This window comes from Corvus hawaiiensis, chromosome Z (genome assembly GCF_020740725.1).
Source record: "Corvus hawaiiensis isolate bCorHaw1 chromosome Z, bCorHaw1.pri.cur, whole genome shotgun sequence".
Lineage (NCBI taxonomy): Eukaryota > Metazoa > Chordata > Aves > Passeriformes > Corvidae > Corvus > Corvus hawaiiensis.
Genome location: NC_063255.1, coordinates 36,661,006 through 36,733,094, shown reverse-complemented (window position 1 = coordinate 36,733,094; position 72,089 = coordinate 36,661,006). Strand labels below are relative to the sequence as shown.

General features: G+C 37.4%; 1 long non-coding RNA gene and 1 pseudogene across 1 annotated transcript; one reads left to right on the top strand and one right to left on the bottom strand.

Moving 5' to 3' along the window:
* The first annotated feature begins 30,412 nt into the window (after positions 1–30,412).
* On the top strand, positions 30,413–30,761 carry LOC125320259 (annotated as a pseudogene).
* A 3,709-nt stretch (positions 30,762–34,470) lies between these two features.
* On the bottom strand, positions 34,471–50,261 carry LOC125319457. The gene is made up of 3 exons (XR_007200738.1): positions 50,148–50,261; positions 38,121–38,190; positions 34,471–34,573 (listed from the first exon to the last, which is right to left on the bottom strand). It is a non-coding gene; the product is annotated as an uncharacterized LOC125319457 (long non-coding RNA).
* Positions 50,262–72,089: the final 21,828 nt, after the last annotated feature.

Below are 72,089 nucleotides of genomic sequence, written 5' to 3'. Positions count from 1 at the left end.
TGCTTAATCTCCCTTAATGTAATTTCCCCTCTGCTCTTCACTGGTGTCAAATACTGCCTTTTGAGAGGCTGTTATTCTAGAGCATACAAAGCAGGACAACGGGACCTTACAATGCATTGCTTAGAAAACCAGGGAGTGAGAAATGGTAACAATGATTTTGAAGTAAGAGAAAATAATTATTTGATACATGGCATTACTATAAGCTCTTTCAGATCAACTTCTGAGTTTACTTCCTAAGTTTGCGACACACTAAATGGAACATACTGGGTTGTAACTAGTAAAAGTCACTCAGCAGGGATTCCCCTGTATTAATGGGCCTCCAGTCTGCAGTATCAGGGCACAGAAACTTACTTAGACTATAGCAAAGCAATCTGTTGAGAAATCAATTTGGTATTGCTCTGTTCCTTTTTAAGTGCAACAAGCCACTCTTTTCCTTAGTTTTGCCAAGTAGAAGGACAGATAATTCAAGATACGTTTGTCTTTGAAGAAAAGAATCCACAGTTAGATATTCGTAGCTGATTTAGCCCCCCCAAACCAAATTATAAATATATTTTTCAAGTTCTGAAATAGTTTTGTGGAGTGCCTCCTTCCTTCATCATGTGGTGGCTGTTTGAACAACACAGTAATAATAAAAACAGTATTCCTTCCTATCTGCAGGACAGGCTGAGAGTATGCAAGATAAAACAAATATTTGATTTATAAATATAAATTAGCCCTTCCAGTATAATAAAATTCACAGTTAACACTTCTAATGATTCTAGCATACACATTCTGATTTTTTATATTTCTGTTGCTTTCCTTCCCCCTAGCAAAAGAGAAAAGTAAAACGTAAATTGCAAGGAAGACACCAAAGGTGCTTGCACTTAGTTGAGACATAAATATTCAAAACATCACACAGAAAGGAAATCTGTGTGAAAAGCCTAACTGAACATTTTATAAGACAAACCTTTTGTAATTACATCTAAAGATATTCAAAAAGGTTTGACTGTTTCTGGGGTTTAGTAGACCTTGCATTATTTCATTTTTTAATAACAATGCAGCAAATAAACTTTTCTCTATCACCCTTTTCTCTCACTTAAATATTGCTGTATGCAGTATACAGAGAGTCATTGTCAAATAATTTTAAAGTCCAAGATATATTATCCTTTTAAACTTAGGCTGACTAATAACATCCTTCAATCCTACCCTAGGGCAAAACAAACAAACAAACAAGAAAGAAAACATACTGGTGAACTGTATAGCATGCTTCCCTCCCTTTTACACAGTCCCTAAACCCATTTTTACCTGTTCTTAAAATTATTTAAACCTGTGTTATTTTCAGTGAAATTGAATGCTTCTAACAAAAAATAACAACCCCAGCCCCCCTCCCCCCAAAAAACCCCAAGCCAAACAAAAACAAAGGAAAAAAAACAAAGGGAAAAATAAACCCACCAAAAAAATCCCGACCAGAAAAACCAAAATCAAGCAAGCAAAAAACCCCAAAAAAACCAGTTGAAGAATAATTGGTTCCTATTACTTCTATTGTTAAAAAATTACTAAAAAAAAAAATCTGCTAAATATTTTTAAAATGTTGAAATTAGTGCTGAGGTACATATAAGAATATAGTAAAATATTATTTAAAAACCTATTAAAGTCCTGTGACACTTTTTTGTGAGCTGAAAATGCGCTGTTAGGTGATTAATGAGAACCCAGGATTTGACGTTCAGTACAACAAATGGTAGATGAAGGAACGAATATTTTGAAAAGATGGTTAGGAAAAGAGAAAGAGTAAAGGGAGGTGGAAATTTCTCTGTGAGCCTGCTGATCACTCTGAAACAAGTTTTATGTAACATTTATACAGTTTCATTTGAAGTACAAAGTGCATAGCAATAAACAAAAGGTTTAGATCTTTATGGATCTAAGCTACACAGGTTTGCAATGGTGTTTATAACAAGTTGCAGTTATAAAAGGTTCACTGTAATTAGGCTTAAGTGTTTTAGTTTTCTGGCTTCTTCATAAGTAATCATTAAATTTATTCTCTTGGATAACTCTTTGTTAGGAAAAATGCATGTATTATCTATACATGAGTTTAAAATCCTGAAGAAGCTGCACAAGACATGGTACCCATACTTGGTACTGCCTCCTGGTACCCATATTTTTACTGTCACTTCCAGCATTATGTTATTGAAAACAGTTTGCTGGAGCATAGGATACTGAGTAGTGCCAAAACAAAGAATATATAAGAAAATTGTGGTTCTTTATACGGTCATAAACCATAATAACAGACATCACAGACAAGCTATACTTAACATATACCAAAGGCTATTTTAATAATAGGAATCAAAGAAAACAGTGGGTAGTGAGCAGTTTGCTACTTCCACATAATATAAGAGAAGATGATATTCTTTAAATACATAAGGAAAAGATTATTTTCAGGAAACATTTCAGCAGGATGCTAAAGGATATGCTTTAACATACTTGTCAAGGATGGTGTCTTTTTCACAAATTTTGTTAATCTGTTAAGAGAATAGTAGTAGAGAAATCATGATGCTGAGAATGAAATCCCGGTGTCAATCCAAAACCTATTTGCCGATGCTGATTCATCTGTTAAAGACAGAATTAAATTGAATTATAAAGATATTTATAACTCTCACTACCTCTAGATGGTGGCTATGTTCACCATCAGTTCACCTATCATAATGGTTAATGTGCTGATCCATAATTTTTCCAAAAAATTACTCTTTAGATTTTATTATGGTGAGGCATCCCTGGAGGCCACTGCCTGGAGCAAGCTCTTCCACCCTCACATGGATGCTCCATGCCTGGAAGTGTTCAAGGTCAGGTTGGATGCAGCTCTGAGCAATTGGGTCTAGTGATAAGTGTCCTTGTCCACAGCAGAGGGGTTGGAACAAATTGATCTTTAAGGCCCCTTCCAACCCAGGTCATTCTATGATTCTATGATGATCAGCAGAAATTCTACTGGCCTAGGAGGCTGATGGATAAGTAAGATTTGAAAACACATGACAGTACAAAAGAAAGTATCTCTTGCATCTGTTTTTCTTTTCAAGGTGTTTAGGAAATAATGGTTTGCTTTAAAAAGGACACATGATTTGTTTCAGAATGGAGTTTAAGTAATTGATAGATATTTGTAACTGTTTGCCAAATATTTTGTAATGGTCAAACAAGTGAAATACTTAAATTATTTTTTTTCCAAAAGCTTTGAAAAGTAAGATAGAAAGCGACACTATACCTTTGTGTTAATTAATAGGATGATTTTTGGATGTGGGTGCAGTTCTGTTAGCACTTTCTTGTCCTGCCCTGCACAAGAGAACAGAGCCGGTAACAGCAGATCAGCCACTCCAAAACTCATTGATTTAGATGAATAGTTATAATTCTTGGCTTGTAATGTAAAGAAGATATTGTTATTCTGAGGTGATATTAGATAAAATCATGTCCAAATTTTTGGGAAGAAGGAAAGGGTCAAGGGCACTATATTGCAAAGCATGGAAAATCGTAGTGATTTCTAAAAGTTAATTTAAAAAAATAAATAAACAGAATGCAGGATGTGGAACCTATAAAACTTTTCAACACAAATCAGATGCAGCTATATTTATGTTCAGCTTAAAGCAAGGAAAAAGTCATCCTCAGAGACATTGCATTAATCAGATAAATCACCTGTGTCACAAATATCTGTGAACTGCTACAAAAGAGAAGTGCACTGATAGCTTAGTACTCTTTGCTAACTTTTCCTGGTAAGGAGTTAATTTTCCATTTATTTATTTATTTATTAAAACAGGTATTGGTTGCTGATTAATATAAATTATTTTTTTTCTACAACCTCCATAAATAATAATATACTATATATGATATATAAAATATTTTTTATTTATAGCAAACAAAAATATCTATGGTTTTAAAGAGGTATTTAAAAATATTTCTTAGGGAATGGTCCTTTAGTACATCTATTACAAATACATAAGTTGTGCAACCCTTGAAAAATAAACCAGCTTATTTTTTAGTGCTGATTTTGGTGTGCTAAATAGAAAAGTGGGGTTTTTTTCTCTTTTGAATAATCTTACAACTACTTGCGCTGTCAGTTGTTCATCATATTTTAATTTGATTATGTGTTTCACAGTATCTTGGCTATAATCTTCAGGTCAAAAAAGGCAGCCGCTTAATTCTAAATTTGGTCAGGCTAAAGACAAATAGTAACCAGTCCAATGCTCTGCCTGGATGACAATGCTGAAATCTTAGTAAGTTTTCTTGCATCATTCAAAGGCTAAAAATGCTGACAGCATAAAATGAAAAATTTTCCTGAATTTAAATAGCCCCTGAACCTGCAGGATCCTATCAGACTCTTTCAGCTAATGTAATGCCTGGGAAACCACTGTCTGGCAGAAGCTGAGGTAATTTCTGCAACACTTCCTTGTCCCTCTGCAAGAAAAAAGTCTTTACTTCCCAGAAGATTTTTTGCACTTTCTAATTTGGCTGCTAAATGGGAAAAGTCTATTCCAAAATGCTGCAAACTAACAGGAACAGATTGAGTGTGTCCTATGAAAACTAATATGTATACATGTTTCCACTTTTTCTCCTTAGTATTTTCTCCTATTAACCTTCGCACATGTAAGAAAACAATTTTTTAAAAAACGTATATGCTAAGTACCTATTCAGAAAAAATTTATTTGATGTCACTTAAACACACACCTACTGTAGTACTTATGACTCAAAAGATTATTTCAAAATATAAAAGCTAATTACATTTAGACTAGATAGATTTAAAAACAAAAAACTACACTCAGGTAAGTGCATGGATGCTTTAGCACTAAAGCTGTTCATAATTCTGGTAAATGCAAAAGAATATTCACAAAACAGTTAAAACTATAAATATGTAATACTGAAGTATGTTTTTCCTACAGGAATGTAATGACAATAAATATTAGAGATACTTTTTTTTTTCTGGAAGTCACAGTGTAACTGCTTTATCACTTTGATTCAGTAATTCGGTGACTAATAAATCCCTTGAAATTCTTCTGTAGGCTTCTTCTATTCTAGATCCATACCTTCCACATATAGAAAAACTATTTTAAATGCATTGAAATAAATATTACTGGAAAATAAAAAAAAAAAAAATGCAGAACTAGGAAGCACATTCTCTGTCTGTCAGAATAGCACTCCAGTTAGCAAATTAATATCCCATCTGTACTTAGCGTAGAAATAAGATATTTAGCAGAGAGAAATTGAAAGACACTTGTGTACAAAGATCCAGAACTTAAGAGTTTAAGTTTGGTGCATGAAAGTGAGTAATTCTCTGGATTTGGGAATAACATTCATTTTTTCCCGTGAAATATTTAACACTGTGACAGCCATGTCAGAAGGTAAAGGTAGAATGAGTATAAAATGTAGTCCAAGGCTTTAACAGGTTTAGTAAAAATTCCATTTTTTTGTCCATAGAAGAAGATAATTACTCTTGGGTGTTTTTAAAATAACAATTTCTTCTATTTAGGTTTTTCAAAAATATTGAGAAGGCAAATCGACATGAAAAATCATAAAAGGTGTGAGTCAGATCATTGTATTTTTTCCTTTCATGTTTAATTTTTTTCCAATAATTTTCTACATTTAGTCAAAATGAGTGTACTTATTTACTGTGTATGTTTGAGACCTCTCTCATTCAGTTGCCCCTGTTATGAACAAGTTATGGTGAACTAGAAAAACAGGTACACCTTAAAAATAGTAAATAATTGCATGCATTCTGGTTTTATTACCATAAGGTGATAGTTCAGTACATATCCATTTGGTATATAAAATGCATAATTTTTGAGAGCTTTCTGTATCATTGCACTTCATTTGAAAACCTGACAGGAGATACATGCTGATCTGAAACGCCATAGTAGAAGGCTTGCAAACGACAAGATGGCTTTCTACATAAGCTTTTAGTGAATAAATTACACTGAGGAAAATGAACCTCAAAATTTCCTGGGTTTTAAGCAACATAAACCCTGTGTTTTATTAATTGCATATGACAAATAGCCCTCTTCCTCTGTTCTTCACAGTTTCCCACAGAGAGATGTCTTTAGACTACACTGTGCAGCACGCACTCTCTAAAGAAAACAGAGAGAAATATAGAGAAGGGGATTGGCAGCAAATGGAACTCAGGCTGTTGAGATCCTCACACTAAAAAAGCAAATTAATTTTGTTTTTTAGAAGACTTTTAGTTTTCTTTTAGAAAAGAAAAGCTTAAAGGCTGCATTTTGTGGTACTGATGATGTTAAATGGCTGGTTTTTGTCAGCTCAATGTCAATTTCATAAATTAGCACAGCAACCAATCTGCAGAAGCCAGCAACACTGACTGGCCATAAAATACCATGTTCATAATATGCTTCCAAGCTGAGACACAGACACTATTCAGATGAGAGTTTCTGGGCCATTCTGGGTGTAGCTGCAGAAGGTGACATATCTTGTTAAATAACATTATATCTAACTACAGCTGGATATGGACATAGATGAAAGTTAGGATATTTGTAACATATACAGCCAGAACATTTTCTGTGGATTATAGAAAGAACATAATGAGATGGAGGAGAGGAGGGATTGAGGGAGAGAGGGAAAGAAGCCAAAGAGCACACACTTTCTCTTCAGTCATTCTATGTCATTTTCTTTTTTTATTAAGTTGTCCAGTCTTCCTTTGATCCTATACAAACTCTCAGTCCTTGCAGAATAGGTTTTTCTCTTGTTTGGTGTTCATTTATTTTATTCAGCTTCTGGACTGTTATTATACTCCTCATTTCTCTTTATGCAGAACTACATTGTAGCTGCTCTGCCTGTATTCACACATCTTAACATAATACCTGCTTATGAAAGTGTATTTCTTTTCTTCTGACCACTTGTCCAATTTGCCAAAGCCATTTTCAATGATAATGTTGTCCTGCAATGGTCTTGTACCCTCTTCATATTAGTAACTTTTCTAAATCTGTTAGACATGCCTCTATTTCATGTTCTATTTCATTAGTTGAAAACCATGAGTATATATGGGCATTTGAGTCAAAAAGTTTGCACTCACCTTAGCAGTTCTTTCATCTAGACCCAGTTTCTACAGCTCCCTTATAAGAATGCCATCTCAAAAGAACATTAAACATCTGCTGCTTTTCTTCTTTCTTCATGGCTTCTTTGCATACTTATCTCCGAGGATGCTGCCTTGGAAAGAAATTAAACTGATTTGATAGATTTTGTTCATAACATATGCATGCTAGCTAGTTATTTGTCATCTCTTTGATATCTTCTAAGAGCTTATAAACAGTTTGACTATTAGTTCAGCAACATATTTGCCCTTTCCTAGCTTCAGTGATGAAAGAGATAAATTGTGAAATGTGGAGTGTTTTGAAATGAAAAATACACTGATTTGAGATCATGCTGTTTGTAAGACTTTATCTTCAATTATCTTTTCTAAGGCTTGGACTTGCCTCAGCCAACAATACCCTGGGCAACATCTGTGCTTTAATTCCTTAGGTCTCGTTGTGTTCTAAGACCTTGACCATTTATTTTTAAAGGATTCAGTCTGAAATCATAAAAAGTCAGAGACATACAGAAAATGAGAAAATACAAAACTGTCTCCAACCCAGAAAGTGCTAACACTTTCCTCCCTTTTTTATAGTAATAGAATCATAGAATGGTTTGGGTTGGAAGAGACCTTAAAGATCATCTAGTTCCAACGTCACTGCCATGAACAGAGACCCCTTGCAACAGACCAGGCTGTTCAAACCCCCATCCAACATGGCCTTAAACATTTCCAGGGATAGGGCATCCATAACTTCTCTGTGAAACCTGTTCCAGTGCCCCACCACCTGCACAGCAAGGATATTTTTCCTAATGTCTAATCTAAATCTACTCTTATACAGTTTGAATCCAATCTCCTTTGTCCTGTCAATACATGCTCTTGTACATAGTCTCTCTCCATCTTTCTTGTAGAGTCCTTTCAGATATTGGAAGGTCACAGTTCTCATGAGACATTACACAGTTTTCAGGAGACTGCTAATAGAAAAAAAAAAAAGACATTTTATTGCATGAGCAGTAGAGCAGTATCATGCTTGAAAATATTCAGGAATCTCAAGAAACTGCAAATAGAAAAAGATCATAGCAGAGTGACTAAAATCTTACTATTCTTCAGGAGCACTTTTAACTGACATAAAACTGTTTAAAATTAATGAAAGGTAGATACTGCTAGCTGTAATTGCATTGCCACTGAATTAGAACACAATCTTGAAATCTTCTGAAAAATCAAAATAAATTTTTAAAAAACTTAAGTACAAAATACATTTAAGAATGAAAAAGAAAATGGAAAATAATTTTAAATTAATGGAGAAAAGAGTCAAAGCATCAATACATTAAAGTTCAATAAAGACACATATGAATCTCATAGACATAGGAAGTATATCTAAAATAAGGAAATGGTCAGGTAAGAAACTCAGGGTCACCCATTCTACCTCAATTTTGGTTTTAAAACACATAAAATGTTGCATTAAAGTTTTATTCACCACAAGGACCAAAAAAAAATGAGCTCACAGGAGAATAGCTCAGGTTTAATTCCAAGGCACTGTTCTTAATAGCCTATAGGATTGGTAGAGAAGACATGCTATATCTCATTAAAATTTGTTTTGCAATATTTATTGACTGTGGAAAAAATTTACCTCTACACATAATAAAAGCTATGACAGCTCAAGCATGCTCTTCAGAATAGTTAAAGGCTAAGAAAGTATGCAGTACACATTTCCCTATTCTATTCTCCAGATCAGGCTTTACCTCCTGATCATTGATCTAGCTTTACTTGGGATTACCATTATTGTATTGTAAAGCAGTAAAACCTAAACTTAAAAAAATCAAACTGTAAAACTTAGCTGGTTTTTCTCTGAACATTTTATGGCAGAGTGATGCATCATAGTTTTCGTTTTCAAAATATACTCTAGGTCAGATTTTTGCAAAATATCCCTTTTCCCTTACAGGAGTTTATTATGAAATTGCCAAAGACTGAGTTCAGGTATTTTATTTTTTTCAAGTACTTGCTTATTATTACAAAAGTAATTAATTACAAACCATGAAAAATGCAAATGAATCTTTTTTTTAATATAAGAATAGGCTGGCAGAAAGAAAGATTTGGAGGGCAATTTGTTTTCTCCTTGCTCTAAAATCTTCTGTGGCAAAGCAGATAGAAATCAATTTTCTGAAAACGTTACAGCAGCTAATGAAAAGTAATGTAAAATATTGTACTTGTACTTTTTTTCATCTGAGAATTGATATGAACCATTTGGCAGGTGTTGGTAGCTACAACAGACTGTTAAGCTAATCAAAGCATTAGAGTAATATCTCTTCCAGTAGAATCAAGAACTGCAAAAAAGTCCATATTAAAATATTTGGTCAATGAAAAATATTTATACTTAGTCTTTTTTTTTTTCTGAATTTAAAATATAACCAAAAAAATCACAACCCAAATACATTCCTAATTCCTTTTGCACTGAAAATGTCAAAGCAAAATTGACATTTTGACTCTTTTTTCAAAAAACAGACAGTTTAGATGGAGTGTTTTTTCAGACAAGGAGCATGATGAATTCTGTATACATTCACAAATAGCTCTAACTGACAAAAGTCTGATGTTATTTTTCTATGGAAAAAAAAGAATAAGAAAACACTCAATTTCGACTTGTGTTTGAGATTTCTGTTAGTGCCTATTTAAAGACTTTTGCTTTTTCTATCTGTATTTGAATTATCTAGTTATGCATATTAATATTATATATATTAAAGGGTCTAGTATCAAAACATGAGTATCTACTGCAATTCACTGTGTCTATTGCTAATGTCCTCCCATTTCTGAGAAGCTAAAGGATCTGATTAACAAGTAATAAGCAAGCACATCAACAAAACACTTCAAGAATATAAAGGATCAATGACAAAATGACAGGAAAGCTGTAATTCAGAGCATTATCTCCATCCCAATGTTTGAAAAATAATAAAGGAGCCAGAATCATTATTTCCAGTCAGAATCAGGGGTAAATAAAAAGTGCAAAATCTTAAAGGAATACCAACAAGAGTATTACAGTGGATGGATCCTAACTATTTGATATATCTTCAGTTAAAAGAGAAGTTGAGACAACTAGGTTGAACTGGATTTGCCAAAACTTTCAAACCCCATAAAAGTTAGGCAAGAGGAAATGTGCACACAGGCATTTTTTTTCTTTTCTTGCTTGTTTGTTTCATCTGTTATGAACCCTTGGGGTGCATAAATAATACTTTGTTTGAAGAAGTTATGTTTGAAATCGCTTTAATCATTCTCTGTCATAGGCCCCCATAGGAAAAAATGTCTCTCAGGTTTATAGAGTAAACAGGAGATTAGAGTGCTAATATTCTGTCTGAGGGGTAAAATCGTGTAGTTACTCCTTAATGAAAAGTTAACAAAAAGTATCTATAGTAACAGTTAATGAAAGGAGTATAATAAAGCACCTAAACTAGAAGCAGTCACAAATAGGTTTAAGAAAAAACAAACACAATGAGATGAAAATGCCATGCTCCATAGGCAGCTGTATTTACTAATGAAATAAACCTATATTCAACACAGTACACGAGAAAATAAACTAGACACAAAGCAATTTCATTGCAGATTGAGGTAATGCTGAAGAAAAATATTTGGGACAACAGATATTTTGCTGATGACTTAATTACAAAATCAATATCACATCTCATACCACTACAAGATATTTTTTAAAAGCTGTTGAAAGAAACACAACAAATTTGGGATCAGAATACGTAAAACCCCACACAGCTTCCACTATGCTAAATAAACAAGAGAGGTTGTCCAAATATCTGCATCCCAGAATTTGTGTGGGATTGGGAACACAGACAACCATATCCTGGACTACATCAAAAGAATTGTGATCAGCAGGTCAAGGGAGACTCTGGCTTTGGTGAAACCCCGTCAGAGTACTGCATTAAGCTCTGAGGCTCCCAACACAGGAAATATGTGGACCTACTGGAGTGGCTTCAGAGAAGGGCCACAAAGATGATCCAAAGACTGTAGCATCTCTCCTTGGAAGACAGCCTGAGGGAATTGCAGTTGTTCAGCCTGGAAAGGAGAAGGCTCCAGGGAACCTTACAACAGCCTTCCAGTACCTAAATGGGGCCTACAAGGAGGCTAGAGTGGGACTTTCACAAGGGTGTGTAGTGACAGCACAACAGGGAATGGCTTCAAACTGAAAGAGAGTAGGTTTAGATTAGATATTGGGAAAAAATTATTTTCTGTGAGGCTGGTGAGGCACTGAAACAAGAAGCTCTTTTGACTGGCTGGTTAAAAACAACAAATGAGAGCTTGAAGAAGAATCACCATTCTCAAAGAAGATGGGTAAGTCTATATCAAGGTTTTAGTTCACTTAAGTTCAACAGAGTATAAATAAAAATGGGATGTGGTGCAGCAATTTCTGCAGTCTGCTCTAAAAATCTATTCTTTCCTTTAGGACACGAGGAAAAAATAAATTGCTCTAAATAATAGAGCAAAGTATCTCATAAATTTTTTACATTGTGAGCCACTGCATTTGGATTATCTAACTTGTCAGTTGGAGAAAACAGAGGAGCTGTAACTAAATTAAAAACTATGTCAAAAATCATTGATTTCTGATTTTCATAGAACAAATAATGACAAAAGTGTATGCATTTTTCAGAACTATCTCACTAGACACTGAATAAAGTAGGTAGAAATTAAATAGAAGTGAGGAGATTTCAAAGATATAAAGAAAAATGAAGACGAAATGAACATCATAGAATACCATCTTCTCTGTAAGCTCCAGGGAGAGCTCTCCAGTCCCAAAGAATTGTTGAAAGCTGTTGTGGGCTGATCATGGCTGCACACCAGGTGCCCACCAAAGCCACTCTATCATTCCTCAGTTAACAGGGGAAAGAAAATATAACAAAAGGCTTGTGGTTTGAGATAAGGGCTGAGAGATCACTCAGGAATTGCTATCACAATCAGAGTTGGTTTTAAGTTTTATTGTCAGTCAAATAAGAGTTGGATAATGAGAACTAAGAAAAAATATGAAAGCCCTTCTTTCCCTTTCCCCTTTCCCCTTTCCCCTTTCCCCTTTCCCCTTTCCCCTTTCCCCTTTCCCCTTTCCCCTTTCCCCTTTCCTTTCCTTTCCTTTCCTTTCCTTTCCTTTCCTTTCCTTTCCTTTCCTTTCCTTTCCTTTCCTTTCCTTTCCTTTCCTTTCCTTCCCTTCCCTTTCTCTTTTCCTTTCTCTTTTCCTTTCTCTTTTCCTTTCTCTTTTCCCTTCTCTTTTCCCTTCTCTTTTCCCTTCTCTTTTCCCTTCTCTTCCTTTCTTCTTCCTCTTCCTCTTTTTCTTTTTTTTGTTTTTCTGTCTCTAAATGTGACTATGCAATGTTTGCAACTACAGAAAGGGCTGTTTGCTTTAAGGTCTTTTCTGAAAATGGCAAATTGGAATAAGAATCTAAAGATTTACATGAGAACTGTTATTTATCTGAGATTATTAAAATTCTGCAGGAAGAGAAATTAAAAAAGACAGTTTTGTTTCTCTGATATTATGAAGAAATTAAACTGGGTTTTTGCTTGCCTCGTGACAAAAAGAAAGTAAAATATTGTTGCTCCTTTAGGCTGTTTAATTAACCTTTTATTCTATCTTCAAGTCAAACAATACTTTGTAGAGGTGTGCATGTGTCCAATTGTTTGGTTGAATAACAGAAGAGGCTCTGTCGTATAAGAGTTGTTGGAGGTTTTTTTAAATATAAAATAAGGGGGCAGGGAATGTTGCCTTTGTATATGCATTGTTAAAACAGTACAACGGCAGGATTTTACACATCCTGATTGAGACCTCCTTTGCAAAGGTAGGTGATAGGAATTTCATGGTAGTCTTTTCATAGAAAAAGTGTCAAAGAATTGGAAAGGAGATTAAAATGTGTGCTACACAGCATCTTTTTTCTCTCTGCAACTGAGATGGTCTATTTTTAACTCAAATCAGAAACACTTTTTACAAGTGGCATTGAAGCATTTCATTAGAATCAAATAAATTCATCTCAAATGAGTACTGCTAAGCAAGATTGAACTCCAAATATAAATGACTCAAGGAAAAGTTTGAATGTTTTCAGATACTGGTCTTAATTAATTTACAATCACCAGCAAGTGTTACCCGGTGTGCTTCAGGATTTGAAACATTTGTTCCATTTTTCAGGTGGGAAATGTTTCTTGTTTCTGGTTAACTATTGCCAGCCTGGACACTCCTTCTTCCTGAGCTTTGTCTTTCAGTATTTTTCCACAGGTAAATGTAAACATTAATTAAGAGCTTTGGAAAACAACTAAACCATTGATTTGCCCTCCTGAAATTAGACTGTCTATGTTCCTTCTATGACAAAATTACTTGCATATTTAAATGTCTTCTTGTTTTAGGGACAAGATTTAAGTCACTTGAATATCTCAGATTATGAATAGGCAGCATACTACAGGCCCCCTTTCTCCAAATAGTGTTGGGCAGGACTAGAAGCAACCTTCTCACTTTGATCAACAACCTCAGACTCTTAAAACAAAAGTATTTTTTTCTTTTTGTACTGCAAATCCTATATCATCATTAAGACTTTGGATTGGCTATAGTTGTGATTCCCAGGACACAAGCTGAAGCTTTGCTTTGGAAAATTTTGTATAAAAAGCTCTGGTATGTGTTTTTTTAACCTGTCTTCTACTGAACATGACTCCTGGAATTTTTTACATATTTGACTTAGTTTTGGTGGGTTTTGTTTATTTTGTGCCTTTAAATAGTGATTATTTTAGAGTGCCAAGCTGAAGAACAAGTCTAGCCAATAACAAAAACAGCACTCTATTTTCCCTCTTTTCTCTTGTCCCTTTTCTCTTTTCTCCTTTATTTTTCCCCTTTTCCCTTTTCCCCTTTTCCTTTTCTGTTTTCCATTTTTCCTTTTTCCTTTTCTTTCCTCTTGTAACATCTACAAGTCTGTGTTTAGTGTATCTGAGCAATTTTCACCAGTATTTTTTTCTCCTACCAAAGTCAGTGTCACATCACACTATTGTCAGCTCAGTTTCTCTTTCTTTAATTCTTGCATGACTGCTTAAGGATTGAGTGTAATTTTTAATTTTGAAAAAAAAAATAAACAAAATATATGATTTTGAGTTGTTTGCTTGTATTATCACAACTAATCTTAAACATCTAGGACCTTTGCAGTCCTTTTCCTTCATTATTTTTGTTGTTGATACCTTCTCTCAGTCTTCCCTCTGTGCTGATGGGAATTTCCTACTTTGGTGTAAATGCATGTAAATTCATATCATAAAAATTGATGTTGATAAGACCACAAGTTAAAGAAATCAGGAAAATTATTGTTTAAAAAAAGTTTATTTCTAGCTTTACGTAATTAAGTTTCTACTCTCAGGAGAAGCTAAAAAACATCCTGAGATACATGCATAGTGTTTGATTATAAAAATGCGAAAACAAAAACCAAAAAGCTGTGAATGGAATGTGATATGGTAAAAATAATATATTGAGAGCAATTTCTATATAAATATAATATGCTGAACTATCTAGAAGAGTGGTTGCATCTCATAACTAGCTCCACTACTCAATTATTTTTACGTTGCTGTTTAACTTGTTTGCTTTCCCGTAACTGAGTCAATAATGCGACCTAGTCAGTCACACAAGGCTGAGTGGAACTCTCTGACTTTCCCTCAAAATCTCTGTACAACACTGTCTTGGAAAAGGGGCCTGGAAATGTGACACAGTGAGAGAGGCGTGTTCTTCTTACTAGTACAGTTTACAGTCACCAGCTGAAATGATGGAGAGTCACAGCACTGCATCTGGTCTTCCCTAAATGTGACAATGTCACATTCTCTTCTATCATCAGTCTGACCCAACCCAGTCAGGACCTGATGAGGCTCAACATTAGGCTGCAAAGTGGAAGGCAGAAGGTAAAAGCATGTCTGTGACACTGTTCTGGATATTCAAACAAACTCTCACAATCTGTTGTCCTGATAATATATAGTAGTCTCGAATGTGTATTTTGAGATGATGGTAAGACATACCATACTGATGGCAAAGTTTAGAGAAGCCTCCTTGCCCATATTAAGCAAGAGCATGATTCTGAGACTTTTCTACTCTGAAAAAATTGCAATCATCATCGTCATCATTATCTTGCTTTACTGAAGAAGAAAAAATGTTTTTGTTCTCCTGCTGCTGTAAAGCCTGAGAGTTGGTCACAATGCTAATACCACCATCTTGACAAATGCTGGGATACTGTCTTGTAAACATACTTGTTTTGCACCCCCCATGTTTTTGAAGAAAGAGTAAAGAGAGGGTTAGGCCCCTTTTTCATCATCATCATCTTCAGTGCTAATCAGTGCAGTCTCTGGTTGGTTCATTGTCATTTCCACCATATGGTTGAGTTGTTCAACCTTGGATTTTTTTTATACAGTAGATATTTAATTGCTGCTGCTTAGGCTGTGGGACTGGAAAGCTTACTTTGAAGTCCATTTTATCCACTGAATTTACAATAATGAAACATTAAAATTTTGAATACATAAAAACTAATCACTGATGTTGACAAAGGATTGTTGAATGTCTGCTTCAGCCTCATACGTAATTTTAAATTCTATTTCATTTTAATTATGTATGAAATTACAATGAAATGAAACAGATGAAACAAGTATATAGGGGAATTACTTGCATGCTGTTTTGGTATTTATTTTTTATATTTGCAGTGGATTATTAAATCATAATAACTTGAAACGTATTTTATACTGATGTCACATTCTTGGTTGGCACATAGTCTGCTTTTTCATACAGCTGCTCTGAGCCACTGGATAATAAGGCAGAAGAGATTCTCTAGCTTCACCAAATTATTTCTTCTGCTTAGATATACAGTCGAAATCTTTCTATGAAAGCCACTAACTTCAACTGGGAATGAAGAAAAAAAGGTTTTGCAAAGGCAAACACTTGGTGCTTTAAATACTAGGCTTCTGGGAGCAGCCGAACAATTAATTTTCATATGATTAATTTCTTAGTGAAATCAATTCATGTGATGTGTACATGCAGAAAAAAAATTACATTCACATATCTTCGTGCATGTGCATGCATTCCATAATGACCAGATAAATACAGAAGGACGGGGGTCACCTGTGAAAATTTCTCACAGCACTGTTTCCTTGGAACATTTGCTGGCAAGACTGTGAAGGACAGCAGCTGACAAGTGACTTTTTGTTTAATGCACCTAACCTTATAAATCTATGCCTTCAGATAACAGGAGGCAGAATCTGAAATTTTTGCCTTCCTTTCCTCTTGACCTAGAAATGTGACTGGTAAAACCTCTATAAGGAACAAAAATCCAAGTTCCCTCATTCCAATATGAATTTTGTAGTTTTTCTTCCAAATGAAACATTTCGTTATCTGGATTTGTTGTTGTTGCTGGTTTTTGGATACCACATTACTGAGGGGTCTCTCTGAACCCTGAATTCTTGCGCAAAACACAGAGCACACTGCATAGTCTTCACATAGGTTGAAATGTTAAAATGTATTTTTCTGAATTAAAAAGAACATGAAGTTCTCTCAAAACTGATGTGAATACTATATATATAGGCACTAGTAATCAATCTGGATTTAAATAGCATAGCAATTCAATGACTACTTTTATTTTGTAAATGAAAAGTATCTATCTTCTCATCTTTAACAATCTGTTAGATTTGTGTGGGAAATATTTGGTGAGCTACCTGTGTGTGCTGATTTTCTTCCTTACCACAGTTGGCTGTAAAATTGACGAAGGTCCTTCTGAGACAAGAACGGTTCATTCTTCTTGTCATTTGGAACTCAAATTCTAACATGTTTTTGGAATACACATAAAGAAACATGAATACTTTTCATTGTTTTGATGATAAGATTTAATTCAGATAAAGTGGATACAATAGCTATTTCCTGGGCATATACCAAATTACTGTAGAGGGACCAAGGCAAATTTTCAAGCTCTCTATAGTACTCCTAGGGAGTCCATTTACTAGCATGGTATGTGCAGAAATTTTATGGAACAGAAGAAGCTCATCAATGCAAATGTGTGGTTAGCTCACACCTGGTAAATCAGAATAGGAAAATAAAATGGAAAATGGCTTCTTTGGAGCTAAGATGGAACACAGACATTTCACTGTTCCATCTGTGGTACACAAATTCCAAATAATTGAGCTTTTAAACCCCTGCTGTGCTACTGTCTGCTGTTTGAAGTTCCCACATCTCGGCATACACCATTAAAATTTCCATTAGCAAGTTCTCTACTGGAAATGATGAGGTGTTTCTTGGTCATAACATTCTTCTTTGGGGCTTTATGTGGGAATCTTTCATTACTATGTTTCTGAATCACCAGAATTTTGACCAGCCTATATGTGACAGCATCTAAATAACAACTTCATTACTAAGTTAGTAGGAACAGAATAGTTTCTGAAAGACAATGTCTCCTTTAGTAATAACTTTACTATTCCAGTGTTATGTAATATTTTAATAAAAAATGTGGAAAACAGTTGGCTGCTGTGTATTGGTGCAGCAGGATAGTCTTGTGTGTGACAAACAGTGCATTTACCTTAAAAAAGGATTCCTACTTTTCCATCCTTATTCTGACTAAAAAAATACTTCTCTTGCTTTTTTTCCCCTTTTTGTTCATATCTTCCTATTCTGGGGTTGGACAAGAGACTACTTGTACTCATAAATTACAAAAGTTCTGACAGGAAAATATGAACAATCTGTTTTCCCCAATGATTTATGAATTACAGAGTGTCCTGACGGCACTGAAGTCTAAGTCTCTGAGTCCAGAATCTTATGCCATGTTTATGACAATATATCCATATTGAGGATACCGTGTCTTATGTCAAATATGGTCACAGAACATTTAAGCCATGGAGCAGCCCAGTTTGGAAAGGACCACAAAATACATTTTTGTCCAGCCTATTGTGAGAAAGGGTGTCGGGTGGAGTCGCGGGAGACAAGCACTCACGGCATTGTGGTCAGCAAGTCTCGTTTATTGTAATAATCTACACATACTTATAGTACTACTAATTAGCTCATACATATTGCAAAAGCTGAGCTCCTTATTGGTGGGAGCTATTCCATGAGATCTGCAAACATAGGGGTCTTATTTTCCTCTTCCATATGGTTTCTTTCAGCTTACTTATCTGGACTCACATCCTGTTGTTTATACAACTCCTTGCACAAGGATTTAGTATCCTTGCCAAGTCTGCATCTTTACTAAGCCCGCTATGTCATCATGACCTTTGCTTTTTAGCCATTCTTCAGAAAGACTCTCAACAAAAGGGAGCTATATGAAATTTTCTAGCACACTTCAATTACATCTTGAAAATGTGCAGGGATGACAGTTTACCATATACCTGGAGATGATGCTCCAGTTATTGATGGTTCTCACTGTAAAAATTTTCTTTCTTACATCAAGATGAAATTTCTCCCAGTGTAATTTATAAGCTTTTCCCCTTGTCTTTTCCATGTGTCCCCTCTGGAAGAGAAAGCCTCCATCCTCTTTGTAGATGCCTATTAAAAACTGGAACACTTAGATGTGACGCCCCCAGAGCCTTCAGGGACAAAAACCTAATTCCATCAGTCTTTCCTCATAGAGCTGTCTCTCCAGCCTGTAGGTCATCTTTGTACCCTCCTTTGGTCCCTCTCCAGGCCGTCTGCATCTTTTTTCAATTGTGGGGACCAGAACTGGACACTACTCCAGGTGCAGCATGACAAGCACTGAGTATGTTGGGATTATCACTTCTCTCTCTGTGCTACAAATACCCCTGAAGATGTGTTTGCCTTTGTTACTGCAGTGGTACTTTGACTTGTCTGTCAGGGTCATCAGAGCCCTTTCAGCAGGGCTGCTCCCCAACCCCACATCATAGCCTGTACTGGGCTCCTTGTCTGTGTCACCCCAGGTGTGGGACTTCACACTTTTCTACCTTAAACTTCATTTTCTTCTTGCTGTCTCACTCTTGCAGTTTGTCCATGTCCCTCTGTAAAACATCGTCCCTTCTGGTTGTTCTGGTCTTTGCTAGGATAGAGTCTTTCTTCTTCCTAACTGGTATCATGATGCTATTATGGATTTAGTATGAGAATAGTGATGATGACATACTGATGTTTTGGTTGTTGCTAAGTAGGACTTACCCTGTATGAGTCAAGGACTCTTCAGCATCTCATGCCCTGCCAGTGAGAAGGCTGAAGGGCCACAAGAAGCTGGGAGGAGACACAGACAGGACAGCTGACCTGCACGGGCCACAAGGATACTCCATGCCATAGAACATTATGCTTAATATAAAAACTATGGGGAACTGTTGCAGTGGGGATCCTGCAACATACATATATCAAACCAGGAGTCCCGTGGAAAGGAAATATATATGGACAAACAGATTCTTGATAGCTGTTTCAGAGAGATGTTTATTTCTCCAGCCGCATGGCCGGGGCTGTGCCCAGGAACTGTTACAGTCACGGGACCCGAGGGTCCTTCTGCCCGCGCAGGGGAACACAAACCAACCAATGGGAACGAGGCTGAGCAGGGGCAGGGAAACCCCGTGTCTGTGCCCTCAGGGCCCCTCTCCCAGGGCTACACGGCAGGGGGGGAGACCCCAACACCTCACCTGTTTTATTTTAATAAAAGGAGAATGAAAACAACTGGATAAACATAACAAGAACAGTTTCAAAACAAAACAAGCCACCCTCCTGAGTCTTTGAATGTCCAAACAGATTCTGTGGAACATCTTAGGGCTGACAGAAGGGAGACAGAACTCTCTGAGCATGCTTTGTGGGGAAACTGAGGCAGGAGAGGGTTTAACTTCTTCCCTCCCCCTTTTCATCCCCCACTCGGCATTGGAAAGGGATTTTTGGGGAAACAATTGGCAAAAGCATGGTTTTGTGAGGGAAACCATGAATTACAAAAACGGATTGGGGATACACTGGGGGTAATAGGACATAGGGTAAAAGGGAAAGGTGGGATTAGGAGACTGTAGGGGGGGCTTACAATGGAGATACTGTCTAACATGACTACAATTTTTTGCATATATACTGCCTTTTACAGAAACACCATCAGGCCCAGTGACCTGCGATGCTTGTAACCCTTTTCTACCTTGTATAATTTTGAATTGCACCACCTCTCCATCTCCCAAGCTTGGGATGCATTTTTCAGGGTTATTCTTTTTAATAGCAGTTCTATGCACGAATATGTCTTGCTGGTTGTCACACATTGTTATAAAACCATAATTTTGCTTAACATTATACCATTTTACTATCCCTAAGATCTTAGTTACTATGATCTTTTCCTTTTTCCGAGTGGCTGCTGTTTTCTGTCTCGCTGCGTCTTTGCTCTCTCCTTCGGTCGCTCCCACATTGGAATTGTCGGGGCTGCTGGTGCCTGCGCGCTCTTCCCGGGGTCGCATTCGGGGCTGCTCGGGCCGGGCCGGGCTGGGCCGGGCCGCGCCGGTCAGTTCTCCGTGCGTCGCCTCCTCTGGTCGCAGCTTCGTTGCCGCTGCCAGGCGCTGTACCCACGTCTCGGCCGGGCCCCCGAGCGATGACCCCCCCGTGCCCTGCTCCAGCGCGCGTCTCGGCTGGGCGCAGCTCCGCTCCACCGCCGCCAGCCGCTGCCCGCGCACCGCCCCTCTCAGTCGGGCATTCACGGGGCTCGCTCCACCACGCGCTGCGCCGGACTGGGCGGGCACCGCCGGGTCCCGCCGCTCCTCGCTCCGCCACCGACACTGCGGCTCGCTTGGCTCCGCCCGCACGCGGGAACTGCCTCGCTGCTGCTCGCAGAGCGCTCGGCACACGTGGCCTGGGCTGCACGGTCCCTGCGCCAGGCTTCCCTTCACCAGGACACAGCTGACATTGCTCAACCGTCTCGGTAATTAAATAATAGTCATGAAAATATTCTTCCATCGGCATATATTTTGACTCCAATATTAACTGTGTCCAAACGGTTTTCCAAAAGCCCTTCGTAAGAATTAAATCCCAAGAAACATAGAAAAAGTTCTTAAACAACCATGCTAGGAAGTGTTTCAGTTCTTTTTGAGCTTGAATCAAGCTAAAATTTACAAATCGTTGTTCAAGAATCATTTTAAGTTTAAGATAAATGTCCATATGCGGCTCTGAGAGCCAAGAGTCTTCCCACGGTTCCTCCATAGTTTAGATATGGAATAGCAAAGCAAAAACAAGAAGAGGAATCCAAAGTTTCCAGGGTTTACTCACACAAATCAGTCGCTTAGGGATCGGGGATCATTCTGCTCACGAATCTCCACCATTTGTTGCAGTGGGGATCCTGCAACACACATATATCAAACCAGGAGTCCCGTGGAAAGGAAATATATATGGACAGATTCTTGATAGCTGTTTCAGAGATGTTTATTTCTCCAGCCACATGGCCAGGGCTCTGCCGAGGAACTGCAGCAATCACGGGACCCGAGGATCCTTCTGCCCGCACAGGGGAACACAAACCAACCAATGGGAACGAGGCTGAGCAGGGGCAGGGAAACCCCGTGTCTGTCCCCTCAGGGCCCCTCTCCCAGGGCTCCATGGCAGGAGGGGAGACCCCAACAGGGAACTGGCTGGACATCTGTTAACAAGTGATGAACAAGTTCATTGTGCATCAATAGTTTTGTATATTTTAGTTATTTTATCATAATTATTACCATTATTTTTTTTTTTCTGTCCCATTAAACTGTCTTTACTCAAGAGTCTTCTCACTCCTACCCTTCTGTCTTGGTTTAAGGCAATTTAATGGGTGGACACTTGAAAATTAATTACCTCCCATTTAGTTTTAACCATTTCCCCTTCACCAATAAGGAGAGATGAATGTGAGAAGACATAAATGAAAAAAAAAAAAGTTTACTAAAAAATGAAACAGTAACAAGCAAAAATTACAGTAATAGTCACTTGATATAAAGGTGCTGAATTCTCATGGACTCCCCAGGAAAAAAGGAAAACAAAATGGTGGAGAAGGCCCTCCCCCAAGATGGCACCTCCAATAATAACTGCACAGTCTGAGAGACAAAGGCAAAATGGCAAGCAAGCCCCCCTCTCCTGACCACACGTGGGGAGAGAGAACAAAAAGAGAAAAACAACATAGCAACCAAACTGCTGTGATTGCAAAAACTCCCCTTTCCCTCAAACAACAGCAGGGAACAAAGACAAATAAAAAGAATTCTGGAATCCAAAACCTGTCAATTGCTTCCCCTGTGCTGTTTGCTTCACACAACCTCACAGGGTCTCTTTCTCTCCCAGCAGTGGCAGCTCTGTCAGCAATGGTGGCTGGAGAATTCTTGTGCCTGGAGAACTCAGAACTGGAGAATTTGGGAACTAGAGAACTCAGGAACTAGAGAACTCAGGAGCTGGGGCAGTGGTGAACCTCTGTTCGTCTGGTGGTGGCAGTTCCTGCTGCAGACAGGTACTGAGAAATACATTCTGAAACAGTTGTCAATTGCGAAATGCAGCTTCTCAGGTTAGATAGATATAGAATACAATATACTTTTTTTTTGGTGGGGGAGGGTTACCCAGGACTGTAGATACAAAAATGCTGTTAGTGAGGATCTTCTTATTTTTCTAAGTCCATGAGAGACTTTTCTCTCTCACAGAAGAGGTAGCAGGGAATGTAAACAACCAAGCCACCTGCAACCTTGGAAAGTCTTGTTTATGGTATAGTAGAAAATATTTTGATAATGGATGTTTTAGGATTTTGGCCAATCACCCCCAAGGGGTGGCTGGTCCTTTGTCCAATTAGACTATGAAGAAAAAAGTCTATAAAAGAGTTTGTAAAATAATTAAATAAATCAATCTTGCTGCACAATTCCTACCTGCTGGATCTTCTCCTCCTCCTCCTCCCTATGGCTGCGGGACACGGTGATATACCGTAGGAACCAGGTCTGCGGTAATACAGGACACCTATGTATTCTGTCTCCCATCCCACTGGGGCACTTGTCTATGTAACCACCCAGTTTCAGGTCATCTGAAACTTGGCAAAAGTGCTTTCCATTCCATCATCAAGGCCATATGTGAAAGCACTGAATATGCGTGGGGCCCTCTGTCAAATCCTGGGAGAGCCAGATCTGGGCAGGTTGCCAATCTGATTAGAAGCTCTTGAACACCACGCTCTGAATGCAGCCTGTTTAGCTTGTTTCCTATCAATTTCACAACCATCCAATCAATCTGTATCTTGCAAGTTTTCCCAGGAGAAGGCAGTGGGAAACTGTGTTAAGTGCTTTGCTGAAGTCCTTGAAAGAAACATCCCCTGCTCTCCCTGTGTTAAGAGAAGTGATCAGGTTAGTCTGGCATGACTTGATTTTGTTAAACCCATACTGGCTTTTCCCCATTGCTTTTTTATGTTTTCTAGTAACTTATAGGAGGACTTGTTTCATTACTTTCCCAAGTATTGAAGTAAGGTTACCGAGCCTGTCACTTCCTGGTCCTCTTTTGAGTTCTTTTTGTAGATGTGTGTGACACTTGCCTTCTTCCAGTCATGAGGGACATCCCTTGATCTTCACAGCTTACCAAATCTTACAGGAAGTGGCCTTGAAACAGTGCCAGCCACTTTCTTTGACACCTTGTGGTAGATTCTGTCTGAGTCCATAGATTTATTTGGGTTGTGTCCTCACAAGAGATCACAGCTCTGTCCGTCTTCCACCACCAGTGTGTCAATGTATGCATCATAGCCTTTTGTTTATGTGACCTAAGGTCCAACAGCATTGGCAAACACAGAGGCAAAGAAGATAATGATAATCTCTCTCTTGTAAGCAGTATTAGTGAAGTTTCCTTGCCTTTTTAGTAATGACCCTATACCTTCCCTCTTTTACATAAACTGCAAATCCACCTCCTACTTCTTTCCTATTTTACTGAAGGTGTTTGTACCCATTCCAGTTGTGACCTTTCCTACCAAGTTTCTATGATTTCTGTGTTATTCATAACTCATGGGTTTAGTATGAAGTTTAGTATTCTTCCTGTTTGTTGTCCAGATGATATGCACTGTTATACACACATTTAAGGTAGCTGGACTTAGGTTTCTTGCCTTTGGAAAAAGTTAGGGAGTACTCTTCACTATTCTGGTAGTGTTTATCTACCCTGTTGCTTATGAATACACAAATGTTACAGCTTTGGTCCCTACCCAACAAGTTCATTAATTAGAGAAAAAATACTTTAGAAAATTTTTGTGTATAATATCTTTTCTGACAACTGCAATTTCTGTCAACAAAACCCCCTCACTCTTTTCTCATGTACATGGCAGTCTAAATCTTTGCTTAGAACCCTATGTATTATGGGTTGAACTTAACCCATACTCTTTGCATTCAACGGAGGTGAAGTTCCATGCTTTGCAACGGTAAGTCTTCACAAAGTGAATAATGTGAATTGAATACAAGTATTGTGGTGTTTATATGATCTTAAGTATTAGCAAGCCAAAGGAAGAATCAACATGTTATGTAAACTGTGTATACAGATTTAAGTCCTTGTTTCGCAGACATTTATATAGGATTTACCGATAAACAAATTAGACATCAATCATATTTAAATAAATGAAAATCTTTAATCTCCATACTGAATGTAAACCAGATAATTTCACTTTTTCGTATAGGGTAATGACCCTCTACACCCTCTAAATATTCCAAACTTTAAGTAATTAATATCAGGTGCCAATTTTTTAAGGGATAATCTTTGCAGCATTGAAGTATTTGCCTTTTTCATAATTATAGTGTCTGACGTTCTTGTCATGGTTTTAATTAACATCTCAAAAATACTGGTGGCCTTTAAATTAGTTGCTCCTCCTTTCCTCGTCTTTTCTTCCCCCACTGATACATACTTTTTATTTGTGACATTCATTTCAGAAATATGTTTTGAAGATTTTTTGCCTGTTTCCCACGTCAAACAGTTAAAATGAAAATGACTTTTTTTAACAAAACCACACTTTTTAAAAGAATGTGTTTTCTAGGTCATAACTACGATCATAAAAACAATAAAGTACAGTGTATATTATAAATGTTTAAGGCTCAAATTCAAGTGAACACTTGAGAAACAAAATACTATATGGTTGTTTTTAAGATCTGTATTTCTTCTGGTTTTTTCTCTGTTTATACATCAAAGAAAAATTTAAAATAATTCAAGACAATTGACTCCTGTCATGAGTTGGTTATACTTTTGCATTTGATTTCCAAGAAGGAGCTCCCAACAGGGACTTAAAACCAAAGGAATAGTCTGAAGAGTGTCACGGCAGAATTTGGTTAATATAGGCACAAACAGATTGCACTGCATGCAAGTATACTCACCAGTCATGGCTGCTTTTTCTGTGTGCAGGCACATCATCTTGGTAGCACACTAGATGATTCACATGTAACAATATAGAAATGTCAGCTTCCTTCAATTCTTGTGGATATCTGGATGTCTTCTCAACTGAAGTTGAATTGAGTTGAAGCATTGTGAAATTATTGTTTTTAACACTAGTAGTAAAAAAAAAAAACCAGGAAAAAGGCAAAACAATCCTGCATCAGACTGACCATGAGCTGCTATTGATTATCCAAGTGGTTTCTTGTTATTGAAACCTCAGTTGCTTAGTCACTTTAAACTGTCCATTTTTGCCAGACTCTCTTTCTAACTTATGCAAATGTTGCAAGGCTATACCAACTTCAAATGAGCTTGAAACAGATTACAATTGTTATTCCCTACCAGTTAAGACAACTACAGTGAAGAGTTGAAAGAAATACAGAAAAAAAAAAAAAAAAGCATTTATACGAAATGAGAATTGTCTTGATAAAGAGGAAGCCTAAATGCCTTCTGATGTCCAGAAGGTGTTGCAGGAATTTATCTGGACATTTGAATTCTGTCCATTGATTATCTTGAAACATTTTCATTGACTGACAAAAGCTGCATGTGAGCAGTAGGCAAGCTTTCTGTCCAAGCATATCAACAGATTGTGTAAACAAAAGCATAAAACTCTAATATTCCATTTATGTAACTATAACATTTTATCTCCTAGAAGACATTTAAAAGTAGATGAACAGTGTGTGCAAAAGACTGTTTTGGAATGCAAAGGCAGCTGTCTTGAGGGGATCACACTACTCTTTATTCCTTAACATACAGGGTATTGGTAAGGAGGTCTTAATACTAAAGTGACAGGTCTAGACACACCAAGAAGAAAGGTTTGTGCTTGCTATTCTAGATTACGATAAAATGCAAAACTGGTATGCCCAAATTGATGCACCTTAACTCTTACCAAGGTTCTTCTTTTGGTGTAGTATACAGCTGAATCAGCTTGTTGGTTTTAAAGCTGATAAAAAAATTATGCTCTTACTTCTGTTTTTCCCTTACCCGACACCTTCACTGCCTGCCACATCAGGGAGTGTATTAGTTTCTTTTAGTCAGACAAGCAAAAATGTTGTTTAAGAGAACTCATAAAGAACCTTACGGGAGATAGGGCAGTAGAGGGGCATCAGTGCTTCGAGAGCAAAGGAGCAGCAAGCCTCTCAGTCAATCCCTTCTTTTCCCAAGAGCAGTTTTTACTTTGCTCACATCAGTGATCTGTTTTGCAATTCAGCCTCAAGAGAGGAATAGACAAAACTAAAGGAAGATGTGTTAGTATTGGAAATGGACGGCTCGGTTTAGAGTTCTCCGAGGACAGCTTTGCTGTTGAGTAAAGGTATATGAGACTTGCAATCAGCTTAGATATTCCAACTAAAAAGGTGTTAGGGTGAAAATACTGATGAGAAAGCAGTTGGCCTTCTTTTTGAGATCTTCAGGAGTTGAAGAGTTCTTTGCAGTACCTAGTTTCAAATCTTTTGGTGTAAGCTGTGTATGTTTGCTGCTAAAACCTGAAAAAAAAAAAAAAGAGAGAAATATCAAAGTATAGAGAAGTTACTGGACATGAAGGGGGGTGTGTGTTTGTAGTTTTCTACTATGGCTCAAGCCATTTGCTACAGATAAATGCTTAAAAGCAATGGAAGTTGTGACCAAAACCTCTTTTACTCAGACTCATACCAGTCTGAGAAAAGAACATAAACAGATTAACTAATTGGGAATTAATGTATCAATTCCCATAGTAATTACAACTTGAAAAGCTAAAAGCCAGTGGAAAATCTAATTGAAAAACTAACAATAGACAAGGAATATCTACAGCTTCACTACCTTTTCTAGATCTGAAAGTTAGGTGTAAGACTTTGAGCCAGCTACAGGTGATAAAATTAAGTGCACCAAGGACACCATAGGGAAGTATCATGATTGCTTTATGTAAGAAAAAAAATAATTTTTCTTTTTTCCACACTTTACTCCCTGAAATTTAAAAATAAGAATGTGTTTTGTTAAATGTTCTGAAACACAGATTCTTTTAATCTATTTCTTGATGCACTAAAAGTCCTTTTAGAACACAAAATAACAATTATCAGTTAGGTTTTAGTTTTCTTTTAAAATGAGAAGTGTGTTGGTTCATTACTATTGAAATTGTTAGTGAGAATATAATGATATGGTAAATCAAAAGATATTCTCAAACAGCTGGAAAAGAGCCAATTATTCACATTTCTTTTGATATTTTCAAAATTGTCATTCTTGCATTTGAAGTAATTTTAAAGTAAAATAATTTTGAACAACAATTCCTTTAAAGTACTACATTTCAAAGATTAATTTTTTTAGAAATGTATTTTGTAGATTTTTACATTTTTTTCCTTTTGTAATAACACTTTTTTAATATAATGACATGTGAAAACTTTGTCAGTCAAGAAAATAATTTAAAACTTGTCCCTAGTTTATGGATTTTGTCTTCTTCATTCAGTTTTGCTACTGCACTTGCAGAACCAAAAAAGGTTGTCCTCAGGGACAGATTTTACAGCAACTTTTGGGTTAATGTTTTATTTCTTTTTTTTTCTCAATTGCCACTCATAGATATTTTATATTTCTGAATCTTGTGTCAAAGCCTAATATTGCAATAAAAACCTTGCAAATTTCTTCCTATATGATCTTTTCTTACCAATAATCTGTTTTTCCTATCACCATAACAGTCTGAAGAATTAGCACAGAGGGCTATGTTTTTTTCTGAGCATATAAAGCGAAAAGCATTTTTGCTAGGCAGACTGACAACCTCTCAAGTAAATTATTCACAAAAGCAATGACTTCAATCTCTTAAAATTCAGTCTATTAAAATTCAACAAAAACATTTAACATATTTTGATCTTAAACAGTAGTGATGTGTGGGTCTTACCTTTGCTCAGTCTTCCTCTTTTTCAAGATAGTCTGTTTTTGCTGCTGTTCTAGTTTTTAAACTTACGGTCTTGAGAATTCATGAATAAAGTAGTTGCAAGATTTTTCACCTATGCCAAGATAACTTTGTAAAACCTTCTGCCTTTGATATCCACTCTAATGCCTCCATCAGTGCAACTTGAGAGCATCTGAAAGAAAAGGAAGGCCTTTTCTGGTCAGGAGCAAACCACAATATTAGCCTGTGTTCTTGGAGAACTAGAAAGGAAGGAAGGAAGGAATAAGATAAATCACTATGTTACCATATTCTCTGAAAGAGATATTGCTGTATCTTTTACATGGTTAAGCAGAGACTCAGGAAAAGCATTGAACTGATCTGTAGTACAGAGCCAATAGATTTAGTATTATTTTAATAGTCATTCAGTGTATCAGTTCCTCTGTCTTTAAAGATTCTTTGTATCCTGAATAAGTATGCAATTAAAGAAAAAAAAAAAAAAAAAAACAACAAACCCTGAAACAGGGATCAGTGTGGACAGTCTATCCTTAAACTGTGAAACTTACGTATAGGAGAAAGATCTGTTTGAAAGCATGAAATTAGCCCACAGATTACATCTTGTTCTTTTCATTTGTGTCTCCTTGTGAAGATGATTTTTCCCTTACAGTGATGTGTCTTCTAAGAAGGCATCAGTGGCTTGTTGGTATGACCCAAGATATATACAGAAGCACATCAGAACTATAGATTCCTAAAGGAGAAGGAGTCATAGAATGAGAAGAGTTTAGGTTAGAAAAGACTTTTAAACGACATCTAGTCCAAATACCCTGCTATGGGCAGGGACATCTTCAACTAGATCAGGTTGTTCAGAGCCGTGTTCAACCTGACCTTGAGTGTTTACAGGGATGGGGAGAGTTTACTGCCTGGCCTGAGAAACTGGTTCCAGAGCTTCAATAATGCCATCATTTTTTTTTTTTTCCTTGTATTTAGTCTGAATATACTTTCTTTTAATTTAAAACCACTGACCTTTGTCCTATCACAGTAGCCCCTACTAAAAGGTCTGTGGTCATTTTTCTTATAAGCCCTATTAAGTATTGAAAGTCTACAAGGAGGTCTCCCGGGAGCCTTCTCTTCTCCAGACTGAACAACCAGCTCTCTCTGCCATTCCTCATAGGAGACACATTCCTCTAATATTTTTTTGGCTCTCCTCTGGACCAACTCAAACAGGAGTATGTCTTTCCTGTGCTAAGGACCCCAGACCTGGACAGAGAACTGCAGGTGGGGTCTCCTCAGAGCAAGTGAGGGAGAATCACCTCCCTTGAGCTACTCAGTGACACTTCCATAGAAGGTGTAAAATCTGAGAAACCTTGTATGAAATGATAAATAAAATTGTTGGGGGAAAAGGAACAGAGAGGTTCTTGCATTTACTTACAGACACAGAGTTTAGGTTTTCTTCCATGTTGGACAAAAGAACTTTATAAACCTTGGTTCTCATTATAGGTTCAAACTGAAAGCTTACAACCATGGTAATGAAAGCATGCGTGTTTTCTAAAGATGTTTTGTTGAAAATTAAGAGCTGCCTAAATAGTGTGTTTTATTCTAGTAGGTGGCTTTACCTATTACTATTACTAGCAAAATGAAAACAAGGGCTAGTTCATAGTCCCATTAAATCGTTTAACAATGTCAGTACTTTCTCCCCTTACAATAGAAATTGATTAAAAATAACTCAAAGGAACAAAACAAAGCAAAATAAAAATCCTTGATAATAATAAGTTTAATGAACAAAACTCAAACGCAGCATCCACAACAACAAAAAAAAATCTAAAAGCAACCAAATCAACCAAAAAAAAAAACCCTCACAAAAAAACCCCTGAAACAAACAAACAAACAAATACGTAAATAAATTAGATTTTACAAGAGCTAAAGGATGTCTCAAGCATGTGCACTGGGCAGAAGGAGAAAATACCAGTAGAAGAAAACTGAGTCAGGATACTCTTGAGAAAACTCAAGTTGGTATGACCAGATGATACAAATTTGGAGGAGTGGGGTTCTGAGTGTGCTGACTGAAATAATTCTGAAAGTAGATAACATACCAACTACATATCCCCTTCTCCCTTTCATCATGGAAGGAGTCATAGCCTCCTCCTCTGAAGGCCTATACTATGCCAAGTGTCCCTGTGGGAGCCGTCTAGGACCCAGCCATGCTGCACTGACAGCTGACCAGAACCATGACAGCAGTTGGACATGGATTTGCAACTGGTGCAGTTGCAGGTCATTATGCTTTCCACCTTTGGAAAACATTGGAGAAGGTGATTACAGAGACAGTAAAGAGGATTTTGACCTCTAGTCTTTCACTGTACTATAAAGGAGGATTTGAACAGAAAATGACTGGGTAAGAAGCTAGTGTTAGTTTAAGTCCATGTACTGGCAAGGCCAAAATCAGAACAGGCCACAGAAAAATGATTTTGAATCATCCCTATAAAGGAAGATCACCTTACTTAGCAACAAAAGCAAATGAAGCAAAAGACTATTGGAATCCAGTGACAAAAACTGAAATCCAAAGCTTTGGCTCATAGGAGATTCAGCAGATACATTATACAGCATCTTTCACATTTTCTTCTGTACAGTTCTTAGCACAATACTATTTTTCTTATGTATTAAATACTATTATTCTTATGTATTATAGCAATTAAAAATTTGGGATATTTAAAATCAAAGTAAAACCTTTACAGTATAAAAGTTTGTGTAGTCATCCTTCTGCAAGGAGGAGCTGAAGTTGATGAACCTTATGGGTGCCTTCCAACTTGAGAAATTCTGTGATTCTATGATACATGCAATAGTTAACATATATGTACCAAGTGCAGAACACGTTTGTACAACCTAATTGACTTCTGTGGAGATTTGGATGCAATTCATTTTGACTTTAGCACACCATCTCTCACAGCACCTTATTATTCAAGAACAGACATCACCCCCAGTGGAATGGTCTGCTAGATTAGTGAAAAATTTGGTGAGTTGTAAGTCTCAGGAGGTAAATTTTAAGTGACTGTTTTAAGTGACTGTAGCTGAAGGCTGGCTACAACTGTAAAACTGACAGCAATTGAACACACACAGACCAAGCATCGATGATGCAAGGAGGTTTATTGAAAAGAGGCACAGATATTTATATTGTTTAGGCTTCTGCATAACAATTTCTGTTTGTTCTGTCTACGTGCTAGCTAATGCATAGCAAGCTATAATGTTACTTTTTCTTTTGTGCACTCATCTTGCTGCAGGATGTTCTGCATTCTTCAACAGGATGTTCTGTTCTGTGCAAAGGGAAGTGATTTCTGCAATTCCTTCTTTCTGCATCTTTCTCATAGCTCCTGCTGTACCATTTTTAACATGTCAGCCACACTGTCTATGTTTAACCCATTCTGTTCTGCAACATAAAACCTTAGGGTTCTGTCTGACATATTTATGACTGACTCACAGGAGGAGTTGTAACAAACCCTTTTCAAGCATGCAAATGACACCAGACTGAGATTCAACAAATCTAAAAGGCAGAGCTACTGCCAAGGGATGAGGACAGATCACCAAGAAGCTCACTGAATTTAATAAAGACGAATGCAAAGTCTTGTGTGTGGGACAGGCTAATCCCATCCAATGGTGTAGACTGAGAACTGGCTAGCTAGGAAGCAGCTCTGCTTTAGACGACCTGGTGAACCTGGTGGACTTTTCTTTATTCAACACTCGTTAGTGTTATGTGGAATACAATGGGATTTCTTCCCCCATCCCACATATAAGAAAGAGACAGACAAGCTGGGTTAAGTTCAGTGAAGAGCAACAAGTATTGTCTAAGGTTGTAGTATGTGCCCTCTGGACAGAACCTGAGGGAATGGACTTGTGAATGTCCCACAGAAGGAAATGCTTATAGGCACCTAAAAGCTGTCTTCCTATGCTTATGATGAGGTTACTAAGAAGCAGGGGATCATTTTTTACTGAGATATAAAATGAATGCCTATGGTCATAAATTGAAACAAAAGAGTTTCCAACTAGATGTAACGGAAAAAATCACTGTAGCGATAATCAAGCTTTGGAAGATATTGCCTGGATACCAGCCTGGTTCACATACTTATTTTATGCAAACAAATTCTATTTAAAAGAGTTTTGGTGTCCACTTGGAATATAATTAAGACTAATTACTGAAGCAGATGGCTTTTTAATGGCCTAAATAAGAAACTCATTTCAGAATTGAACCTTTCCCTGAATGAATTGGTATGTATTCCAGAAGTATAGATGCATTCCTGATTTGACTGGGGAAGAAGCTAAGTCATACTGATGTGAATATGTCGTTTTAAATGCAAGTATCTATTAAGTAGGGAGTAATGAGCACCAATGCCATAAATTCTTGGTTTGGAATTGTTGGAACATGGATAAATTATTCTTATTAATCTGCCTTGCTCTGGTGCTGTTTGGCTTTTGCACTCTTCTTTATCAGCCTCAGGTAACAGCTGCCCTCATGAGACCTGTCTCCTAGTTTTCAGGTAAAAGAGGCGTAAAAGACTGGATTGGAAAGGCAGCAATTTTTGGCCTGAAAAGAATGTGATTGAAACTGCCTCACCACAAGTTATGCTGATGGTTTGAAACTCTTACTATCTCATTAATGGTAGAAGTGAAATAATGTAGCTACTCACTTGATTTTTGCTTTGATTTGGAAACTGTAGCAGTTCTTCCTCTTCTGCCCTTTATCTGCTTTCTTTCTAAAGAAGCTACATAGCTTACTTGATTTATTCACTTTGAATGCAGTTTTGTTTAAGGTGCACAACATGTGATTGCAGTCTTATTTCATGAAGAAATGTAAAATCAAATTCTAAATTGTAAGCACAGAGGGAAACAGTAAATAAGTCTGTTTGATGCACTTGTTAAGGTAGCAGTTGGTTCAAAATCTCTTTTATATCAGCCTTTGAGATTGCTTTCAGAGATAAAGACAGAATGATGTCTTTCTGTGGAAAAGTTTTTTCAAGCTATGGTTTATAGCAGTTAAAAATTGTCTGAGATACTTTGAAGGGACTAAAGAAAAACGAGAAAGAATGGATTTTACTCTTATTAATTTATTGCTATATTATTTACATCAGAAATAACAGTTGCTTTAGATATGTTATAATATGTGTAGGAAAATCCTTGATATTAAAAAGTAAATTTGCCATTTAATTATTTAATACATCTAAAAAATTAGACCTAGCCAAATCCCAAATCATAGGGAGTTTCTCTGAGAAAGTGCAACACGTTCTTTTCTTGTCCTCTCACTCTGTTTGGTAAAACTGTGCTTCTACCCAGGGCCCTGTTTGTCATCCTTGCATTTGGTTTACACAGCAAAGCTTTGGTAGCAGGGAGACTACAGGGGTGGATTCTTGAGAAGATACCAGAAGCTGCACCCACGTCTGACAGAGCCAGTACCTGCCAACTACAAGACAGACCCACTGCCGGCCAAAACTGAGCCATCAGTGGCAGCAGTAGCACCTCTGTGACAATATTTTTAAGAAGGGGGGAGAAGAGGAGGAGTAGAGAAAGGGGAGGAGGGAGACGGGAAGGAGAGAGGAGGTGGAGGGGAGGGGGACCTTTCAACCTTTTGAAAAATTCTGGAATAAAATCAAAGTCATGTATGTTTTGCCAGAAGATCAGAAATTAACCAGTTTGTTGTGCAAGTTACTGGAGGGGTTTTCAGCCCCTGTGAGCTGGCAGAAGGGGGTTTTACCCCTCGCATGCCGACACAAAGAAGCCCGGAGGTCAACGCTGAAACCCCTCTGGAAGGTGACACTCAGTGCCCAGAACACAATGAAAAAGGGGTAGAGCTCCTCACCCAAAAGCGGCTGTATCTTCCTGTCGCTGTTAAGCAGGCACGCAGGCAAAGGCAAAGAAGTAAAGAGAGGGGACTCTCCGTATGTGTTCCACGCAGGTTTATTGCCATGGAAAGACAGGGACGAAGAGGCCAGTTGGTGGGAGGGTCCAGGGACCTTATACTGGGTACAGAATAGGTGGGGAAAGGGATCTCAGCCAATGGCATAAAGACAAGCAGGTGGGATTGACAGGAAGAGAACCAATGGGAACAACACACAGGAGGGACTCAGGGAAGGATCCAATGGGACGTCGAGGAAGAAAGAACTTTCTAGAACTAATACATATTAAAGAAGGAAAATGAATATACATAACTTCATACATAAAACAAGAGAGACAAAATATTGACCAATCAGGGGGAAACATACAAAAGACAAAACAAGGGAATCATGGGTTCTCACGATGGCTGAAGTTACATGCTAAACTTGGGTTGCTAACCACAGCAGCTGGTTGTCTTGAGTTCTTCTCAGGAGGAAGAGTAGCTGGAGCTACCTGCACTCCCACAAGTTACCTTCAAGTAAAGTGAGTTCAATTAAATTTCCTTTTTATAATAATAGGAACATCATATTACAAAAGGATTTAAAAAACACTAATTTAGTCACCCTGATATTATTTTCTGACAAATTTCAAATTTTCCAACTACAGAAGTTAGACTTGGAGGTTTTTTTTCAAATGTGCTCATAGCATGTTTATTATATATCTATTTCCTCTTAATTGAAGAAGTTATTGCCAAATTCACTAATTAACTTTTATTATATAATTTTGGTAGTGGAGAGAGGTTATCAGTACATATCTATCTAGGTCATTCCAAAAAGCACTATTTCCAGCAAAGATCTGTATGAGGAATCATACTAATGATACAAAGGAATAGTATGCAAGTTAACTCGAAATCCACTTTTTTACTCAAAATGGAAAATCTGAATAAAAAGCCTGCCCCTGCCTGCAATGATCAGGTAACTTATTACTACTTGGTAGACTGGATTTTTTAAAATATTATGTCCATTTGTAACATGGTCAAAACCAGAGAGTTTTCATTTAAAAAAAATCTGTTCAAATACTGTGGAAAGAGAAAGTTTTACCCAGGTTACAAGAAATCTCTGAGCAAAGCTATGTCTGGTTCACTTGCAAGCAATCTCAGATGCAGTATGCAGAGTTCAGTATGTAGCTACACATTTAATCCCAGAAAATTAATGTAATTCTCAAAAAGGTGACTGATAAGTGATGTGTGTTATCCACAAATAAATTTCTATGGTTCTTCAACAGTGCATCTGACCAGATTCCTGGCTTTCATACAATTTTAATACTGTTTCTACTGTGGTTCTGTAAGAGCTCCTCACTCAAAAGCTAGTTCTGTCGCACAGAAACCTCTGCAAGAAAGGAAATAGTTTCATACTACTGCTCTTCCTATTAAAATACTGAAGAGACAGCAAGTACCCCTTCACTACCACTCAAAATGAAAGTAATAACTTGTCCATTTCATCTTACATCTTAGGTTCTGCTTCAAAGATTTTGACAGGAATTTTGCAGTCTAATTATCTTGTTTTCTCTCTTCTCTCCACATTCTTCAAGGTAGTTTTAAATATAAATACGTATGTGACCCTGAAAGCCATGTACAATTCCAATAGAAATTTTGGCACAAATGTGACCTTTGGTATGCAATTAGCTCATAAAACCCCTAATATTTCCACTTTAGGAGCCTGTTTGGCTCCATTCTGTTTAGAACAGAAACTATTGTAGTGAGTTCAAATATATATTTCTTCCGTTGTAAAATACATTCCACTAGGTCCTAAATTTCTTGTCCATTTTAGAATGTCTCTTCAACTTAAGAATTTAAAAGAGAGAGGGATGCAAATTTGGTGCTGCAATTTCTTTCGTATTTCTATCCTAAAACATGACTAAAAGAACGTATCTAAGAATCTTCCTGTATTCACCTAGCAAATACAGTTAACAAATCTTGAGTGGACCAAAAAATAAGAGGGACTTCTCAGAACTAAGTGCATAGGTCAAACAGTGCATGTGATGCATTCAAAATAAAGAAAAGCTATGAGAGACTATACACAGATATTTTAGGAAAAGATTTATCTAGATTATTTTCAATGAGCTCTTGGCACACTCCAATAATATTGTATAGCATTTATATGGGGGTTTTTTACATCTTCTAAAAATCATTTTAAGCATTACATCATTCTTAAACTATTATATGGACTAAAATGTTCCTACAACTTATTGTCTTACAGTTACTTCTTAAATTTACAAAAGTACTCTGCAGCGCAACTCCCTTGGCTCCATACTGGGCATTCATTCACCTACAGTACAGTGGATCCCAACTGTCCAATATTTTCATATAAACATAATGAAGCATAGTGTACACCATCTTCGGGCAAGTATTCTGTGTATCCAGCAGTGCTTTTGAACTCCAGGCACAGCATCAGCAAAAAACCCCACAGTGACTATAAGCATACTTCTACTGCTTCTGTTTTCAACTAACTCTCATTTGAACAGACCTGATTTTAAAAACTTAGAATGCAGAAAATAGGGCTACTCCATGTCCTTGACCTAATGCACCTATCAAGCATTACATATGAAATCAATACCAGGAATAGGCTGTCAGAGACTGAAATATTATAATTTATGACTTAAATATTTTCTTAAAGTACTTTTAAAACTGTATTACAAAAGCTGCAGAGAAGACTACCACACGCTGGATGGGGCCCTGAGTGAGGCCTTACCCTGCTCGCTGATGAAGATAAGATAAAATAACAACTCAGGGCTGGGGACATTCACAAAACTCAGGCTTAACACCTCCACGGTAGAGACTACAGCCTCAGGGCTATCAGCTGCCAGGCTCGAACAGACCCTCCACCAAAGGGCGGAGGGAGGAGAGGCTTTGGGTATCTTGGAAAAGCCTGTGGTCAGAAGCTTATCCACAGCAGAAGAGGTGACATGGCCCATCACAGGGGCCCCCCTCAAAGGGGTCCCCAGACCCTGCACCAGAGATGATGCAACAGGCCCTCAGTGTTGCAAGGGACAGGGTCAAGCTAGCCCCTGCAAAGGGAGACACGTGGGTGTTCCCACCTGGCTCACAGCATATATTAATCCATGGGATTCTGTACTCTTTGGCGTGTGGCGGCATGGCGTAGCATGTGGCGGTGTGGTCACGGCGGTGATGGGGGACCCTCACCACCAGCAGATCAGATGGAGGGGAGCAAGAGATGTCGTTGGGACCCTTGGATGGGTGATATGCTTCCACCTAACCCCTGTCACCGCTCCCTGTCTCCCTACCCCCCTCCCCCCCCCACTTCTTTTCTCCATTTCTTTCTCTCTTTCTTTTCTCTTCCCTTCTCTTTGCCTCTTTTACTGTTAAATAAAATACATCCATTTTTTGGCATCAACATCTAACCTCATTTGGTTTTAATCTCATTTCTGGGAATATTTTGAACCTTCCAAGTTCTTTCCAGTTTATGCATAGAGACTTGGCTTGCTTTGCTTTTCTGAGTTTAAATGAGATCGTAACATAGGCATAGCTGGGATTCACATCACTGGGCCAATTCCCTTTCTGCAACAAGTTTCAGCACATATAGCTAGCAATATAATGTCTTTCTCTCAGTAGATACCTTCTGAAAGATTCTTTCCACGCCTTTATCTTTATTATGCATCTGTTAGAACATTAACCTTGCAGTTGCTCCTTTTACTTTTTTTTACAAAACAGAGATTGAACTGTCTTGTCCCTGAGGAAATAGGAGATAACATTTTTGTTTTATTGTAAAGAGGCAACAAGTAAAATGACTCTTTCATTCCTGATTTCCAGACCACTGTGATGGGATAGGAGAACAAAAATAACTCAAAGTAGCTCACTAGACTTTTATCAGAAGAAAAAGACTGTGGGTTTGAAGGCTGTGATATTGACGCATCAGTATAACAAGTCAACTGTAGCTTATTTCTCTAATAAAGGCACATCAGGTCAGAGAAGACAGGAAGACTTGGGAAGAAATAGAAGTTAACTTACGAACACATTCATTTTCCTTGTCTTTATATTGCATAATACCAGCCATACTTACATACAGAAACGTATTTCCAGTGTGGCCATGCATCTCCTCCCAGACAGGAATATGTTATTCAGTAGAGAATCTGACAGAGAAAGTGCAAGAGCACTGAAATTAGCTGTATGTTCTAAATGGCAAAGTATATACACATGTATGAAACATATGCTTCCTCTAGGCTGGGGTATACGGTTTTGAAGATAAGTGTACAGTTTTCTGCTTGGAGTTCGAAGTGTGTATGCAATCTGCAGGACAAAATTATGCTGTACAGTCATAAATACCCAGGCAATCACTATTACTTTTACACATATGCACTTCTGTTATTTCTTCAGTTTTCAACTATCACACTTCTAGTACCAAAAACTTAAGTCATAAAATCATAGAACTATTTGGGTTGAAAGGGATCCTAAAGATCATCTCGTATCAACACACTTGCCAAGGGCAGGGACATCTTCCACTAGACCTGATTGCTAGAGCTTCATCCAACCTGGCTTTGAACACTTCCAGGGATGGAACATCCACAACTTCTCTGGGCAACCTGTTCCACTACCTCACCGCCCTCACAGTAAAGAATTTCTTACCAACACCTATTCTAAACCCACCCTTTTCCAGTTTAAAACTGTTGCTGTTTTTTTGTCAGTCTCTCCCAGTATAAAAAGTCCCTTTCGTTCCTTTTTATAAGCCCTGTTTAGGTGCTAGAAGGATGCAATGAATTCTTCCTGAAGCCTTGTCTTCTCCATTCTGAACAAAACAGCACTGAAAAATCCCTGATTTCCCACAGCTGTCTCTAGGTATTTTCTTTCTTGTCTACTAGAAGCATCATAAAGGAAATTTAAACCTATGGATAATGACTCATACTTCTTTTAGATGGCATGTAGATTAACATTGCTGTTTATACTCATGCCAAGACTGTGCTAATTGCAAATATTTCTTGCCAAGTAAAATATCTGTGATTAAAACATGGACGTCTCCAAATTTCTTAAATGGTATGCCCCATAAAATAAGGCTTTTTTTCTGTCCTGTCATGTTTGCTGGGTTTCAAATGAAGGTTAAAGGGAAGACGTAGCTGCCATCTGAAGAAAATCTAGCAAATTGATGAAATCTTACAGTATACCAGTAACATTGTAACAATTAGACTTACATTAACAACACATAGATGCAAAAGCATTATATGCACATATATTCTCTTAATGAGCTGCTGCTGTGTAGAGATGCATTTTCATCAGGCAACATGTTCAATAATCATTATTCAATGGTCCTAGATCAATAATAAAGTAGAATATGCTGACACTCTCACTAAGGAACATCTTAGAAATATAATCTATCAGAAATGCATGGTCTCAAAAGCAGTTAAAGGTAAAGAGGAATGTTGTCTTGGAAAAGCAGCCCAGTGTACAGCAGTCATGTAATTTGCATCCTGCCATGACTGGCAGTATGGAGCTGACTACAGATTGTGTATGAAAGTTGACAATGAAAATCACAGTCCTCCTTACTTTAGAACTTGGGATGTAAGATTCAGTGCAGAATTCTGTATGGCTACTGTTGTGTTAAGAGTACCACAATTTGGCAGAATAAACCCTCCAAAACCTTGCTTTCCAGCTGGCCCTCAGAAATCAAAGGGGCTGGATGGGACTGAGCATTATTCCTGATTATAACCAACTCGGCACTGCAATGCTGGTTGTGTTCCCAGCTGCAACAATAGTGTGGGTTACATCATTAGATTGGTCTCATTCACAATCACAAATTCACCAGGACTGCAGTTAACCATTTCAACTCTACGTCTGGTTGAGTTCAATAAGAACTTTCACAAACACAGATTTACTAGCAGTGTAGTTTATTGGAGCAACAGATTATAGATTCTTTTATATTGCTGGTAATAAATTCACTAGAGCTGCAAAACATAAATGTATAGTGCTATGTACAGGTGTTCCCAGGTACACTTCAGCATGGTCGGAGGTACAAATATTACCAAAGACTCACCCCTGCTTTGCAGAGGTGAGAGAAGTAAATCCATCCATTTGTCTCTAAGGTAGCTGTATTCTCATTCTCTACCACTGAGAACTTTAGATGCCAATTTATACTTTTGGGAGAAGTGGAGATGTGACTCTAGTCCAGTATTCTGTCATTGCTATCATAAAGGGGGTGGGGAAAGCCAACTTGTGTGTAAAAGAGATGTATAAAGAGTAACAGATTTACAGACTGTGAGTCTTACATAAGGACTGAACAGGACCATTACGCCTTACCATCACTCCCTCTTCTCCCTGATTGATTGCAGTGATAAAGGTCATCCACCCTCCACCTGATAGCCTATCACTTCCTCAGCATGACATCATGACAAGAGTGAACTCTTAGCCACACACCTCATGGCCTATCTCATGGCTGTAGGACTGATTTCCTACAGCTGTCTATCAGAGTATCATTTTATTATCACATCAGGGACTACCACTGCCATCCAATCTAATGTCCTCCCTTTGAGGTTTTGGGTGCAAAGGCTTTAGAACCACAGCTATAAAGGAATTTGAAGTTCACCCAAGTGTGCTGCAATAGTCCATTTAATTTTACCCAGTTTAGTTGTTTATTTCTGATGCTGAACATGAAAGTTCACATAATATTAATTGAAATAGCAAAAGAAGGCAAAAAATTATCAAAACAAGGCAACCTGCTGTGTGTATCTTATGCTCGAATACCAAATAATTGTATGTTTTGTCTTCTATTTCAGTAGGAAAATGCATGTGATCTATGTTGCCTTCTAAAAATTGTATCAGTTTTCCACTACTTTTTATCTTCAATAATTTTTAAAGACGCATTAATGATACATAAAATCAATATTCCAGACATTCATTTACCTCCACTCAAATTAAAAATTGAATTTGAATTTCAAATGTCCATCTTATCATTCAGGTACAATGAGTATCAGGTAGCACATAGCTGCCAAATTACCAGCACTACCCAACTTACTTGGCATATTTTTGCATAAGACATAAAGTAATGAAAAGCCTCCCTCACTTTTTTTCAACAGGCCCTGAAGACAGAAATCCTGTTTTAATTTCAGTAAATGTTTTCTTTTTTGTCCAGCATCTTTTCAAATGAAATAGACAACATAGGCAGAGTTTTCTCAAAGATCACTTTCACAGTTGAAGAAGTTTTAAGAAGACTGCACACAATTGACAATACAGTCATTGCTACTTTTATCAGTATGATTCTATCAATTTCAATTATACCAGCTTAGAACTGAAGTGACAAATTGCACCTGCTGGAAACTACAGAACAAACTAAAAAATGTTTCAGTCCCATGGTTATATGAAACTATTTTCTTATTTCTGCTTCACCTACATTTAAATGACTCATATTTTTGAGTAACCTCAGCTTTCTCATGTGTCAGTGAGAGGTTCAGGACCCAAGGCAAGAGAACTCAACTAGTTTTAATTTTCTTTTCATAAAGGGACAAACAGTCACAGTAATGAAATCCGTAACTTCATTATTGTCTCTGTTTCTCTCAAGCACCACTCAAAACCTGTATCCTACTAAGAGAAAATTATTTGAAAGATTTGGTGGTGTTTTGCTTTTTTTTCCCCTTAAGGACAATTCTTGCCAAGAATTTCTAGTTAAATATTGTTAAAAATATCTAGCCTTATGGATATTTGTACTGCATGAATGATTGTTGTCAGGCTATTTTATTGTTAGTTTCAAATATCAGTATTATCTGATCCTATACAGAGATATCTAAATCTCTCGTTCACAGCATGAGCCTCTGTAACTTACTCATCAATGATAAATGTAAGCATGAAAAGCTTGTATTCATCTTGAAAATGTCCTCAGGTACTCCTGGTTAAGCATACACATTTTGCATAAAAGGAATCTGAACTATGTGTGACAGTTAATTATCTGGAAACAAGAGCCATGAATAGTTCAGAAAACCTAATAATTGCTTATTTAAATTAAGTTAGAAAAACATAATGATCTAAGTTACGCATACCCATCTTGAATTACTTGAGAAATGAAATCTTGAAAAAGTAACCCATATATATCATGACATTAGAGCTACATTTTCTTTCATACGGACTTTCTTTTCTTTTTTTGTGTTAGTCATCAAAATGGAAGATAAATATGTTTTCAATGTAATTGGAAAATAAATCCCAACTAATGTACCAAATATAAAATTTGGCAAACTGAAGTAAATTTTCTCACTTACACCTTTATTTCGCATCCTTCAGAAAAGTGCAGAAAAGTTAATCATGGAAATTACAAAGTGTGGTGGAGAAAATAAATGACTGAGTTCCTTGACATCTCCAGAAAATTACTTCATTTGCTCACGTTATTTTGGTTTTTTGGAGAGTATTATGGATAGTATCTAAATAGATTGCGCTAAGAGTAATAACCTTCAGATATAAGAAAAATGCAATGGATTCTTTTTAATATTCTGGTCCACATTTTGTTTCTATGAAATAACCATGCTTATAAACAAGAACACATACTTCACAGACAATTACCAGCTGTGTTAGCGATGCCATTTTCACTCCTTAAGAAGATTAATCTATGCTTTAACAAAATGTTGGTTTTTACCTGGTCTCCCACCAGGGGAGAAGACAGCTCAGGGTCTCATATCAAGGGACCTACAAAACGCATACTGGTTATGTTTCTGTTTCAAAGGTCCTATTGCTGTCTGTTTCAATTTATAAAAATACACCTGCTATCAAAGTAAAATGAAAAATCCTTCAGTTTGCAGCACTTGTCATTGAGGAGTTCCACTAGTAATGAACTAACAAGGTTTAATGAAGCTTTGGCCTTCAGGGAAGAAGGCTGCAAAATAATTTCAAGATGCCTGCATGGATGAACTTCCCAAATTCAAAGGGGTGCTCTCCCACTGCAGTGACAGAATTTCTCCAGCTGAAGCTTAGAACAAACCATGCTCTGTTCCATTGAATGGACTTTTGAGTGGCATGCAGCTGTGTCACAAACATTCACAGCTATTTATGGACAAGTCAGTGAATTTCTGGTAACTGATTATTTGATTTTGCCACTGACAGGGAGGCACAGCAGTGACATTTATCCAATGAACTCCAGAGAAGGAAAAAGGGAGAAATCACACCTTACTCTTTCTTTTTTTTTTTCCCCCAGCTGTATCTCAAGGGCTTTCAATATTGCAAGGGAAGTTGCTAGATCTATCATGTTAGCTTCAACTGGCACAATATGCTAGGTAAGATGTGTTAATGTACCCTAGGGAAAACAGAATCTATCACAAGATACCGTAGAATCATAGAATGGCCTGCGTTGGAAAGCACCTTTAAGATCATCTAGTTCCAAACCCACTGCCATGGACTGGGACACCTTCCACTAGACCAGATTGCTCAAAGCTCCATCCAACCTGGCCTTGAACACTTCCAGTGATGGGGCATCTCCAGATTCTTCAGCCAACCTGTTCTAGTGCCTCACCACACTCATAGTAAAGAATTTTTTTCTAATATCTCATCTAAACCTACTGTCTTTCAATTTATAAATTACCCCTTGTCCAGACCCTGCCGTTGTAAATAGTCTCTCTACATCTTTCCCGTAGGCTCCCGTCAGTTATTGGAAAGCTTCAGTTAGGCCACCGTAAAGCCTTTTCCATTCCAGTCTGAACAACACCAATTCTCTTCGCTTTTTCTCTTAGGAAATCTGCTCCATCCCTCTAATTGACTTGGTGACCTCCTCTGGGCTCTTTCATAAAGTTCCATTCTACACAAAGTCCAGATTATTTTTATTTCCTCATAGTTCTCTTTGACTCTTCTACATGAAAGAGTAAATTTCATCTATGTAAACAGCTGAGGCAAGACCCAGGGGTTTGCAACTTGCTACTCTCGCCTTATGCCAGACTTCCCTTTCATTCTGCCTGCCCAGTCTTGACTACTCTGACATGTGGGCAGTTTTTTAAATGCTCTGTACAAAGACTCAGGACTGATGATTTGATACCCATAGTTGCAGTAGGTTTCACAATGTGTTGACAAACAGTACAAAGTTTGCATCCAACATTTGTGGTTAAGTGCCAGATCTAGTTTTAGATGTTACACATTCGCACATAACTGTGCAATACATCTGATCCATCCAGAAAAAATACCAAATTTACTACTTGAATGCAAAACATCCCCACAAGGGAAACAATAAAATTTGATGCTTTTCAAACTTTTTAGGGCCCCTGTTAAAGGATGGCTGCGCATTAAGAGTGCAGAGGCACAAAGATTTTTAGATTGCTCAGAGCCCCTCCTATGGCTTGGCCCTGAGAATCTGAAATCTTCGGCAAAATTCACTGCTTTAAAAGAAATTAGGTCAGAAGGAAAAAGAGGTATGGTAAGGTAACCCATCAAATGATGAAGAAGATGGAAAATAAATCCTGGAAGAAAAACAAACCTTGGCTAGCAGTGTTTTCAGAATTCAAACCCCTACATTTTGGTTAAATCTGCTGTTCAATCAAAAAGAATAAATAGAGGATTTGCATTTCTGTGATATCCATAAACTTATTTTAACACAGGATTAATTTAAAAAGGAAATTACTGGCAAAAGCCAGTATTTTAGATGAAACTTAGTTTTGAGTGTCTCCAATGTTGAGTATTCATATGCAATAAACTCCACTGATAAAAAGCTGTCCTCCACAGAACATTTTAGATTATATAACAAGTTTAAGGCAAAGCTAGGAATAAATGTCTGTCTACCGAGCCAATCCTGAACTACAAGCGGATCCTCCTTCTGGGATGCTTAAAATTACATCATAATGACACTTCTGTTTTCCTGTTCACACTCCTGTAGCTGTTCCTGGAGATTCCAATCTGAAATCCAGGCGAAAACTGATGTATCTTAAGCACTAACTATTTACAAGTCTTTTGAGAAATCATTGTGCAGTTCTCCTTTACTTTTGATTCACTCTTCTTAAAGAGTTTATTTAGACCAGCTTTTGATCTGTAAGCAATACAAAAATAAGTCAAAAGATATGTTCAACAACTTTCTTCCCAGAATAAGGTACAGAATAAAATCTTTACACACAACTACTTGCAGATAGCTTCTGCTACCCTCAATATTAGCAGCTCTTACTAATGCTCATGTTATCATTATAATACTTGTAATTAATGTACATGATAAAAATACAAATTTGTAGTAAATAATATATAATGGAAATAATTTAAATCAACCATAATAACAGTGCATTTCATATGATGAATTTATTTACAGATAAATTACTATTTCTCTTTTTCAAATTTGTATGGGATTCATGCAATAAGTAAGAATTGCTTTCTGGTGGTTATAATTTTAGAAACTGAGAAAAATATATTAATGTTTCATATAAAAATATAAAAATGATTTAAGTACATAGAATGCTTTTATATTTTTCTATACACAAAATATATGTTATTTTATTATATATAAAAACATACTCTATTATAATACAGTATGTCAAAATAGAGCATATAGCAAAATGTTAAAGAATATAAAAAAATTTCAGTATATAATTCTCCTATACAATTTTTCTCACACAGCCATGTTTGTTATCAGAGTCCATCTTATGTCTTTCATCTCCCTAAAATACTAACTTTAAGATTTTCAATTATTTTATTTTGCAGTGCTATCTGCAAAACAATAGTAAAATCCAGTTTTACCTGAATCATCAGTCTTTTGATTTTACTTTAAAACACAATAACTGGCAACAAATGGGGGCACATGATCTTAATAATTGGTGTAACAATACTAACTCATTAAAATTCTTACATTTAAAATGTAAACAACTTGAAATAATCTGATTAATCTATAACTGTCAGAGAAGTGTTGTCAAAAATCGAACAGCTCCAGCAACTCTGTACATCCACTGATTAGGCCCAAATTTCAGTGCAACAAGAAAAGGGTATAATACAAAAGAAATATTTGCAGATGGGTGTGGCAGGTGTAGACAAAACAAGTTTTGTAGATTTTTGGCTAAGGGTAAATTATGCTGAGAAATATCCCCAAACTCATCTTCTGACCAAAATCTGTGAGGCAGAGCAGAGATTGCTCAAACACACTGAACTGAAAGGACCTTTCAAAATAGCAGAAGTACAACTTGAATGTTAGCAAGAATGTTCATGTTAATTGTTTTAACCACAGTGGCAAGGTCTGACTCAGGAAATACAGGGTTATGGGTTGTAAATATTTGCAAAGACTCTTAACAACAGGAACATTCTGCTCCTATTGTTGAAGGAGATATAGTCACCTGCAGTGACACTTTAATTTTGTCCTTACTGGGCTGATGAGGTCATCTAATTGAGCAGTTCAATATATTGATCTGACAGCCACTTAAAATATCCATTTGGCTGCAGGCAGTATTAGCACTTCTGTAGGTATGCAGCATCACTGTAGCAGACACTCTAATATCAGAATGAATTGTGTGATAACACTTCCTCTTCACAGCATTAATGTTCTTGCAACATTATTTTAGTGTGCTGTTACCTGCACAGTATGTTTTAATCAGTATGTTTGTTTTATTTCTTCTAGCTGGTAAAGAAATTCCACTCACACAGAGGTGACATAGGAGATAAGTAAGCTACGAAACAGTTCTCTTGACAGAAGAAACACACTTGTCAGTGAAAATCTCACACTGGTTTTAATGCCTTATTTAATTATATAAATGAAAAACCAATCCACCACCAACAAAGTGTGAATATTTCTCAAGAGTTCCATTGCTTCTGGAAAATGTTCCCCACCAAAGATGTAGATGGATATCAGCTGCTAGACTTCCTCCTGAAAATCAGTACAAGCAATGTGCCAAGTGAACTGCAGCACAATGTCACATGAGGATCCAAGGCAGATCTAGAGTGAATGATCTCAAGTTCATTCAGGGGTCTTATCAGATTGTAATTTGGCCAGAATTCCAAGCAAAATTATTCTTAGGGTTGTTCCGACAATAAATCAGCCAAACCAGGAGAGCTGGAGGGACGGTATTAAGGAAACAGCTTAAGGAAATAATGTTACCTGAATGTTTTTGTTCATTTAAGTATATATGTGTGTTCATTAATTTCTCAGTTGTCTCTACCTCTCTACCTCTTCATTTTATTCATCATAAAAAAAGTCTGAGTGTTTTCACAGGCTGTTATTTTACTAACCTGCAGTAAAGCTACTGAACCAGTATTTTTATTAGTTTTAAGGCTTCTAGGTTTTTTTTGCATAGCACATTTTTTTATTAGTACATTAACAAAGATTTTTTTTTAAATCTCAAGATACTTCCATTCAACTCTTCACAGCTTTAAATTAATCTATGAGTACTTTGAGAAGAACAATACAAATGCCAGCATTAAAAACTGAGGTAATTTTAATAACTGTAAGGTTTATTTCGTTTGGACCCTTGGCAAAATTCTTGGTGACTGATGACTTTGCCAACTTCCTAATAAGAGGCACAGGACAACTGATCATCACTATTTTACAGGCTATTTTTAGAATATGCATATATAAGCAAACACTGCACACATACATACTTTATTGTCTCTTGTATTATGACTTAAACTACAATCAGCAACATAGGATTTTAACTAGTAGAAAAGTGAGGGGACAATGGAGAGAAGACACAGCCTGTGGATTTACCAGAATTATTTATGAATTCAGTGTAAAGAAAAGCATGATCTTGGCTTAAAGTGATCACTGAGTAAAATCATTGAGCCAATAAATTTTAAAAGATATATGGAGTTTCTTTCCCCCTAGGATAACCAGAAACTCACATGCAAAGAAACAGCTTTAAGTTAAAAACACCGCAGAGAGACTTTTCATCTTCCAATGGTATTTCCTTCTTTAATCAATTTATAACCAATGCTATTTCCCTGACTTCTGTGTATTCTTAACCAGTATGGTGTTGGATAAAATATCTTGTGGATTTTAATACCACAGGAGCAAAACGGTGATGAGCAGTCATCTGAACATTTGCTGCCCTTTATTCAGTGACCTAGTAGCTACCTAAGTACTTTACAGTAGTCATTGGACAAGAGAATGCATAGAGTTCAAACACTGGGAAAAAAAAATTACAAAGACAAATCCACCATGGTAAATTATGCAATACATGAAAAGTTAAAGGTCATTTTACAGTTGTGTTCCTTCAATCTTCGTTCCTTAAATTAACACAGGATCTAGAAATAGAGTTGCTGTGTGTGCAACTGTTTTGCTTGTAGATCTGTTTCCTATTCCATAGAAGGCATACAGATGCTAAAGTATTGCCCTTTGTAAGAACTGAGAATAAACCAACAGAAAACTATGTTGAAAAGATGAGCCACTAGTATGGAACTGCTGTTAGTAACTAGGAAAGCATACAAAAAGGAGAGTTGAAGAACATAACCTAAATTGTAGGTGTTACTTAAGATCTCAGCCACAAACCTTTTAAAAGAATAATCTAACATCTACAGGCAAAAACCTTGTTGCAGAAACTACACCAGAGCTACATTTTATGAGTCATGGTATCAGCTGCTAACCTGTATTCCACAAGCAGCAGTTCTCCCTGTCTCTCTGCTTGGGTATCTTCTAAAGCAAAGTATTGACAGTTTCCCTCTTAGAAAGGTTGCAAGTAAAACTTCTCTCTCACTAGCATTGGGTGTAGCAGTCCTCTTACTTGGTTATGAAACTGGCTTTTTGAAAAGGTGATTTTTATCTATGCTAATAAATTAGTCTATTCAGTTAGTGAGATACAGCTCTTCCTTATCAGCCTCTTAAACTGGTTTTAAACCTTGTGGCAGACTAATACTTTGAGATGCAGAGAAAAAATATCACTATCTTTCACACATATTTCAAGTGATAAAATCATTTACATTCTTGTTTATGTCACAGCTTGTGTTAAAAATTTTTGCTAAGTATCACCTGTTTTTGTAAGCTATGAAGAGCAATTGATCTCTTTGCATTCGAGCACCAATCTAAATATGTTCCTCTCCTCATGAAACTTTCACTACATAATGCTTATCCCTTAGTGATAAGAAGATGGAATAAGCTCAGGATTAGGAAAAGGATTTTTTCAAATGAGTTTGATTTAATTTGATCTTACTGGGAGTTAATTCCTTAAATACAGTAAAACCTGACTTGACTCAGATGAAGAAGTCCAGAACAGGAGTAGTGGTTCCTTACTTAAAACTTCCACTTTTCTATACCTCCTGAGTGTAACACTTTCCATTGTCTTGTTTTAAAGGAAAGTGATTCCAACACAGTATCAGCAGCAATATGCAACACTTTTTTTTCTTTCACAAGTGATCCATAAGAATATTAATCAGAATACTGATCAGCTAATGAAATTTGACTGTTTATATTCCCACTGTTTATTAAATATACCCACATAATAATCACTCTTCTCAAAAAACTGTTCTTTTAATAGACTCAGCAGCTCTTAGCTGAGGAAAAGCTCCTATGACATTCCTTTCAGAAACAAATGACTGGCTTGATCTGCAGAAAATGAAGCAGGGACTCTGCTTAGAAACACCTGATATTCTTAAACCCCTCAGCATTTAAGAAAAAAATACTTGTAATTCTATTGACATCTGTCAGTCCTGATCTGAATATGCAAGGACGGAAAGAGCCATTAAATCTGCTTGATTCAATGTTGTTAACCTCTGTTTCTAACATTATCTGCCATAGAAGGAGTCCAGCATAGACTTATCAAGCATTAACTATGCACTCAGCTTTCAGGCAATCCCTCTCCTTTTTTTCTTTCTTTTTTTCTTTCTTTTTTTTTTTTTAATAGTCCTTTCACCTGTTCCTCTCAGAGGAAGGACAGTGTTCCATGCTTACATGAGAGAATGAATAGTGAGAGTTCCTTTGGGGTTTTTTTAAATTTTTATTATTTTTACAAATTTTGTCCTTTATCCTTTGATTAAGGTTCCCTTGCAGGAATTACAAGAGACTAAATCTTTCCAGTTACTTAACAAGTAACTTAACTAAAACATTTGTTTTGGTAATGAAAACATATTTCATTCTTTATCAATGACAAAAAATTCCTCTAAAAACTTCACTGTAGAGAAAGAAAGTACAAAAGCATCTGATTACCTGAAGAATTACAGAATTGAAAAGGGTTCTGATACCTACCTAGTTCCTTTCCTTCTTCTCTTTATTCAGCGCAAAAGAAGTTCCTTGCCTTGCCTTCTCAATGGAAACATAGGGAGATGAAATATTCTAGCGCAATAACATGTTGGTACAGATCCTGCAAGTCAAGCAGCAGCTTTCCACCACCTCAGCTGAGCAACTTCTAGTATTTGGCTAAGGACAGGCATTTTTTTTCAAGTCTCAAGGATTCCCACAAGCAACTACAATAAGACTGAGATTTAGAGTTCAGTGAAAAAAATTCCATATATGTTAAATCATACATGCCTTTTGTACTTTGCTACAGCTGGGTTCAGGCTGCTGTCCTAATCACAATCCACTTTGTCTGTTATGTTTTTGACATTAGGCATAACTTAAGAGTTTTTCACTCACCACTAGAATTCCGGAGAAAAACTGAGAACTAGAGTGAATGATCAGTCTTCTTCAGAGCTCTGCTTGAAACTTCAGCAATTTAAACCTGATAAGAGCAAAATATGTTCCCCTGTAGAAATGACTCTTGCCTGGAAGGTTTCAAACCCATATGATAGGTAAAAATGGAAATTATGTGAAGTCAGTGCCATTGACTAAGTCTAAAGCTAATGTAAGAGGAAAACTTGATAGAGAAACAATGAAGACAAGATAATCTGATGTGATCTTTCAAAAACATTGTAGAATACTTATTGATGGAAAGCCAAGATTCAGCAGCCATTGCTGATTGAAATCAAGAAAATTTCTTTAGTATTTTCAGCCACCAGAAGTATCCATGGAATACAAAATGGGAATTGTACAATAAAAGTTTAAGTCTAAGAAAAATAAACCCAAATACTCCATTGCCCTTCTATCCATTGTCCCCATTGTTTGAGCATTTTGATATCAGTTCTTTTTTCTTCTGTTATGAAGCTATAGATTGACACCTGAGTTCAAATATGAAATTTGAGAAAAATCTTGAGACTAAAAGATCTTTCTGTTCAGATAAAAAAAACTATGAATTTTCAAAATTCCAAAATACTAAATATATTTAGTATACCCACGCCTTTCCATTCATTGGGCATTTTTGCAAGTTCTACAGTTTCTTAGGGAGTTCTGAAAATGTTTATTTTAAGTGTAGCATTTGAAATAAACTTGTTAATCTTTTCTAGGTGTCTTGTGGTGACTTTATGATGGTTTATCCCCTATCGTCTGCTCTGTGCCCAGACATGAATCCTGTGCCTTTCTGTGTCTTTAAGGCAGACCTGAGAGAAAGGGGGGGTGCAAGGCAGTAGAATTCTTCAGCGGCTGTGTTCAAAAACACAGATAATTTGCTCACTCTTCTCGTCAGCTCCGTGCTCTCTGCAGCAGGGAAGAGGGTTACATTCTCTTGGTTTTTTAGCTAGCTTCTTGTTCGCTAGCTGAAGCAAGGAGTTTCCTGGGACTTTGGCATCTTCTTCTTGTCATCTGGACTGTTCAGCAACACCAGAACATCACCAGGAAGCCTTACACCCTGGCTTGGGGAGGCCCAAGCTGCACCCCAGCTCCAGAGAGAACAGAGCCATCACCTACAAAGAACTCTGAAAGTACCCAGGTTTTCTTCACAGCAAGAGGTTTTATTATTTAACATTATTCATTCTTCTTTTTTTGGTGCCTGCGTGCCCCCTGCTTGCTAAATAAATAACTTTTTTTTTCACTTTCCTCTGAGGAATTTTTTTTGCGCGCCTGGTGGTGGAGGGACGGCTGAAACCTGCCTTCTATCAGAGAACGTTCATTTTGGACATTCCTCCAAATTTGTCTCAAACCAGGACACTAGGCATGCCACACACAGAAAAAGTGAGAATCATTGCAGTTTGGAGACCAGATAAAAAATAGTTGTTTGAAGGGGTTTCAATATATTGTCCTGTAGAGTTTCTCTTATTTTTCACACAGTCTCTGAAGTTTAAGATTAGCATGGAAAAAAAACCAAACAAGGATAGTTATTAAACCCAGTGCTACGTTACTGTATACTATTGAAGGAAGCTTTATTTTTTCATACTTAGTTGCTGCTGTCCATTTTATCCAAGAATTTCAACAGTTTCTATTTTCCAAACATAAACAAGCAAGACAAGCTTTCTGCTTACATGTTTAACATACATGCACCTTTCTGTTTTTTGAAAGAACGGCAAAATTATGTAGATTCTCCTCTAATGGAGACAACCACCAAATACTGCTAATCAGTTTGCAGTCAAGTAAATTCACATTGGATTCCAATAAACAAGTGATTTTTTATATGTATGTAGTTATGTATCTTTCCCTCTTCACCCTAGAAAAAATAGTAAATCTAAGTTTTCCCATTACATTCTGTTCTCATGCTGAAGTTTCATCCCCCTGTGTCTGTGCTGATCAATATGCTCTTTCACTTGCATAGACAACCAGCAAATTCTGAACAGAACAGTCTTACTACATGAAGCCTTGGCAGCCTTCACATTTCAGCAAAGAGCATTCACCTTCCAATCAAAGCTTGGATATAATCCACTGAAGCTGAGAGGACTATTCTACTCTGACTGATGAACAGACAACATGAAGGAAATAGAGATGTTTTAAAAAGAAAGAAATTTGTGTGTTTGTAAAGATCATTCCTTAACAGAGCTTACATTCAAAAAATGTATTAATATTCCAATACTTATATTTGCAAGTCACAAAGGACTCTGCTCATATGCATGTTTGATGTATTTCTACCTGTAGTGGCATGCTTGCCAAAAAGTAATTATAGGCAAAGAACACTGAGAAAAAAAATTATGTATAAATAATGAAGCTACAGCAACAGCTTTCGTGTAAGAGGGAAAAACTGACAAACAAGAGACCTCTAAAATGCGAGAATATATTAGTTCAAGCAATTGATGTCTGTGTAATTGTAGATAGTGTCTTCTCATCATGTAATGTTATCTATGCAGAGAGAGATTATATGCTTTCAGTTTCTGTTCTTAAATTTAGAATCTGCTAATATAACAGGATGTCTTTTTTTTAGCTTGCAAACAACAGCTTTTTTTTCAAGTGCAGTGTGATGCCTTTTATTTCTGAAGGCTGCTATATAGACTTCAATAGTCACCTCATTAGAATTTTGCAGTATATCAGACTTTTTTCCACCTAAGTCTCACAAACTCCTCTTTGTCCTTTTTGACATGATACACTGCTAGGCAGCACAAGAACTTGCACAGTAACACACCAGATCACAAAATTATAGACCTGAAAAACACCATGCAAAATCTATTATTTTCCCAAACTTTTTTTCTAAGTCAGATCAATTTATCAATCTGACTTTTCACATGGCCACACGAAAACCTACGCTGGGACACACATGGAGATGTTTGAGAATGGACAGCTGACTTCCCTAAGGAGCAGCAGTGACCTTGTCATCAATAATTTTGCCCATTCTTGTCAGAAAGAACTTGCTGTGGCAGCCTTCATATTAGTGAGTTGAAACTTTCTAATGATAACAGATATTTCTGATCATAGGAGAACTACAGATATTAATTAATTGCTATTACAAAATATGTTATTTTTTTCTTTCCATTCTTAACAAAGCATTTTCAAACATTCTGTGGGTTTTTCCGTATCCAAAAGAAAAATACAAACGTAACAGCAAGAACTGATTCTTAGACGCCTAAGTTGTTGTGGGTTTATTTGGGGTGGGGAGAGGGTGAGTGTGTTGCTTTCTTTTTTTATGACAATTTACTGTTACAAATAGGTTACAACATCAGCTCTCTGATGTTAAAATCCAAAGTACAGTAATTCTGTACTTGGAGGAAACCAGATAGGATCTCAGAAGAAAATCAAGCACTTTTCAGTCCACAGCAATCAGATTGTACTGGGGGAAGAGTTTCCAAGCTTAGTCTGCCAGCTGAAGACTAGATACAGATTTTGATTTCATTTATACCAGAGGTTTCATTGGTCTCATTTAATATAATAATCCAGTTTTCCTCTGTCACTTGAGGATATTGCTTTATTTTGCTTCTAGGATGGAAAACATGTTTCTGCACTTCTGTTGAAAGCAATCTGTGTCTAAAAGAGGGCTTTACAAATAGTCATGTATGAAATGCAAACACTTGCAAACGCATATGGATCATATGACACTTTTGATTAGGAACATGGGGGAATAAGCTAGTATCCATGGAAACTCATTGTTTCAGAGATTGCAAAGCTACTAAAAGGCTGCTGAGAGTAAAAAACACTACACTGTATCACCTACCTAAAACAAGCTGATACATGAACAAAAATTCTATCTTCAAGTAAGCAAAAGCACAAAACAGAGTTAACCTTGTTTATTCAGTTATCACTAATCATCTGAGATTTCTCCACATGATTTATCCCATTTTGTAACTAGGTGAGGATACCAGAAAGAATGTCAGCATATTGTGCTGATGTTCAGCCATTACAGCCCTGTCTCATAACAGGCATAGAACAAAAGTTTTGGTCATGCTGAAAAGGCTCAGGCAGTATCTGTCTTACTTAACTAAATTCAATGTTATTTTACCATCCAAATATTAACTGATGTAAGCATGTAGTTTCAATGCACTTACCACATCAGCAATATATGGAAGACAGATAAATTTGCACATGGTTAAAAAAAGTAGAAGGATTTTAGAGGAATTGATTGCTAGAATGCAAGATCAGGTGATCTCACCCAGCTAGCACGGGTTTAGGAAGTGTCAAGTCCTGCTTGACAAACCGGATCTCCTTTTATAAATCAGTGACACACCCTGTGGACAAGGGAAAGACTTTGGATGTTGTCTACCTGGACTTCAGCAAAGCCTTTGATACAGTCTCACACAGCATTCTCCTGGAGAAGCTGGCAGCCATGGCTCTTCATTGGGTTAAAAACTGTCCAGATGGTTAATACTTACATTGATGATCTGGGTGAGGGGATTGAGTGCATCATCAGAAAGTTCACAGAGTAGATCAAGTTGGGTGTGAGTGTTGATTATCTGGAGGGTGGGAAGGCTCTGCAGAGGAACCTGGACAGGCTGGATTGATGGGCAGAGGCCAGTGGTATGAGGTTTAGCAAGGCCAAGTGCTGGGTCCTGCTCTACCGGCTGGGGGTGGAGGGGCTGTAGAGGTGCCTGACAGAAAAGGACCTGGGGATGATGGGCAACAGCAGCTGAACATCAGCCAGCTGTGCCCAGGAGGCCAAGAAGGCCAATGTCATCCTGGCCTGTATCAGCAATAGTGTGGCCAGCAGGACCAGGGCAGGGATTGTCCCCCTGTACTTGGCACTGGTGAGGTTGTGTTCAGTTCTGGGCCCCTGAGTTCATGAAAGAAATTGAGGAGCTGAAGCATGTCCAGAGAAGGAGAACAGAGCTGATGAAGGGTCTAGAGAGTAAGTCAGAAGGGGAGCAGCTGGAGGAGCTGGGGTTGTTTAGCCTGGAGGAAAGGAGGCTCAGGGAAGACCTTTTGACTCTCTACAACTTCGTGAAAGGAGGGTGTAGCCAGGTGGGGATTAGCCTCTTCTCCCAGGAGAAAAGTGTCAAAACAAGGAAATAGCCTCAAGCTGCATGAGAGGAGGTTCAGGTTGGGCATCAGGATGAATTTCTTCATGACAGGTTGTCAAGGATTGGAAAAGGCTGCCCAGGAAGTTAGTGAAGTCACCGTGCCTGCAAGTGTTCAAGAAATGACTGAACATGGCACTTAGTGCCATGGCACTTAATTGAAGTGGTGGTATTTGGTCAAACGCTGGACTTGATAATTTTGGAGGTCTTTTCCAGCCTTAGTGACTCTGGGAATCTAAGATTCACTTGTGAATTCTGCTATTAGGACTTTGTAGAGCTCTAAATTAAAACTATGGGGTTTTTTTAATTTTAGAGGAGGCATTCAAGAACCTCAGTGCCATGAACCTAAAAAGACCTCTAAGGCTACAACTAGCTTTACCCTATAAGCAGACACAAAACATTACTGCCTAATTACCCTCCAGTGAATAAAAATGTCATGGATAGCAAAACAGTTTTGCAGTCATTCTCATGGTGAGACTTTCCACTGACCTCAAAGAAAGTTTTGCTCCATAAGGCAAAAGTTTGTCTATTCAAAGAATAGGGAAGGAAAAAGGAAAGGAACCCCAGAGAGTGAATATAACAAAACAAAAGTAAGTAATAAGTGCTTGCTCATAGATATGTTTCTGAGTTGTCTGCTCCAATTAAGCAGTGCTTTCGTTAAGTTAAAGTAGAGATTGGGGTTTTTACCTCATCAGCTTTTACATGCCCAGTTAACTGAAAGAACAATATAGGCAACACACCACACAGGTACATGCTGTCCAAATACACAGTCCTAAGGTATTGTTTGTACACAAACACACATACATGAATGCATACCAATACATATATACTTACGTATGATACTATATGCACATGCTGCCTTAACAACACACAATTACATAAAGCTGACTTTCTTGTTGTCCCTAAGTAGAAATTATTATTTCCGCTCTAAACAATGTTGTATGCAACCAACACTAGTCATCAGCTGACTCACAGGGATATCACTTTTACTGACTATCAAATACCTGTTTCCAGTTTACAAACATCTGAACACTGAGTAGCTTTTGACACTGAAAATGAGTGACATGCTAACTGTATGTATGTAACTGTTGTGGTGAGATGCTTACTGCTTTAACACAAATGTTCAACAAAAAGAAAATGCAGAGTTTTTACTCATGAAAAGGAGACATTTCCTGCCTCAAAACAGACATTTTACACTGCATCTAGTGAGAGATACAAGCCAGTGGTTGTTATTTGACTGATCTTTTATTACAACCCCTACTGTTAAAGAGCTATTGGCTAGAAAATGAGCTGCCAGCTGAGTGCAGCTAGGAACTTCTCCATTTGTTTGTGTGTAACCAATTATATTAAGAGCTTTTAGTAAACATTGTTCATTATAATCAATTTCCCTGAAGAAATGTCATTTTCAAATGAATACTTAAATGCAGCTTTAGTTTTTGTTCCCTTTTCAAGATTTTAGTGCAAAGGAGATGCAGACATGCAAACAGGCCATTAGAAGACATCAAAAGAAATTGCAGTTATTCTGTAGGATGAAGTGGTGAATTAACAGACTAATCTAATCTAACACTACTACACCTCATATTGTCAGCATTGTTCTTGTGGGGCTTTACAGCTAGGTTACTCATAATTGCATCAAATTAATTCTTACTGACCCCAGGTATGATTAATTCTGTTGACAACCTGAACATCAATAAACTCAAACTCATCAAATTTGGCATCTGAACTAACCACCCTTTAACAAGAGATGGCTTGTACAGAGTTCAGGTACGCAGAATGTTTTTTAAACTCAGATATCTCCATTGATACCAATGTAGCAAAAAAAAGTTTCTTCCTATCCTTTATAATGCACAATAGAGTATACTCACAGTATGAGTATTCCTTGACCATTCAGTTCTCATATTCTGTGGCCTTGTCCACCCATGTTCCCATGTTTTCCCTTCTATTGAAATTCAGGAAGCTAAACCAACTGATGCCTTGAGAGGCCACTTAGAATCAGAGACTAGACAAGAATAAGGGAATAAGGTAGGTATTTATTTGAAAGGTCTTCAAAGGTACCCCCTGTGGAGCCAGAGGCTATTGCCAAAATGGACCCCAAGATGGATGACAGGTCACGGGTTCTTCACACCTTTATAGGTTTGGTCCATTTGCATATCAGGGTTAATTCTCCAATTAAAGCTTCAGTTAATGATGTAATTTCCCCATGCTTGCCCCCCTCTCAGAAGCTTTTGGTTTACACATTTTGGGCCTAGGACAGTCTGAGTGTCCTTGGAGAGCAGGCCTGGAGAGGCTTTGTTATGTCTACCTAGCATGAGAGATCAGAAGTTAACAGGCTACAAGAAACATCAGAGTTGCACAGTAGGCAGTACAGGATTTGAAAAGTATGAAAGTTAAAACCTAAGGCATCACAGCCATACGGCTGAAGTCCAGATAGATTTTTGTGCTATTCATAATCAGGTTAGAATTCCTTGAATAGAAACTCTGCAGAAATTTTGAACTAGCTATATTCGTAGTTCACATTGCCATGTGTCCAAAGCACTTGCAAGAAGCACTTTTAAAGGGGACTGATTTATAATTATTATGAGTCTTATATTGTGGTCAATATTAGCTCAACTCACCACTACTGCAATCTCACCTCAAGTCCTGTGTGCACTTTTGGGTGCCACAATATAAAAAAGACATTGAGCTATTAGACAGTGCCCATAGGAGAGAAACAAGCGTGGTGAAGGACCTTGAGGGGAAGCCGTATAAGGAGCAGCTGATGTCATTTGATCTGTTCAGCCTGGAGAAGAGGAGACTGATGGGAGACCTCATTGCAGTTACAATGTCCTCATGAGGAGAAGAGAAAGGGCAGGCACTGATCTCTTCTCTGTGGTGACCAGTGACAGGACCCGAGGGAATGGCCTGAAGTTGTGCCAGGGGAGGTTTAGGTTGGATATCAGAAAAAGGTTCTTCACCCAGAGAACAGGCTCCCCAGGGAAGTGGTCACAGCACCAGCCTGACAGAGCTCAAGAAGTGTTTGGACAATGCTCTCAGGCACATGGAGTGCCTCTTGGGGATGGTGCGATGCATGGCCAGGAATTGGACTCAGTGATCCTTATGGGTCTCTTCCAACTCAGCATATTCTGTGATTATGTGATCTGGAGGATTACCAAAGCCTGTACAAATAAAATACAAAAGTACAAAAAGAACAAAAGTGTTCAAGTATTCTGACATTTGTTTTGGCTCTCACTTAGAATGTTTTGTCAGAGCTTTTTCTTACTGGCTCTGTTCATAATGCAATTGCATTATTTGGTCTTTTCAGGTTATTCTGCTCCTTTGTTTTCTTATGTCAGTTATAAATATAGAAACAAAAATAAAGTAAACCTGACCACAGTAAAATTTTGACCTGATAAGCAAAAGCATAGCATCACATCTCAAACCCAGACGGCAAAATTTTGCTAAGGACATGAATAGAGGAAGACTCCAGACTACCAGTAAATTATACTCTAAAATAAATTTTTTGTGGCATGATGAAAGAGATAGACGAAGAAAACTTTAAAAAGGCCGATTGGTTCAAGGCCATGGTGATGCATGGTTGACAGTTTATGTGAACAGACATCATAAGCAAATGTGTGGAAAGGCATGTTGCTAAACAAAAGATGGAGATGGTCAATACAGACCGCCATTAAGGAGATACTCTTCAGGACCATGGAAGACAAATCTGGTAAATAAGAAATCACCATACATTATCATTGCGACTTTATCTTCACAGCTATTTTGTGATTTTGGCCTCACAAAATATAAATTCAGCGCTATGTTATATGCTAAGATAATATGTTTTGGTATATTTGAAGACTTCTAGAGAATAACTGTAACTGAAGAACTAAGAAAAACAATGAAAGCATTCACAAATTAGACAAAACTACTTGAATAGAAACAACGTGGCCATGGGGAGAGATAAAGGTAAGACATTATATATACATGTATATTATGTGTGTGTATATATACATATATATAAAAATAAAATATATGTGTGTATGTATATGTAGATACACTCACACATTATATATATAATTAGGTCTATAAATTTGTGACCTTCCAGATAACAATTAGGAAGCAGACTATAGTGGAGATACATTCTGCATTATTCACAGTTATTTTTAAGAACTAAAATGATCTGTTGCTGAAATGCTGATGGCTGCCCCATCCCAGTTCCTGTAAAAGTCTGGAGAAGACCTCAGGAACTATGTTTTTGGCAATTGGCCATCCTGCTTTCAAGTTCCCAAAGTGTCAAATTGCACCATGTCTAAAACATATCTAGCATGGCTGAGCACATCTAAGGTAATTAAGATGGATACTGAATTTAGAAAAACATAAAATAATTACAACTTTCATTAAAAGAAACTAAGCAGATTGAATGTCACTGTTGGGGCGGTCATGACACACACAGACAGTGCCTCTTTCAAGGGCCAAAAAGCCATTTATTAAACAAAGCAGCTTCTTTTATACACCTTTTGTATGTTATCATTTGTGTTACATATTCACTGGCTGCTAAACTACTACAATGGACTCATTGGCTATTACTAACTACAACATACTACCATTGGCTACCTAGAGCATAAGCATTCAAGCATTCAGAAAAATAACAGGTGCTGATATGTTGCTGTTTTTCTCCTTCTATTGTTTAACTTTCTTGCTTCTGTTGATACTACATTGTCATGGGTAAAAACTAATTGTTTTTCTTCTCACAGACTTTTCTCACAGTCCTTCTCTAGCAAAAATAACAGGCCTGAGCCATAATTTTACAAAGGCAACAAGGTCTTCACTTTATAAGGTTTTATTTATATGCCACAATTGAAAGATTGTTTGAGGCTTAAAAGACAGTAATAAGATCCTGATTCATTGCATTTTTCAAACAGCATCTTGAATCATGATGTCTCACTGTGATTAGAAAACTGCCAGTTTTTTCTTAAAACCCAGTTACTGCTTCAAGGTGCAGATACTGAGCTGGTGTGCAAAAGTGGTCTTGTCTTGTTATTCCAGAATAATCTTACAGAAATGTATACCCAAAAAAGAAGTATTTTTAGACTTAATGGAGTAAATATTTCTGAAGTTTTGTTCTCTCTTTATTTAAGAAAGAAAAGACATAAAATCATCAGTGAAGTCTGAAGACTTTTCCACATCACATCAAATCCTCAATGAAAATGGATAGGCTATTTTGTTCTGTAAATTGGCTGCACTATAAAATTATTTTGGCACTTTTTTTTGTTAATTGTTGATAACAGCATTCACTGAGAGTATCAAAGATAGTTCATAGAGGAAAGAGTAAATGAGAGATAAATTAGAATTTCAGGACAGAATGCTGCATTGCTGGAAACTCAGTTTCCTGCTATAGACCTAGTTTATACATTGTACCCTGAAAACCTCAATTCCTCCCAAATTTTCTCATCACTGACAGAGAAAACTCATTTTGTCAATGACTACCCAAACCTTCAAGAGCTCAGAGCATAAAAGTAAACTTACCTTCTTTCCTCAGGCATTTGTAGATGTTTTTGTCCTGTGAGATATCTGGGGACAAGCAGGTCCAAATTCCATCACATCAACATAGTACTGATTTTTCATTTGTGGGAATTAGAGACATCCAAACTTTTGTGATTCCACAATACAGTTTCTCTTGGATGTGAGCCCAGTATATTTTGAAATTAGCCATAGAATTACACAGTCGGTCTTGATTTTTAAATCTTGGGTATCCCCAAGAGATACACATATTAACATGCATCAATCAGCTAGGTTTCAAAGGCATCTTCAGGTCCCATAGTACAATTGATTAGCTTTGCACACTGGAACAAATATGAATAGGTTTGTCGAGGATGTATGTTTACACACTTCAAAGGCTCTAAAATATGGTTCTCTCTCAACCACATCCATATATATTTGGAAGAATTTTATAGGTGATGCTCCTGCTTCACTGGGTAATGTTATACACCGTGAAAAATTAACTTTTAGCTTACAAAATTAACATACAAAATGCAAAAGCATTTGATTCTTATGCAAACACATCTTTACATCAGTTCTATGCTCTATTTTCCGGGGGATAGATCATAGCACTGTTGTAATTTAACTAGGACTCATGAGACTATATTAAGATGTCACAGAAGCTCCATTACTTCTAGGCCTTAGACAATTAAAATGAAATTTCAGATAAGGAGGTTTGGAGGGGAAAGAGGGGAAGGTTGAGAAGCATTCAGAAAAATTATCCTCTGGGGGGAAGAGAGGCAAGATGATTAACTAGTTTTCCTTCAGCTCTTGTTGTTATGATTCTATACTCTGGAGAGTGAATAATTTGAAAAAGAAAATCTCTGTCTCCCAGACAGAGAACATATTCCTCAGACTCAAATTTCATGACCAGCTCAAGTTTCTCCACCCTACAGATGTTTCTGCATACTTTCTGAGCATTTAATTTCATAATTTGCTAAAATCATTAACATTAGATTTTGTCCCCTAAAATTCTTATGAAATACCTAGAAAAAAGCTGTCATACAGCAGACTACAAACTTTTATCTGCTCTGGACAGAAGCTGAATTTTAATGCTTCTTGTCTGACTTGAGGGATCAGTTAGGAATCATCTCCTACTTAATGAGACTAATGAATGATTTTCACTCTGAACAGGAAAAAAAATGTTGAGATGGGAATAATTATCTTTCCATTTTTACAATGCATTATCTGGAAATGTATATCCTCAAAATACACTGACAAAGGTAGCAAGTGACAGTAATTGTCAGTTCATCTACCAATTCCCTTGATAAACACAGTGAAAAATAAAAAGAGATTTTTTTAGGTTCTTCTGAGTATGCATGATCAGATAGATACCTGGCTGGACAAAACTCTAAGCAGCATGTTCTAAATTCAGCATTATATTGTGCTTGCCAGCTTGAATTATTCCATGATTCTGACTTCGCACTCAGCTTCCTCTTCATAGGAAATGTGGAAGTGTGTTTTATGTTATGGACACAGAAAAGGACTGATCATGTAGAATTTTTCATAACTTATTTCCCCATTTGTGTTTTTTTGGAACTTTCATATGTGAGTAACAGCTTCCAGGAAAAAAACCTTTATTCACACGCTTGTGTTTTGGTTTTTTTAACAGACCAAAAATATCAATTCAGGAAATTTTCAAAAAAAGGTCAGTATCAGTACTAAAAAATATTTGCCTCGGTCACTGTTACAAGAAAATTTCTGTTCCCCCAAATCAGCTCAAATTTTCAATTTCTTCTTACATAGGATTTCCTATCAAAGACATTGTAGAAGCATGTAGTTTAACTTCCTGCCAGTGAATATATTGATTTCTTTGCATTTACAGTATGTTTCATATAGAGAAGCAAGTTTAATATGTAAATTATTGAAAAGGAAAATGTATACTGTAGGTTTTGAAGAGTTGTATGTAGCATGAGGAAGGGGAATCAATAAAATTCATTGCAATATCAACACTGTTGGATGTGGCAGCTGTTTCCTTTGCTGCCTCAAGAACTTTATTTTGACTAGAGCTAAGTAGCAGATGTTTATGAGCAATAAGGAGGTTGGTAAATTTATTACCTGTCTCTATGCGTAACATAAGTCTCTAAACTTGAATTTCCTTCAGAATTTCTTACTACGATCACAGAGCTAATGCCAGCCTGATACAATAAAGGACATCTAATAAGTTTTTTAAAGTAATTTTCTTTCTTGTATTACCTAATTCATATATCTAAATCTTTATGAAGTTATTGACTGTGAAGAACAGCATTCATTTTCTGTTTTCTGTATCTATAATATCACTTCCTTGAAGGCAGAAGCAAGGAGATTTTTCAAACATATATTTGAAAGTTATTTTGTAATAATATAGATGGGAAGGAGGGCAATCTGCCATCTTGTAACACAATTCATCTCTGCTTCTCTCTGGTCAAGCCTGCTGAGTTTGACTTCTTTAGTCACAGAATTCAGAACAGAAATTCTTACAGCACAGCTTGAAAATGTTGCCCTCATTTTAATCATCTAAGCTACAGGGCAAGGAGGAGAGATGGAGACCTGTAATTGAAAGACATTTTCATAAAGGTTTGAAGGGCTTGAATGGACCTTTCAGCCTCTGGGATGATGAATGTCACCTTTGATAATGATCTGAATGCCTTCGCAAAGGAGGAGGAGTTTAGCTTGACCTCCACACTCCATAGAGAGACAAAATCCATCAACATGGAGCAGGAAGGACTGGAGGAACCAAAAATTAACAAGTCCAATTGGAAGCAAAGCATGTTACTAGTCCCATTTGACTAAGTTACCTTGATTTTCCCCACTGAAAGAAGTTGTCATCTAGGCAACCAAATGTAGTGAGCAACGGAACGCAAAGATCTTGCAAACTGACAAACAAGTAATGGTGTAAAGCAGAGCTGATATTACATGGCAGAAGAGATTTTTGGCTGAGAGGTTAGACATGCTATTGAATTCACTGCATATTTTAATTTTTTTTTTCTCCTCTGCAACCTCTCCCTAGTATTTCCCTGTGTCAACTAATGGCCCATAGAAATAACCACCATGTTCCAATTATCCCCTCTCTTTTTGGAAGAATGACAAATGTAATGTAGCAAGAACACTGGACAAAAAAAATTAGTTTAGCACTGCTGATTTCTTCCTACACTTAAGGTTTACAACTCCAACATATTAATGATAGCTTTGACAATACTGTACAGGTGAAGGACTAAATTTCCAAAGGTTGTTCTTTAGACCTTTATTTGGAACGAAGAGCATTCAAAAAAATATTTGCTTTCATCTGATCATGACAACGCACTTCTGAGTAGTCAGAATACATAAGTCTGGAAAATTTTAAATATATATTAAAAGAAATATACATAAATCAATAGATTTTTTGCTAGTTCAAGCATGAAGAAAAAGTAAGAACTATTTTGCACGTGCTTCTGTATCCTATTTTGGCAATATGACACCCAAGAAGAGCAAAGCCAAATCTACCTGGTTATTTTTTTTCAAAATTGTTTTTAAGTGTCTTTTGAATGGAAGCATCTTAGAATCCAGTTAGTTAATTTTTTGTCTACTTGGATTAGCTTTCCTTTCAAAAGAAGGTATAGTATACTAACATGTTACATGATGATATAAATAAATATGTAACTGTAGATAGTTCATTATGGTACTACAAGTCTTACTGTGAACTGCTAACACATAAAGAGTCATGACTTTTATATTCTGTACAAGAGTGATGATGATGTCTCCTTGCCTTCTTTGAGGACTTCTTCACCCTTAAGACCTCACCAGTGAGGATACTGAAGGGTTATGCTAGTGTTAGTGTATAAATCTAATTGAGCAGAGAAAACTGAAGCCAGGGAATATTCTTACTGTCTTTTAAGTATTATTTCTTGTTTAAAGGTTAATTGTTTTACCCTAAAACTTAAAGCAAAAGCTAAACATCCAAATGAGGAGGACAGAGAAGGAAGATTTTTATTTCAGACATTCCCTGTAGGCAGCTTTTTAATCACAAAGTACTGACATTTTAATTTAAACAAAATAATTACAAGCAAGAGGTGAGTGAACCTTTTTGCATGCAGTACACAATCACACTTTCTTTAGGTCAAAAGAAGAGAAATTTCAAGTATTTATAATTAATTAAGTCCATAAATACTGCTATATTTCTTTTTCTTTAGAAAAACCAAGGCAGTTTTATTTTTAAAGAACCAATACATTCATTAATAAAGCAGATGAATGAAAAAACCCCACCTAATGCTGAATATCGCCTTCATGATATAACCCAGCTGCATGAGGTTCAATTGTGTGAACTCAGCCCACTTTAAATCAGGGAGAGAAAAACTGATGAAGGGCTAAAGGGCCATTACTTTGTTAATCACACAGACAGGTTCACTTATACAGCAACACAAATTTAAACTAAGTCAGTTAAGAAACTTGAAATAAGCAATAAGGCCAAAATTGTTAAATCATCAATATTAACTCAAGAGAAAATTAGCAGGAATCAGGGAAACAAGATCTGGAAGACTACTACTGCCAGATGAAGGACTATCCCATCTAAAGGAACAAAAGAGACCATCATTTGCCTGCCAAACGGCGAAGTGCAGAGCCATCAAAGATGTAGGTATAATGAACCTAACAGAACTTACTGAAATGCCATATTGTATGATCCTTGTTGCAAGCATACACCAGGAAAAAAATGTTTAGATCACAGCTATGAGTCCTTGTAGGGGCTGCAAATATGCTTTTTCCCAAATAAGTCTCCTGAAACATTTGGTCTTTCTCAGTGTGTGGACCAGCACCATTGCAAATCAGGTCAGAAAAATAAAATTAAAATTTCCCCTCTTTTGGTTTGTCAAGCATTCTAAACATGATAGACCGTGATTTATGTTACCAGCATGAACCTTCACAACACTGACTACACTATCCAGCTAGGATCCAAATAAAATGAGAAAAAAGAGGAGAAAGGGAAGAATAGTAAAAGTAACAATTATTTATTTTCCCTCTGGAAGGGATTTTCCCAATGAAATTAAAGACAGAGACAATTCTCCATAGAGATAGCCAGGCAAAAATATTGTATGCTGTGTATGTAAGTAAACTGTACCACCCCTGTCAATATGTAGTGTTACAGTGCAGATACTGCAACACGCTGTATCAGACAATGAGGCCCGTGGAAAGAAATATATATGGACCAATTCTTGATAGCTGTTTTAGAGAGATGTTTATTTCTCCAGCCGCATGGCCGGGGCTCTGCCGAGGAACTGCAGCAATCACGGGACCCGAGGGTCCTTCTGCCCGCGCAGGGGAACACAAACCAACCAATGGGAACGAGGCTGAGCAGGGGCCAGGGAAACCCTGTGCCTCCCCCCCTCTCCCAGGACTACATGGCAGGGGGAGGGCCCCAACAATGCAGCAAGTCAGTAAATCTGCCTTTAGAATTGTAGTACCTGTTGAAGTCAGATGAATATGCTTTGGACTGAGGTTTAACTAAATTGACAGAGCATGGAAAATTCCTGGACAGTACATGATAAGTTGGTGAGTGCTAAAAAGCAGCATAGCAAGAAGCTAACAAAAGCTATGACAATGTTAGGAGGAATGCCCAGATTTCACAGAACATTAAATTAGGGGAAAATTATTCACAAGTTAATTGGAAGAGTGTTTAAGGAGCAGAGCCTTGCTAGTCCAACAACATCCCAGTAACCACAACAGTCTTAACAAATTTAGGTATAGATATAGTAAAACTGGGGTCAGTGGGGAAAAAATTATTAAGGGTAGAGTGGCTTTGGAGCAGAGAAGAAAAAAGAAAGTGAATGGGAGAAAAGTAAGCACAGGAAATATGAGACAAAGGAGCTAAAAAGGTGCCAGTCACCCATAATCAAGATGCTGGTCAGTATTTGTTGTTTTACTGATATCTGTGACTGACTGACACAGCCTATTCTATCTTCTAATTAGTATCTATTTCAGAAAATCAGGGATGGTTACTCAACCACTCAATCACTTCCTTGGGAAGCTTTGTGCAAAACTTGACAGCCCTCTCACTGAAGAACTTTTCTTAATATGCAATCTAAGCTTCCTCTGGAGCATTTTGAGGCTGTTTCCCCTTATCCTATCTCTTGTTACTTGGGAGAAGAGACTGCCTCTTTCAGACAATTGTAAAGTGCAATGACTCTCTCTCCTTAGATTCCTTTTCTCCATGCTAAACACCCCCAGGACCCTCATCTGCTTCTTATAAGGCTTATGCTCCGGACCCTTCACCAGCTCCATTGCCTTCTCTGGACAATCCAGCACCTCAGTGTCCTTCTTGTAGTGAGTGGACCAAAAAACCGGACACGGGACTTAAGGTACAACTTCACCAATGCCAAGTACAGTGGGATGATCACAGCAGGCCCTTATCCTGCTGGTCAGACTATTGCTGATACAGGCCAGGATGCCATTGGCCATCTTGGTTACCTGGGCACAGCTGGCTCATGTTCAGCTGCTGCCACCCAGCAGCCCCAGGTCCTTTTCTGCTGGGCAGTTTTCCAGCCACTCTGCCCCCAGCCTGTAGCACTGCATGGGGTTGTTGTGACCCCAGGTGCAGGACCTGGCACTTGGCCTTGTTGAACCTTATAAAATTTTTAATGTTTTTCCTGATTGTGGTCTCAATTTGTTGTGTAGATGTGCAAGATACCAGTGCACTTCAAAGTTACCTATTACCTAGCCTGCAAACCAGGCAATAGGTCCAGGCCAGCTGCCAGAGAGGACCATGAGGGTTTGGGTGCAAGACATAAAAAAACCTTCAAGCTCGTCTTTCCAGCAAGTAGAACAAGAGTTCTGAGGACTGTATACTGAAGGAAGTAGAGGCCTAGGGTCTACCTGCCTAAGGAGAACCATATAACAGATTGTGGGTACATTTCAGTGCAGATCTACTAGCAAAGTTAATGGTGAGAAAACAGGATGATCTCTTGTTTTTTTGACATTTTTGTGAGTGTCATTCATATGTATGTGATGTCTGTAAAATCATAATTCTGTCTTGATGTGTTAGTGGTAAACTGACTGCATATTGCGTGTGTGCCTACTGGGAGTATGTACCCAGACTCACTATTGTCAGGACCCAGGGCTAGGAATCTCCCCAGCTGTGAAGGACTGTGAGGGCTGTGATCTCATTGTTCTAGAGTGCACCAACTTTATATCTAGGTGACTGGGGATGAAAATTTCCCCTAGGTGCACTGAATTCACCTAAACTTAATCATAAATTTTAATTAATTTTTAAACTTAATCATAGATTTTAAAAGATGTTCAAACAGTGATTACATACAGACCTGCTGTACAGGTTTAAATATGTAATAAAACTTCTGAGAGTGTGTGTTGTGGTTTAACACTGGCCCAGCACCAGGCACCCACGAGAGTCGCTCACTCACCCTCCCCTGCCACAGCTGGACAGAGGAGGGAAAAGGAAAAAAATTAACGAAGGCTTCATGAGTGAGGTAAGGACTGGGAGAAGCACTTCAAGGGCGAAACAGGCTCAACTTAAGTTGCAAAGTGAATTTATTACTAACAGAATCAGAGGAGGATAATGAGAAGTAAAATAAGCCCTTAGAACACCTTCCACCCCCCAGCCCCTCCCTCCTTCCCACCGACAGGGCATGGGGATTTGGTCAGTTCATCACTGAGATTTCCTTCTGCTGGTCTGGGAGAGGAGTCCTTCCCCTGTGAGGCCGTGGGGTCCCTCCCAAGAGAGGCAGCTCTCTGTGATCTTCCCTGGAGTGGGTTCACTCTCACGAGCAGCAGCCCCACCACACCTGCTGCAGTGTGAGCCCCTCCCATAGGCAAACAGTCCTCCCAAAACTGCTGCACTGTGGCTCTCTCCGCAGGGTGCAGTCCTCCAAGGACAGGCTGCTCCAGCCTGGAAGCAGGGGCCCCCTCTCTCCACCAGGTCTTCCACTGGATCACAGCCCCCTCCAGGCATCCACCCGCTCCAACATGGGCACCTCCCTGCCAGGCTGTAGGTGGATCTCTGCATCTCACATAGATCCATGGGCTGCAGGGGGACAGCTGCTTCACCATGGTCTGCACCACGGCCTGCAGAGGAATCTTGGCTCTGGCGCCTGGAGAACCTCCTGCCCCTCCTTCTTCACTGACCTTGGTGTTGCCAGGTTGCTTTCCCTCACATGTTCTCACCTCCTCCTCTTCTCTGACTAGAAGCAAAACCTTGTGACTTTTGTTTTGATTTTCTTCTTAAATATGTCATCACCGAGGCGTTACCAACCTCTCTCACTGGCCCAGTTTTGGCCAGCAGCATGTCCATCTTCAGAGCCATCGGCCACTGGCTCTGTCAGACATGGTGGGAAGCTTCCAGCAGCTTCCTCACAGGAGCCATCTCTGTGGCCCTCCTGCTGCCTAAAACAAGGCCGTGCCAAACCAAAAGAGTGGACATTGATATGCAGAAAAGCCATAACTCATCCTATCAGGAAGCCCAGATTCCCCATCACGTAAACTGGTTAATTTATGGATTTATGAAGCAGATGTTTTTGTTTCAATTTATAGCCCACAAAATTTTTTCTACTAAGCATGTACTATCAAATGTACAAAATGGCTGCAAAGAGTTGTATCTTAGGACAACAGCATTTTATACATACCAAGATTCCACAATACATTGTGATTAACTAAAAAAAACAAAACAAAAGGGGAGGGGACAGAAGTCACACTTATTTTACTTTAGCTAATTGAGAAATCCCTGCACGTCCATAGGCAAGAATATTAGAAAAAATAGACAACCTTTCTGATAACTAATCTACTGCCACTGAGGCAGAACTTTCAACTGGTCCCGTCTTAGACTCTAAACAACTAAATGTATTTTAAACTTAATTTTTTTCTTTTATTACAGACCATAAGAAACATAATAAAATAGAAACCATAATCAACTGAAAAATGTTACAATAATCAGAAGAAAACTACCTATGTAAATGCAAAAAAGTGAGATATCCGTGGCACATTATGTAACATTAATATTGGTAAATTTTCTTTTCACCTTATTCTGAAGGGCCTTACATCTCAGGTAACAGCTGACAAAAGACAGGAAAAGGGCAGTGTGTTCTCCTGTCAATAGGCAGTTACTAGCTGGCATTTGCAGAGTTCATACTAGGGCACTGTCAGATGATTACATTATGCTTTCTTTCCAAATTTGCCTTTCCACAGATGTGTCACTTCTATCTGATATGACTGCTCTATGTGCCTATGAAATACAGCCCTCATTTGCATGGCCTAAGAATAAAATGAAAACTTCTGTTGCCAGGATATGGATAAGAAAGCATTGTAGTTTCTGCTCATTGCACATCTTTGCTAAGTTACTTGGTATATCATCTGCTAGTGTACAGAAAAGATGTACTAGGCATGCCAGTATGGATCATAATGTGCTTTCTATTCTATTTTTTTTTAGATTTTTCCTATATCCTTATTCTTCAGATGATGATTATCTTCCTCAAGCTAAAATACGTTTTTCATCAACTTCATCCTGGGCAACCTTACCTCCAATAGAAGTGACACAGCATGAATCGTGAAAGATCCCAGTTCAAGAAATTGACTACTATTACAAATGTGTTAGTAAAGTCATTGCCATGCATTATCAGGCTTCAACCTTCCTGACAGCTCCAGGCGAAGAGGAAATCCTATCCTCCTCTGTGTTTGCACTGAGCACAAATCAACAAAAGCTACGGAAAAGGTTGCAATCATTTTTTTAATTGGCAGGTGCTCTTACAATCATGTGACTGATACACTGACTAATTTTCAGTTGTCATGGCACATATAATGTTACTATAGTATAGTAAGAACCACAGTTTTTAGGGAAAAGAAGGGTACATAAGAAATTGTTGGTCCCTTTCAAGAACATTCTTGAAAAGACCCTTCCTCTTTCTGTTTGTGACGCTGCCACTGCAGATGCCTTGTTTTTTTAAAAAAGTGGTAACCCATACACATTTTGAATGAGGGCATAGACAGCATACCATTTCTGGAAGATCCTCCTGTAATGTTAATGCAATGACAACTCCAACACACTTTTTCTATTGCTTCAGAAATAATGAACAGTCTTAGTGACAGACTCATTAGCTGCACAGCAGCAATAATAATCTTTTAAAAAGTGAGGTTCTAGTCTAAAATTCATAACAAGTCCATTAACAGAGAAATGCAACTTCACTAGCTCAGGATTCCATCACTGTTATGGTATACCTTCACAAATTCTATGCTTATATTCACAAAAACTTTCAAAAGTTTTTCAAAATCAGCAAAAAAGATCAAAAATTAAGGGATGAAGGATATTGGATATGAACAACTCTAAGTTCCTCAATCAAACACAATAAGATTTAAACTTATTTTCATAACTATTGTAGAAAAGGAGCAGGACTGCTCATAAATGTCAACAGAACTAGAATTCAGAAACATCATGTTTTGTTCAAAACCAATCATTCATAATTACAGCAATAATAAAAATATCCATTGCTTATAATTTAGTAAATCAAAGTATAAGTCTCTAATAAGTAGTTGCTAAATGTGAGCAAAAAAGAGCCATCCTTGTTACAGAGAAAAATTGAATTATGAGATAATTATTCAGGTTTCACAGGGATTATGTGAATAGTGTACTTGAATAGTTTTTCCTCACTCTTAATATTCTTTCCCAAAAGAAATCCATTTATTCCATGACATTTATCACATTAGCACGGGCCTGTATGCCTCTTCAATTTAATATGAATATGCTTGATTTAAAGCATATGTATAAGTCTTATGAGATGTCTATGATTATAGTTATTTTCCTTATCAGAAATGGAATTGTGTGTGTGTGTATATATATATATATATATATATGTATATGTAGATAATAATCATAGTCCTTTGCTTTATTATTTTTTCTTTTAGGAAATCAACTTACTGTTTAATTGCCTCAAAGCACATTGTAAATCTCCATTTGCCTTTTTCATTCTTCCTCTTTCTCTTTTTCACT